The sequence below is a fragment of the Hypanus sabinus genome, chromosome X2, assembly GCF_030144855.1.
Source record: "Hypanus sabinus isolate sHypSab1 chromosome X2, sHypSab1.hap1, whole genome shotgun sequence".
In the NCBI taxonomy this organism is placed as follows: domain Eukaryota; kingdom Metazoa; phylum Chordata; class Chondrichthyes; order Myliobatiformes; family Dasyatidae; genus Hypanus; species Hypanus sabinus.
The window spans coordinates 2,950,023-3,022,111 of NC_082739.1; the positions used below are offsets into that span (position 1 = coordinate 2,950,023).

The 72,089-nt window shown below is 41.9% G+C and overlaps 1 long non-coding RNA gene across 1 annotated transcript; it reads right to left on the reverse strand.

Annotated features, from left to right (window-relative positions):
• Window positions 1–23,626: 23,626 nt before the first annotated feature.
• LOC132385141 (uncharacterized) lies at window positions 23,627–40,069 on the reverse strand. Its single transcript, XR_009509094.1, has 3 exons — window positions 39,989–40,069; window positions 24,016–24,094; window positions 23,627–23,727 (listed from the first exon to the last, which is right to left on the reverse strand). It is a non-coding gene; the product is annotated as an uncharacterized LOC132385141 (long non-coding RNA).
• Between the last annotated feature and the right edge of the window lie 32,020 nt (window positions 40,070–72,089).

The window sequence follows — 72,089 nt, forward strand, 5'->3', positions numbered from 1 at the left end:
CTCTGCAGACCCCTCACTTACTGGTATTGGTCTATAGCATAAAAAAAGTTAGGAAGCCCTTATCTAGAGTTTCATGGTCACCATCACTAATATGTTTTCCATAAGGCCAGAAGATTTAGGAGCAGAAGTAGGCCATTTGGCCCATCAAGTCTGCTCCACCATTCAATCCTGGGCTGATCCACTTCATCCAGTCATCCCCACTCCCCTGCCTTCTCCCCATACCCTTTGATGCCCTGCCTAATTAAGAACCTATCTACCTCTGCCTTAAATACACCCAATGACTTGGCCTCCACAGCCACTTATGGCAACAAATTCCATAGATTTACCTCCCTCTGACTAAAGTAATTTCTCCACATCTCAGTTCTAAACGGACATCCTTCAATCCTGAAGTCGTGCCCTCTTGTCCTAGAATCCCCTACCATGGGAAGTAACTTTGCCATATCTAATCTGTTTGGGCCTTTTAACATTTGGAATGTTTATATGAGATCCCCCCTCATTCTCCTGAACTCCAGGGAATACAGCCCAAGAGCTGCCAGACATTCCTCATACGGTATTCCTTTCATTCCTGAAATCATTCTTGTGAATCTTCTCTGAACCCTCTCCAATGTCAGTATATTCTTTCTAAAATAAGGAGCCCAAAACTGTACACAATACTCAGTGTGGCATCACGAGTGCCTTATAGAGCCTCAACATCACGTCCCTGCTCTTATATTCTATACCTCTGGAAATGAATGCCAACATTGCATTTGCCTTCTTCACCACTGACTCAACCTGCAGGTTAACCTTCAGGGTATCTTGCACAAGGACTCCCAAGTCTCTTTGCATCTCTGCATTTTGAATTCTCTCCCCATTTAAATAATAGTCTTCCCATTTATTTATTGCACCAAAGTGCATGACCATACACTTTCCAACATTGTATTTCATTTGCCACTTTTTTGCCCATTCCCATAAACGATCTAAGTCTCTCTTCAGGCTCTCTGTTTCCTCAACACTACCCACTCCTCCACCTATCTTTGTATCAAATTCCGTAGTCTAAATCATTGGCATACATCGTAAAAAGTAACAATCCCAACACTGACCCCTGTGGAACTGCATTGGTAGAACTGATGTTAGTTAGCCATGAGGTAATGCTGTAGCTTGATAAATCTCTGGTTAGACCACACTTGAAGTATTGTGGTCAGTTCTGGCTATCTAATGATAGGAAGGATGTGGAAGCTTTTGAGAGGGTGCAGAGGAGACTTACCAGGATGCTGCCAGGATTGTCTTATGAGGATAGGTTGAGTGAGCTAGAGCTTTTCTCTTTAGAGAGAAGGAGGATGAGAAGTGACTTGATGGAGGTGTATAAAATGATAAGAGGCACAGACAGAGTGGACAGATAGAGACTTTTTCCAGGGTGGAAATGACATACGAGGGTTCATAATTTTAAGGTGCTTAGGAGGAATGTCTAGTAGGGGATAGCAGAAGTATGTTTTTTTACACAGACAATAGTGGGTACGTGGAACACCCTGCCAGGGCAGTGGTAGAGGCAGATATATTATGGACCTTTAAGAGACTCTTAGACAGGTACATGGATGATAGAAATATGAAAGGGTATATAGGACGGAGGGGTTAGTTTGATCTTTGAGTAGGTTAAAAGGTCAGCACAACATTTTGGCCAAAGGTCCTGTACTATGCTGTAATGTTCTGTGTTTTATAATGGGATTTGAGCTCATGAATCCAGCATGCAGGCCAGCCAGTTCTATATCATTACACCCCTCGCCATGGTTAGTGCAATGCTATTACAGCTCAGGGCGTCGGAGTTCCCATTCAATTTTGATGTTCTCTGCAAGGAGTTTGTACGTCCTCCCCGTGGAATGTGCGGGTTTCTTCCAGGTGCTCCGGTTTCCTCCCACAGTCCAAAGATGTACCAATTAGTAAGTTAATTAGTCATTGGAAATTGTACTGTGATTAGGCTGGGGTTAAATCAGGGCCTATTCTGCACTGCATTTCTAAATAAATAAATCTGCCCTGAAGATGTTGACCCGTCACACTATCTCAGTATTAATGTCCTAAACAAAAGACTTCTAAAGTTTCTTTTCACTACATTTGATGAAGGACCTGATGGAACAGTGAACCCTATGCTTCATTGTGGTTCTGTACACTTGTCTTCTGAAGGAACCTAGAGCAACAAACAATCTGTTTGACAAACTCAGTGTGTCAAGCACATCTGTGCAGCAAAACGGGAAGGCGATGTTTCAGGTTGAGACCCTTCATCTGGACTGAAAGGCAGAGGGGAGAGAAAGGACAGAGTAAGTGATATAGTAATAGTGACAAGAGTGTATGTGAGGTGAGTGACAGAGTGGAAATAATGACAGAAGCTGGGAGGTGAAAGATTGGTGTGACAAAGGGCTGAAGGAGGAGCATGGAATGAAGAGTAGGACACAGAGTGGGAAGATGGGAACTTGTGGGGAGAGGAACCAGTGGGAGGACTCTGTGGCTGATGGGCAGATGGAGAGGGTGGAGGAGTGGAAAGAAGCAGGATGTGGTGAATGTAGGAATGTAGGAAGGATGTAGGGTTGATAAAGGCCCAACATAGAACAGGTACCTTACTGAACATGATGTCTGGACACAATAGCTGATAATCTCTTTAACAAAACCATAATCATGTGTTGGATTAGGGTGTAGAATTGTGATTTTTCTTGTATTTTTCTTGCAGTTTTATTTTCCTATCCTTGTTTATATTTTTATATGATCACCTGTATACATGTAATTGTTCAGTGAATTTTCCAGTAATTGTGGGACAGTTAATTAAATATTTTTGAGAGTTTCTTAATTTTCAACAGCAGGTGACACAGCACTTGAATCTGGCTATTTTATAGGCTCATTGTTATCACTGGATTGTTATCTCTAGTCAGAGTTTGAAATGTATACGACCAAAACATCAGGATCCTGCACATTGAATAATATATTGAGATATGGGAATATGCCCACCTTTGATAAGGAGATCTGAAATGAAATATCAATTGATCAATTGAACTGAACATGTTAGATTCAGCAATGGAAAGGCAGTGGAGAAGTGAATAGCACTTACTCCAGCTACAACAATAACTGAATTGTCTTCCCTAATATGGCATTCATTCGGAGTTTGCAGAGATATGATATGTCACCAAGGATTCTAGCAAATTTCTACATAATTTTATTTGTTTAACATTCTAACCATCTGGTATGGAGGGGTCACTGTACATGATCAGGAAAAGCTGCAGAAAGTTGCAAACTCACTCAGCTCCATCATGGACACTAGCCTCCCCAGCATCGAGAACATCTTCAAAAGGTGCTGCCTCAAAAAGATGGCATTTATCAATGAGGACCACCATCACACAGGATATGCCCTCTTCTCATTTTGACCATCAGGCACACCCTCAACAACTTAGAAACAGCTTCTTCCCCTCCACCTTCAGATTTCTGAATGGCCAATGAACAGACACCCTTGAACACCATCTCAATTATATATATTATCTTGAATATTATATCAACTGTAGATATATATATATATTTCTTATTTTAATTTATATTTTTATGTATTACACTGTACTGTTGTCACAAAACAACTAATTTTACAACATGTGTTATTTATAATAAATCTGATTCTGATTATGAATCTGCAAAAATTGACAATAACCTTGTGAGGTTGTTTTTCAGACAAAACCTCAGGGCAAGCCACACATAATGACGTTAAACTAGATGGTGAAAACCTTGCTCAAGGAACGAATCTTGGCTTCAAGAGTGTCCTCAACAAAGGACTTTCTGTACAGCCTGTCTATTTCCTAGAAGAGGCCGTCTTCATATTACAAACACTCGACTCAAGGACATCTGTGCATACAAATGTGCTCCCATAATATTTCTGAATTCAAGGTATCTTACCCGTGGCCAAACTAGCATCTATTTCCTCCATTTTTCATAATTGTTTTTGCTTATCAGAGACAACTCAATCCATCTATGCCTCTTATTATCTCATGCAAATTAAATACATAGTTTTTTACTATATGCTTAAGGTGTACAAACATTTGTAGAAGATGATAAGAGAGATAAATGGAGGGAACCTACAGAGATTTTTTTTCCCAGGGGATAAATGGCAACTACAAGAGGGCATAATTTTAAGGTGATTAGAGGAAAGTGTCAAGGCGGACAATACACACACCTACGTCAGGATGCTGTTCATCGACTATAGCTCAGCATTTAATACCATCATTCCCACAATCCTGATTGAGAAGTTGCAGAACCTGGGCCTCTGTACCTCCCTCTGCAATTGGATCCTCGACTTCCTAACCAGAAGACCACAGTCTGTGCAGATCGGTGATAACATATCCTCCTCGCTGACGATCAACACTGGCACACCTCAGGGGTGTGTGCTTAGCCCACTGCTCTACTCTTTCTATAGCCACGACTGTGTGGCTAGGCATAGCTCAAACAGCATCTACAAATTTGCTGATGATACAACCATTGTTGGTAGAATCTCAGGTGGTGACAAGAAGGCGTACAGGAGTGAGATATGCCAACTAGTGGAGTGGTGTCACAGCAACAACCTGGCACTCAACATCAGTGAGACGAAAGAGCTGATTGTGGACTTCAGGAAGGGTAAGATGAAGGAACACATACCAATCCTCATAGAGGGATCAGAAGTGGAGAGAGTGAGCAGCTTCAAGTTCCTGGATGTCAAGATCTCTGAGGATCTAACCTGGTCCCAACATATCGATGTAGTTATAAATAAGGCAAAACAGTGGCTATACTTTATTAGGAGTTTGAAGAGATTTGGCTTGTCAACAAATCAGCACCATGCTCCTGAAAAATGTTGTCTTGTTTTTACAGTGTACTGTACCAGCAGTTATGACTTGACTTGAAATACACTCAAAAATTTCAGTAGTTGCACTGTGGAGAGTATTCTGACAGGCTGCATCACTGTCTGGTATGGAGGGACTACTGCACAGGACTGAAAGAAGCTGCAGAAGGTTGTAAATCTAGTCAGCTCCATCTTGGGCACTAGCCTACAAAGTACCCAGGACATCTTTAGGGAGCAGTGTCTGAGAAAGGCAACATCCATTATTAAGGACCTCTAGCACCCAGGGCATGCCCTTTTCTCACTGTTACCATCAGGTAGGAGGTACAGAAGCCTGAAGGCACTCACTCAGTGATTCAGGAACAGCTTCTTCCCCTCTGCCATCCGATTCCAAAACGGACATTGAAGCTTTGGACACTACCTCATTTTTTTCAATTTGTAGTATTGTAGCGGTGTGCTACACGTAGCGCTAAAATAATGACATGGAGTCGGTAAACTGCAGTCAAAGATAATTTTATTCGAACTTCACAGCCTTGAAGTTCCCTCATCCCGCCCTCCCCGGGCGCAGATACTTCAAGAGACACGTACTGACAAACCCCCGCAGGCTTTTCTCCCTTTGTTGCGGACCTGGCCTTTGTGCCTGCATGCTGGCTATTTGTGAGCTGGTTCAAGTGTGCTAGGAAGTGGGTTGCCACAGTATTTCTGTTTTTTGCACATTTTAAAAATCTATTCAATATACATAATTAATTTACTTGTTTATTTATTATTATGTTTTTTCTTTCTCTGCTAGATTATGTATTGCATTGAACTGCTACTGCTAAGTTAACAAATTTCATGTCACATGCCGGTGATAATAAACCTGATTCTGAATTCTGATTCTGATTCTGAACACCAGAGGTAGTTCTTTTACACAGAGTGTGGAGGGTGTGTGGAACGCATTGCCAGGTTGGTGGTAGAGGCAGATACATTAGGGCCATTCTGTTAGATGGAAAAATGGAGGGCCATGTGAGAAGGAAGGGTTAGATTGATCTCAGAGTAGGTAAGAAGTCGACAGCACATCACGAGCCAAAGGTTCTGTACCATGCTCTAGTGTTCTGTGTTCTATATGTTGATGTCATTTGTTACAATACTGTGGAGGCATGATTATGATTTTGAGCAATTTTTGTGTGCTTTTCAACTCATGGATGAAATCTACTTACAGTTCTCAGCAAGCGCAGAACCTGTTCATTACTCAGGGATGGTCTGTCTGCTATATTCTTGTGTTCCCCTCTCAGACAACACGACAGGCAGACATAGAAGATAAACAGGCTAAGCACATGCCTGTGAAACCTCAATGAATTAACTCAGTATTAATCTGACATACAGTTTACTGTTCACTTATTGTGCAGCAGAGGAAGTGTCAGTTTGAAGCAGTAACGGTGAGAACCCTGTGAGTGTCTGCCAGCCTCCTTGGGCTCTGAAAAGTTGAGGCAGCTTTTCCTGCCCGGCCGTTTGTGCTACATGTCAGTTGGCCGACTGTCCCTGAAGATTTTATTTGTTAGATCCCACAGCTAAATTAAACTCTCCCTGGTGATGTGTGAAACTGGCTGTGGATAATTTTAACATCAATAATTCATGTCTATCTTCTTCTATAGATCAGAATACTTAGATTGAGCGGGTACTTGATTTAGAACATAGAACGGTTCAGCACAATATAGGCCCTTCAACCCACGATAATGTTCCAAGCATTTAAGCTGCAAAGTTGTAAAATTATCTGGGCTATAGCTGAAAGTCAGATACCAGATGATCCCTCACCACTGGTATCACCAGAACAGCCTGAGTTCAGCTCGGAATCCATGAACAAAGCAGTGCCAGTGCCAGTGCCAGGGCCAGTGGCAGTGCCAGTGCCAGGCCTGACCTCCAGTGCATTCGATATTTCAGTGTCACAAGGCCCAGGTGAAAATAATTGGAATGTGCTGACAACAAATTTCAAAGTAAGTTTCTTATTAAAGTATGTATATATCACCATATACTACCCTGATTCATTTCTTGCAGGCATTCACAGTAGGACAGAGGAATACAATAGAATCAATGAAAAACTACACACAAAGACTGACAAACAACCAAAGTGCAGAAGACAAACTGTGCAAATACAGAAATAAAAGCATATATACATACATACATAAATAATACTGAGAACGTGAGTTGTAGAGTTCTTGAAATTGAGTCCATAGGTTCTGAAAACAGGTGAGTGAAGTTATCCATGCTGGTTCAGAAGCCTGATGGTTGAGGGATAGTAAGGGTTCCTGAACCTGGTGGTGTGAGTCCTGAGGCTCCTATATCTTCTTCCTGATGGTTGAGGGATAGTAACTGTTCCTGAACCTGGTGGTGTGAGTCCTGAGGCTCCTGTATCTCGTTCCTGATGGCAGCAGCAAAAAGAGAGCGTGGCTCAGGTGGTGGGAATCCCTGATGATGGACTTTAGAAGAAATGTGGTGTGTGTGTGTGGGGGGTGGGGGAGGTTGGAAATCTCATTGCAACCTACATAATATTGAAAGACCTAGGTAGAGTGGACATGGAGAGGATGTTTCCATTGGACCATAAGACTATAAGACATTGGAGCAGAAATAGACCATTTGGCCGATGAATTATGGTTGGAGTCTAGTACAGGTCACAGCTTCAGAACAGAAGAACATTCCTTTAGAACAGAGATGAAGAGGAATAACTTTAGCCTGTGAAGGCCAAGTCATTGGGCATAGTTAAAGGAGAAATTGATAGTTTCATGATTCATCAGGGCATCAAAGGTGACAGGGAGATGGCAGGAGAATGGGTTTGAGAGGGATAATAAATCGGGCATGATGGAATGGAGGAACAGACTTGGTGGACTGAATGGCCTAATTCTGCTCCCATGTCTTATGGTCTTGTGTAGTTTCTTCAGGGTGATCTGCTTTCCTCCCACATCCCAAAGATGTGGAGGTGAATAGCTACAGTACACAGCCTCTAATAATCAGGTCAGATTTAACATCTGAGAGAACTGATTGAAATATGGGGATAATAAAATGGAATTAGTGTAATAGATGTATAATGATTGGAGCAGAGATGTTACTCTATGACTATATAACATTAGAATTCACTGTACTGAACACTGAGTGAAAAATAGAATGATCTTTCCTCAGATTCCCAACTCTCTACTATATTAAATAAAAGTCAAGTTCAAGTTTATTTTCATCTTCCTGTACAGTACACATATACAACAAACAAAACAACATTCCTCCAGACCAAGGTGCACCCACAAAACATATATCACACACAGCACATAAAATGCTACCATAAATAAGTTAATAAAATATAATTCAAAATGCATGTAGTGCACAGCACAGGTAAACAATAAACAGCTCATTGTCCCAGTGACGAGACCTTGGTGGGGACAGTGTATTCATTAGTCTCACAGCCTGAGGGAAGAAGCTGTTACCCAATCTGTCAGTCCTAGTCCTAATACTCCTGTAGCTCCTTCCTGACGGTAGTGGGTCAAAGAGATTGAGGGGTGGGTGGTAGGGATCCTCAACAACGTTTTGGATCCTTTATCTGCAATGCTCCCAGTAAATGTCACAAATAGGGGTGGGGTGGGGGGCAGCCCTGGTGATCCTCTTGGTGGTCTTTACAGTCCTCTGTAGGATCTTGTGGTCCAATGTCTTGTAGCTTCCATGCCACATGATGATCACCTGGAGAGAAACAGGACACTCTCAATGGTGCTCTTCTAAAGAGTTGTTAGAATGAGGGGAAGATAGCTTTGTATGCCTCAATCTCCTCAAAAAGTGTAAACAAATATGTTTGTACTGAATGCCCATGGTTTTTAGATATCACAGCACATAGGTCTCACATTCACTTTTACATTGTCCTGGACTTCATCATTTCCCACAGATTTTCTATTCTAAATTAATGGGGCTTTTCTCATTCACAATTTCTCTTTCGGCCTCCCAAGCAACATGAACAATGATACCACAGGCTTGTAGTTTCTCAGATACTCCCACATAATGAAATCAAAACTTAATATTTACATAATAGAAAAAATGAAGGCTTAAATTAAAGCAATTGATTGCTTTTGGAGACCAGGTGGTAATAGAGCATCAAAGGATTTGTTAAAAGTATCTGATGTTTACTAAAAAAATTCTGATTAAATTAAAGCCTACTGTAACAATCAGCTTTTGTAAAAATTCTTTTGATAATCCATTAAAATGTGGGTTCCAAAGATCGTGAATTGCAAGATAATTTCTCTTATAATAAATTGGATGTGTGCTTACCTCCTTAAGCCCATCACCCCTACGGGGCATAGGCTATTGACAGCAGCTCACCAGCCACCTCTCCCCTGGGCCAGTCTTTCATATTATCCCAGGTGTAGCCCATCGTCAAAAATCCTTCCTCTCCCAGGGATGTAATGACTTTACTATCAAGCTAGAAATCTGAAATAAAAGTAAAAAGTACTGGAAATACTCAATAGTTTAGGCAGCATCTATGGATAAAGAAACAGCAAGAAGTTATGGAAGCTCTGGGAAGACTCACAGAGAATGTGGTGAGGACTGCCTCCAGATTTCATGATGCACCCTTGGGTTGCAGCTGGGTTCAGTGTGAATAAAGAGGGATGGCCGACTGACTGCCAATGTCCGTGGTTCACACCTGTTGCTCTGCACTGATAACAGAACTACCTCCTCACCCCAAACACCCAAACAGTTTCAGAGGCAGCCAGCTATCACTTTCTATTCACCTTTTTGTACAGATACTCCTGTATCTAGTGTCACTTTATGTACACACAGTCAGTCCATCTATATAAGCTAATGCTATGTACTAACAATCAGTGCCAACTTTACTTGGCACCTCCTGTACCTAATAAAATGGCCACTGAGTGTATGTTCGTGATCTTCCCCTGCTGTAGCCCATCCACTTCACGGTTTGACTTGTTCTGCATTCAGAGATGCTCTTCTGTACAGCACCGTTGTAATGTGTGGTTATTTGAGTTACTGTCACCTTCCTGCCAGCTTGAACCAGTCTGGCCATTCTCCTCTGACCTCTCTCATTAACAAGGTGTTTTCACCCACAGAACTGCCGCTCACTGGAATTTTTTTTTTCGCACTGCTCTCCGTTGTTTCGTATGGCAAGTGTGTTTCTAATTGGATTTTGTCATGATGAAGTGTAGCCCAGGAGGGGCAGATGCAAGTCTGCCCATTCAGGAGCCAGGGTTGGATTAATCTTTGTTTGGCATCTCATACACAGCTGTTCCAACAAGGGTGGCCCTAAACTGGCATTGCCTGATGGAGTCATTGAAGCACACAAGCCTCCACATGACACCAATGTGTTGCTCCAGGTTGTGGAGGTCCATTTTTGACAAACTCTGGAGATTAGTGTATGTGAAAATCCCAGGAGATCAGCCATTTCTGAGATACTCAAATCACCTCGTCTGGCACCAACAATCATTCCACAGTTAAAGTCACTTAGATCACATTTCTTCACCATTCTGATGTTTGATAAATTTGTAGCTGAGAAACTGGTACAGGGGGCAGGGCTTCAAGTTCTTGGATAATTGGATGGATGGTAAAAAAAAGTAAAGATAGCATGCAGTCAGATTGTCAGGAAGGGCAGACAGGTGGTGGGACTTAGTTGCAGCCAAAAGACTGAGTATCAAATCATTAGGGATGCAGAGTCAGAAAGGCAGCAAGTACACTACTCAAGGTATTCCATCTAAATGTGCGTAGTATAAGAAATAAGGTGGATGATCTTGTTGCAATATTACAGATTGCCAGGTATGATGTTGTGGCCATCCCTGAATCGTGGCTGAAGGGTGGTTGTAGTTGGGAGATGAATGTCCAAGTTTACACATAGTATTGGAGGGAGAGGAAGGTAGGCAGAGGGGTTGGTGTGGCTCTCCTGGTAAAGAATGGCATCAAATCAGTAGAAAGATGTGACATAGGATCGGAAGATGTTGAATCCTTGTGGGTTGAGTTGAGAAGCTGCAAGGGTAAAAGGATGTTGATGGCAGTTATATACAGGCCTCCCAACAGTGGCTGGCTGGCGGACCACAGGTTACAGCAGGAAATAGAAAAGGCAAGTCAAAAGGGCAATGTTACGGTAGTCATGGGAGATTTTAAACATGCAGGTCGATTCGGAAAATCAGGTTGGTAATGGCTCTCAAGAGAGTGAGTTTGTTGAATGCCTAAGAGGTGGGTTTTTAGAGCAGTTTGTCATTGATACTAGCTATACTGGATTGGGTGTTATTTAATAAACCAGAGGCGATTAGTGAGTTTCAGGTAAAAAAGCCCTTAGGAACAGTGATTACAATATGATTGTGTACAACTTGAAATCTGACAGGGAGAAAGTAAAGTCTGACGTAGCAATATTTCAGTGGAGTAAAGGAAATTTCAGTGATATGAGAGAGGAGTTGGCCAAAGTAAATTGGAAGGAGGTGCTGGCAGGGATGTCAGCAGAGCAGCAATGGTGTGAGTTTCTGGGAAAAATGAGGAAGGTGCAGGAAATCTGCATTCCAAAAACGAAGAAATACTCAAATGGTAAAATAGTACAACAAATCAAAAATTAGTAGGAAGGTAGAGGATTGGGAAGTTTTTAACAACCTACAGATACAAAGAACAACTAAAAGAATCATTAGAAGGGAAAAGATGAAATATGAAAGCAAGGTAGCAAATAATTTCAAAGTGGTTAGTAAAAGCTTTTTCAAGTATGTTAAAAAAAATGAGATCTACCAACAACCAGGCACTCTTTCTTTCTTTCTTTCTCTTTTTTTTCTCTATAGGGTAGTCAGGGGGGAGGGGTTAAGGGGAGGGGGGAAGGGTTACATACATAACTTTTTTTTCATATTTCATTCTGTAATTACTTAAAAATGCAATAAAAAAAGTTTTCAAAAAAAAAAGTATGTTAAAAAAATAAAAGAGAAATGAGAATGGATATAGGACCACTAGAAAATGAGGCAGGAGAAATAATAATGGGAGACAAGGAGATGGCTGATGAACTAAATGAGTATTTTGTGTCAGTCTTCACTGTGGAAGACATTAGCAGTGTGTCTGATGTTGTAGTGTGTGAGGGAAGAGAAGTGAGTGCAGTTACTATTACAAGGGAGAAGGTGCTCAAAAAGCTGAAAGACATAAAGGTACATAAGTCACCCAGACCAGATGAACTGCACCCTAGGGTTCTGAAAGAGGTAGCTTTAGAGATTGTGCTGGCATTAGAAATGATCTTCAAAAATCATTGGACTCTGGCATGGTGCCAGAGGACTGGAAAATTTACAATGCCACTTCACTCTTTGAGAAAGGAGGAAGGCAGCTGAAAGGACATTTTAGGCCAGTTAGCCAGACCTCAGTGGCTGGGAAGATGTTGGAGTCAATTGTTAAGGATGGGGTTATAGAGTACTTGGTGACACAGGACAAGATAGTACAAAGTCAGCATGGTTTCCTTCAGGGAAAATCCTGCCTGACGAACCTGTTGGAATTCTTTAGTAGATTACAAGTAGGATAGATAAAGGGGATGAAGTGGATGTTGTATATTTGGACTTTCAGAAGCCCTTTGACAAGGTGCCATACATGAGGCTGCTTACCAAGTTAAGAGCCTATGGTATTACAGGAAAGTTATTAACATGGTTAGAGCATTGGCTGATTGGTAGGAGACAGCAAGTGGGAATAAAAGGTTGGCTGCCAGTGACTAGTGGTGTTCCACAGAGGTCGGTGTTGGGACCACTTCTTTTTATGCTGTATATAAATGACTTAGATGATGGAATAGATGGCTTTGTTGCCAAGTTTGCAGATGATATGAAGATCGGTGGAGGGGCAGGTAGTGTGGAGGAAACAGGTAGGCTGCAGAAGGACTTAGACAGATTAGGAGAATGGGCAAGGAAATGGCAAATGAAATACAATGCTGGAAAATGCATGGTCATGCACTTTGGCCAAAGAAATAAATGTGCGGAGTATTTTCTAAATGGGGAGAAAATCCAGGAATCTGAGATGCAAAAAAGACTTGGGAGTCCTTCTGCAGAACACCCAGAAGGTTAACTTGCAGGTTGAGTCAGTGATGAGGAAGGCAAATGTCATGTTCACATTCATTTCAAGAGGTCGAGAGTACAAGAGCAAGGATGTGATGCTGAGGCTTTATATACTGAGGCCTCACCTTGAGTATTGTGAACAGTTTTGGGGACTTCATGTTAGAAAAGGTGTGCTGGCATTGGAGAGGGTCCAGAGGAGGTTCACAAGGGTGATTCCAGGAATGAAAAGGTTATCATATGAAGAACGTTTGATAGCTCTGTGTCTGTACTCACTGGAATTTAGAAGGATGAGGGGAATCTCATTACAGCCTTTCGAATGTTGAAAGGTCTAGACAGAGTAGATGTGGAAAGGATGTCTCCCATGGTGGGGAGGGGTTTACACAAGAAGGCACAGCCTCAGGATAGAGGGGCACCCTTTCAAAACGGAGATGCAGAAACATTTCTTTAGCCAAAAGGTGGTGAATTTGTGGAATTTGTTGCCACATGCAGCTGTGGAGGCCAGGTCGTTGGGTGTATTTAAGGCAGAAATTGATAGGTTCTTGATTGGACATGGCATCAAAAGCTACGGGGAGAAGGCCGGGAACTGGGGTTGAGGAGGAGATAGAAAAAAAGGATCAGCCGTGATTGAATGGCGGAGCAGACTCGATGGGCCAGATGGCCTAATTCTGCTCCTAGGTCTTATGGTCTTATGGTTTAGTCTGAACAACAACTGAACCTCTTGATCATGTCTGCATGCTTTTTTACATTGAGTTGCTGCCACATGATTGGCATTAACAAGCAGGAGATCGTATATCGAATTAAGTTGCCAATCCCCTTCACCAAATGGACATCATTTATTTGCATAATCCCTAACATTTGGTTTCTCTAAAAGCCTGTTTATTTTCATGTACTTTGTCTAATATTTTAATAATATTTTAGGTCATTTTTATGTTGTAGTTGTATAATTTGTTGGTGAGGATGCACTTGGGGTACAGTGTACAGTTTGGGTTGCCCTTTTTTTCTAAAGAGTGCAGAGCAGATTGTCAAGGATGTTGCCGGGACTAGAGGGCCAGAGTTACAGGTCTTTATTCCTCAGGACACAGGAGAATGATGGGTGACCTTATAGAAGTGTTTACAATTTTGTGAACAGAAGATAAGTGGGACGTTAACAGTCTTTCTCAGGGAAGAGGAGGCCAGAACTAGGAGGCATAGGTTTTAGGAGAGAGAAGAAAGTCTTAAAAGTGACCTGAGAGGTAGTTTTTTCACACAGAGGTGGTTGTATTTGGAATAGAGGAACTGGCTGATACAGGTACAGCAATATTCTTTAAGAAACACTTGGATAGGTACTTGGAGGGAAATAGGATAAATCCAGGAAATGGGTGGGCACCATGGACTAGTTGGGCTGAAGTGCCTGTATCCATGCTGTATTGCACTATGACTCAGTGCTCCCTCATCAGAAAGCTTTCTTAAGGAGTTAATAGCCTGAAATGTTAACTCCATTTCTTTTTCCATCAATGCTACCTGAACTACTGAAAATTTCTAGTACTTTCTACTTTAATATCAGATTTCTAGCTGTTAAGTTTTTCAACTCCAAAACAAGAAAACTAATTGAAAGAAAATCACAGGGCTGGGGATAACTTGTGCATGCTTCGTTTTCACTTCAAGTGAAGTCCGCATTTAAGTTATAGTGGTGTAATGACGTATGCTATTCACGTACTTTTAAATTTAACCTGTAATGAATTACGTAAACAACAAATAATGCTGAATCAAACAATATATTTACAATATTATTAAAATTTTAAATACACGATGCTCCTCCCTGCTTAGCTATAAACCCCAGCTCGATATAGAATGTGTCTCCGCTCAAATATGTAACTTATTGCTCTCTGGTCACTGTGTACGCACAGCATACTATATAATACAACTACTACATTATATAGACTTCCACAGCACAGGAAATTTTCATTTGTCCCATTCAGGCCTAAAGATTTAATCCCTGTGGAGAATTTCTTACTCTTGTGGGGTTAACGTCCTTCCTGACAAGGGGAATCACTCTGCTTGGCAGATGAGCCTTGTGGCTGCAAAATAATCTCAGATTCTGGGGCCTCCTCCATGTTGGTTGTAGGAGTTGTCTCTGGTACTGCAGGATGTGGTTCTAAAGCTGTGACCACCATTTTTCTCCAACAATTGACTCTTCTCCCCTCAACCAATCAGCATGTCATCTCCAGATGACATCAGTTGCAATCTTCACTGTGGTGGAAAGTGGTCTAGTTCTATCTTTAATCTTACCAAGTACCCACTTTTGATCACCTCTGTTGTCCCTTGTCAGGACTGTGTGCCCAGGAGTGAAATACCAAACCTCCTTATTTGAGGAGCCTTCAATTTGTTTCAGCTGTTTGTTCTGCATACTCCTTCTAAGATTGGGTCTGAGAAGATCTAAGTGTGAACATAGGGGACAACCCAGAAATAGTTTAGCTGGTGAGTTGTTGGCTGTTGAGTGCGCTGCATTGTGATACTCAAGGAGGAGATTGGTGAGCTTTTCATTCAGTGTCAGTGTAGTGTGTTCTGCTGACATTGCTCGCAGTGTTCTTTGGGCTCTGGACAAACATTTCTGCCAAGCCATTTGTAGCAGGGCAGTATGGTGCAGATGTAATATATCATATTCCATTCATTTTCAGGAATGGCTGAAACTGTTCCATACCAAACTGTGGTCCATTGTCACTGACTGAGTGTTCTTGAACACCAGTCCTTGAGAAGAGGCTTCTCAACACATCGACAGTGTGCAAGACTGTAGTGGAGACACTGGCCACTTGCTAGCTGCATCCACTGCTACCAAGAAATTTGTGCCCATGAATGGCTCGGCAAAATCCGTATGAATCCTCTGCTAGGGTAATGCAGGCCATTCCCAGGGATGGAGAGACACGGTTCTTGGCATTGCCTGGATATGTTGGCATCCCAACCAGCTGATCCATTCCAGGTCACCTGGCAAAGCTCAAGCCAGCACTTTCATCTTGACCACACTTAGATAACTGGCATGTAGCTCCTCCTACACTTTAGCTCTCAAGTTAGATGACACAATACTCTCAATCTCCACATAGGGCAACCCCTGTCAAGGGGGAGTTCATCACAGGACTGGTAAAAATGTGGTGGGGAGGGGGGAACTGGAGTTTCCACTGCACATTCCATCCATTTTGAGTCACCATGTAGACCTGAGACAGTGTGGGGTCTTTTCTGATTTCCCTTTGGACCATCTCTGTCCTAATAGAGAGAAATTTGATTTGCATTGGGAAGAATATGTCTAGAGGTTTGACATCTTTTGTAAATATTTCACGTATTTCATTTGCCAAGGGTAAATGGGATGATCCATCAGCATTTCCATGATTAGTTGTCCTCTTGAATTCGGTCTTGTAATTGTGTCCTCCAAGAAACAGAGCCCATCTCTACATTTGTGCTGCTGCTGTTATTGGAACACCATTCTCTGGATTGAAAATGGATACTAGTGGTTGATAATCAACAATGAGAGTAAACTCTCTCTCATACAAGTACTGGTTGAAGTGTTTCACACCCAAAACCAGACTCAAGGCCTCTCTGTCAATCTGTGCCTAATTTTTCTCTGCAGCGGTAAGGGAATGTGATTCAAAGGCTATGGGGTTTTCTCTTCCATCACTCATAACGTGTGACATCACTGCACCAATACATACCGTAACGCGAGACATCACAGGCAAGCTTCACTAGACAACGTGGATCATAACGTGTGTGAGTACAGTGTCTGACATCACCATTTCCTTTGTCTTTTGGAAAGCCACCTCACTCTGCTTTGTCCATTGCCAATTCTTCCCTGTCTGCAGTAATGCGTTCAAGGGGTGGAGCACAGTAGCTAGATTTGGTAGGAACCTATTATAGTAATTGATAAATCCTAAAAAGGACTGCAACAGTCACATGTCCTGAGGGCTTGGGGCATCCACCACTGCTTGAATTTTCTCAGCAATGTTTGTGTGTCAATGGTGTGGCCACAGTAAGTGATGCTTGGTTTACAGAATTCACACTTGTGTGAATTGGCTTTCATACTCATTGTATTGAACACAGAAGATGGAATGTTATGTTGAAGTTGTACAAAACGTTGGTAAGGCCTCATTTGTGACACACCCTTTGGCCTTTCGGGCAATCACTTCTTGAATTTTTTCAGCAATGCTTGTGTGTCAATGGTGTGGCCACAGTAAGTGATGCTTGGTTTACAGAATACACACTTGTTGTACCGTGCTCTGAGCACATAATCTTCTCATCATTTTAACACTGTCTTGAGATTTTGGCAATGTTCCTTGTCATCCTGACCAGTAACAATGATGTCATCCAAGGCCTGGGCAGCCTTGCAGGATCTGGTCCATAGCTTTCTGCCAGAGAGTGGGTTCAGATGCTACTCCAAAAATAAACCTCTTATAGTGATAAAGCCCTTTGTGAGTATTTATGGTGAGAAACACTTTGGACTCTTCTTCCATCTCCATCTGTAGGTAGGCCTCAGCCAAGTCTACTCCCTCCAGAAAGGTTTGCAAAGATTTTTTCTCTCATGAGCAGAGGGTATTGATCTATTTTCCTACTGGGTTGATGGTGATCACCACAAATCCTGATAATCCCATCCTTCTTGGCGACTGAGACAACTAGCATTGTCCATGGGCTCCACTCAACCTTGGAAAGAATTCCTTCAGCCTCTATGCGATCTAGCTCACTGGCTACTTTATCACAGAGGGCATAAGGAACAGGACGGGCTTTGCAAAACTTGGGTGTGGCATATTCATTTAACACTATTTTACCCTTGATATGTTTTGAGTTTTCCAATGCCATCCTTGGACACTGATGTCACATCATTCAGTACCTTTCTTAATTCACTTTTAGTTGACTCTATTGCAGGGGATGTGATAATCAAATGGAGGATGAATCTCCAATTAGGTTCTAGTTGTCTCAGCCAGTCATGTCTCTACAATGCTGACCCTCCTGTTTTTACCACATATAAGCCCAATGTGGCTTGTAGATTGTTGTATTTCACTCATTTCTCATTGGCTATTTCACTTGCTTCAAAATACTGCCCAGTTTGTTCAGTATACATATTCCAGTTATCTTTTCTGCAATTAAATGTGTCTATTTACCACTTCTGCTTTATGAGCCTGTGAATTTTGTCTGTTTTCTGACTTTTTTCTAACTCAACCGTCTCAACCCCTCTTGTGAAGAAAGCATGCTGCATTTTTTTAAAATGTGGTGGCATAATGACATATATCAATTACCTCTGCTTACATATAACCCATAATGAATTAAGTAACAACAAAGTATGCTTAATCAAACAATACTACTGAGATATTAAATACACAGCATGAGCATCTGCATTTTTTGGCTTTCAAATTATAATTTTAAAGTTTAATTTTAAAGGTGCACAGTAGCTTGACACAAAATCATTGCAAGATAGCTGAGGTAAGTGTTTGTGGGAGCAGGTATGGGTGAACAGAACTAAACGTGAGTAAGGACATAGGCTATAAACATTAGAATCAGAATCAGGTTTATTATGTGACGTGAAATTTGTTAACTTAGCAGCAACAATTCAATGTAATGCATAATCTAGCAGAAAAAAAATAAAACAAAACAATAGTAATAAATAAACAAGTAAATCAATTATGTATATTGAATAGATTTTGAAAAACATGCAGAAATAGAAATACTGTATATTAAAAAAAAAGTGAGGTAGTGTCCAAGGCTTCAATGTCCATTTAGAAACCAGGGGGCAGAGAGGAAGAAGCTGTTCCTGAATCACTGAGTATGTGTCTTCAGGCTTCTGTACCTCCTACCTGATGGTAATAGTGAGAAAAGGGCATGTCCTGGGTGCTGGAAATCCTTAATAATGGACGCTGCCTGCCTGAGACACCGCTCCCGAAAGATGTCCTGGGTACTTTGTAGGCTAGTACCCAAGATGGAGCTGACCAGATTTACAACCTTCTGCAGCTTCTTTCGGTCCTGTGCGGTAGCCCCTCCATACCAGACAGTGATGCAGCCTGTCAGAATGCTCTCCACGGTACAACTGTAGAAGTTTTTGAGTGTATTTGTTGAGATGCCAAATCTCTTCAAACTCCTAATAAAGTATAGCCGCTGTCTTGCCCTCTTTATAACTACATCGATATTTTGGGACCAGGTTAGATCCTCAGATGTTATTGAGATTATAAGAGTCATGAAGTTTAAAAGAATAAATAGATTAAGATAAGGTAATCTTTTGATATGAAGTTTAAAGTAAATTTATTATCAAAGTACCTACAGCACTGTGCAAAGGTCAAAGGCACATACAGATAGCGATAGCTAGGGTATCAAAGATTTTTGCACAGTACTGTAGAAATTTTATGAATTGCACTGTACTGTTGCTGCAAAAAAAACCCCCACAAATTTCATGACATGTGTGAGTGATGATAAACCTGATTCTGATATGGGTCTCTATTGTGGACTAAGAGTGTAAAAGGGCCAAGACGACATTCTGTATTGACCAATAAACCAATTGCTGCATCTCGATGACCTTCGGCTTGTTAGGGAGAGTGAGGAGGTGACAGACAGGAGCTACAGGGAGGTAGTCACCCCAAGGCTACAGGAGACTGGTAAATGGGTGACTGTCAGGAAAGGGAAGGGAGAACGTCAGATAGTGGAGAGCACCCCTGTGGCTGTCCCCCTCAACAATAAATACTCCATTTTGAGTACTGTTGGGGGTGGGGGATCTACCTGGGGGAAGCAACAGTGACCATACCTCTGGCTCTAAGCCTGGCCCTGTGGTTCAGAAGGATAGGGAACTGAAGAGGATGGCAGCAGTAATAGGGGATTCTAGTCAGGGTGATTCTGTGGACACGAAAAAGAAACTCTGATGGTAGTTTTCATCCCAGGTGCCAGGCTTCATGATGTTTCTGAACACATCCACGATATCCTGAAAAAGGGAGGGTGAGCAGCTGGAGGTTGTGGTACATATTGGTACCAACAACATAAGTAGAGAAAAGTGAGGTGGTTCTGAAAACAGAATACAGGGAGTTAGGAAGGAGGTTGAGAAGCAGGACCTCAAGGGTAGTAATCTCAGGATTACTGCCTGTGCCACACAACAGTGAGGATAGGAATAGAATGAGGTGGAGGATAAATGTGTGGCTGAAGAATTGGAGCAGGGAGCAGGGATTCAGATTTCTGGATCATTGGGACCTCTTCTGGGGCAGGTGTGACCTGTACAAAAGGGACGGGTTGCACTTGAATCCCAAGGGGAAGTTAAGAAAGCCAAGAAGAGGGCATATAAGGTAGCAAAAGTGAGTGGGAAGTTGGATGATTGGGAAATTTTTAAAATCCAACAAAAGGCAACTAAAAAATCTATAAAGGGGGAAAAGATAACTGTGTGGGCAAACCAGCCAATAATATAAAGCTGGATATTAAATGTTGTCTCAGTTATATTAAGAATAAAAGGGAGGTGAGAGTTGATATTGGACCACTGTAAAATGATGCTGGTAAGGTAGTAATGGGAGAGCAAAGAAATAGCAGATGAACTTAGTAAGTACTTTGTATCAGTCTTCACTGTGGAAGATACTAGCAGTGTGCCAGAGGTCCGTGAGTGTCAGGGAGCAGGAGTAAGTGCCATTGCTATTACAATGGAAAAAGTGCTAGGAAAACTGAAAGGCCTTAATGTGGATAAGTCTCCATGACCAGATAGACTACATTCCAGAATCCTGAGAGAGGTTACTGAAGAGATAATGGATGCATTGGTTATGATCTTTCAAGAATCACTTGATTCTGCTAAGGTTCTGGAGGACTGGAAAATTGGAAATGTCACTCCACTCCTTAAGAAGGGAGGAAGGCAACAGAAAGGAAATTATAGACCAATTAGTTTTATCTCAGTGGTTGGGAAAGTGTTATTAAGGATGAGGTTTTGGGGTACTTTGAGACTAATGATAAAATAAGTCAAAGTCAGCATTGTTTCTGTAAACAGAAATCTTCCCTGACAAATCTGTTAGAGTTCTTCGAAGAAGTAACAAGCAGGGTGGACAAAGGAGAGGCAATGGATGTCATTTACTTGTGTTTTCAGAAGGCATTTGATAAGGTGCCACACATGAGACTGCTTAACAAGATAAATCCTATGGCATTACAAGAAAGATGCTGACATGGACGGCAGGAGGCAGCGAGTGGGAATAAAAGGGGCCATTTCTGATTGGCTGCCAGTGATTAGTACTGTTCCTGAGGGGACAGTATTGGGGCCACTACTTTTCACATTGTTTGTCAATGATTTGGATAATGGAATTGATGGCTTTGTGGCAAAGTTTGCGGATGATACGAAGATAGGTGGAGGGGTAGGTAGTGTTGAGGAAGCAATGTGATTGCAGCAGGACTTAGACAAATTGGAAGAATAGGCAAAAAAGTGGCAGATGGAATACAAAGTTGGAAAATGCATGCTAATGCATTTTGGTAAAAGGAACAAAAATGCAGACTATTATCTAAATGGGGAGAAAATTCAAACGCCAAGTGCTGAAGGACTTATGAATCCCCATGCAAGAATCCCAGGAAGTTAATTTACAGATTGAGACTGTGGTGAAGGCAAATGAAATGTTGCCATTCCTTTCAAGAGAAATAGAATATAAAAGCAAGGAAATAATGCTGAGCCTTTATAAGACACTAGTCAGGCCACACTTGGAATATTGTCATCAGTTTTGGGCCCCTTATCTCAGAAAGGACGTGTTGTCTTTGGAGAGAGTTCAGAGGAGGTTCACAAGGATGGTGCCCGGAATGAAGGGGTTAACATATGAGGAGTGTTTGGCAGCTTTGGACCTGTACTCACTGGAATTCAGAAGAATGCCGGGGTTCTCACTGAAACCTACTGAATGTTGAAAGGGCTAGACAGGGTGGGTGTGGAGAGGATGTTTCCTATTGCGGGGGTTATCCAGAACTAGAGGGCACAGCTTCAAAATTGAGGGGCGACCTTTCAGAACAGAGATAAGGAGGACTTTTTTTAGCCAGAGAGTGGTGAATCTATGGAATGCTCTGCCACAGATTGTGGTGGAGACCAAGTCCATGGGTGTATTTATAGCAAAAATTAATCATACCCTGATTGGTCAGGGCATCAAAAGTTATGGGATTGAGTTGGGTCTGGCATCTGGTATCTGGGATCAGCCATGATGGAATGGCAGAACAAACTGATTCTGCTCCTATGTCTTATGATCAAATATGCCCCCATCTACTGCCCTGATATTAATTTTCTTGCATGTTGGGTAGTATATGGTGAGATGTACCTGTTTCAATAATAACAATGTTGATCTGAACTTTGGATGTATTCTCAACAAAGCAACCTTCTCTTGATCTAATTATTCTTTAAAATTGATTATGTTTATAATCTCTACATCTCTCATACATGTAATGATCCAGGAAGAGGATTGCAAACTTCAGTGCAACACCAGAATCAACCACAACGACAAGTAATCTCTCACTTTGGCAGTCTAAGTTACCACCTGCTTCAAGCAGGCTTCAAATATACTGGTGCCTAGGAGAACATGGTGGTCTGCCTCAATGACTATCATCCAGTGATCCACAGTGATGAACTGTTTTGAGAGGTTGGTGATGAAACAAATAAACCCCTGCCTGAGAGGTGACTTGGATCTGCTCCAATTTGCCTACCGGAACAACAGGTCCACATCAGATGCCATTTCATTGGCTCTTCACTCAACCCTGGAACATCTGAACAACAAAGATGTAGATATCAGAATGCTCTTTATCGATTACAGCTCAAAATTCAATACCATCATCCCCTCAAAACTTCAAGACCTGGGCCTCAATACCTTCTTATACAATTGGATCCTGGATTTCCTCAGTTGCAGACCCCAGTCAGTTCAGATTGGCAACAACACCCCCTTGACAATCTCCATCAGTTCAGGTGCACCACAAGGCTGTGTGTTTAGCCCCCTGATACTCGCCTTATGCTTATGATTGTGAGGCTAAGCTCAGCTCCAATGCCATATTTAAGTTTGCTGACAACACTACTGTTGTAGGCTGAATCAAAGGTGGTGATGAATCAGCATATCAGACGGAGATTGAAAATCTGGCAGGGTGGTGCCATTACAATAACCTCTTACTCAATGTCAGCAAGACTGAGGAGCTGATGATTAACTTCAGGAGAAGGAAGCTAGAGGTCTATGAGCCAGTCCACATCGGGGTATCAGAGGTGGAGAGGGTCAGCAACCTTAAGTTCCTAGATTTTAACATTTCCGAGGATCTATCCTGGGCCCAGCATGTAAATACAATTACAAAGAAAGCATGGCAGCATCTTTACTTCCTTAGAAGTCTGAGAAGATTCAGCATGTCATCTAAAACTTTGACAAACTTCTATTGTTGTGCAGTGGAGAGTACATTGACTGGCTGTGTCACAGCCTGGTATGGAAACACCAATGCCCTTGAGCAGAAAATCCTATAAAAAGTAGTGGATACAGCCCAGTCCATCACGGGTAAAGCCCTTCCCACCTTTGAGCACATCTACATGGAGTACTGTTACAGGAAAGCAATATCCATCAAGGACTCCCACTATGTAAACCATGCTCTCTTTTCTTTGCTGCCATCCGGAAGAAGGAGTAGGAATCTCAAGATTCACACCACCAGGTTCAGAAACAGTTATTACCTCTCATCTTCCTAAAAAAAAACCATCAGGCTCTTCAATCAGAGGGGATAACTTCACTCATCCCATCACTGAACTGTTCCCACAACCTATGGGCTCACTTTCAAGGACTTCTCATCTCATTTTCTTGATATTTATTGCATATTTATCTATTTATTTATCTTATTTTGTGCTTGCACTGTTTGTTGTCTTTTGCACATTGCTGGTGTGTCCATCTCGTTGGGTCTGGTCTTTCATTGATTTTTCTGTGTTTTTCTACTTAATGTGAATGCCTGGAAGAAAATGAATCTCAGGTTAGTATGTGGTGACACGGATATATACTTTGATAATAAATTTACTTTGTACTTTGAACTTTGAAATATGAATCAACATTCTTGATTAATTTTTCCAGACTTCAGTATGAAGGGTAAGTGATACATTTTCTTCCAGTGTTGCTTCCAGTGAATTCCCTTTCTGAACCAGATCTTCCATTTTCTACCCTGTGTAGGAGTGCTTGCATTCACATCCTCTTGCTTACACATGTAGATTACAGAGAGTTAATATGAGATGCTGGGCTTTACCTGTTTATTACTATCCAGTGCCCTGATCACCGACATCATCTTTCTCCAAAGATCTTTATCTGAGATTTCATCTGTCTACCTGAGGAAGGAATAAGTTGATAATAGCAGCTATTCCTATTACCACGCTCATCTCTGAATTAATATTCAAATACCCACCTAATGTAATACTCCACTCAATGACTGAGCTGAAGGAACAAGTAACATTCAGGATAGCCCTGGGTTAAACCTGCTGCATTAGGTTTCTGGAATACCCCAGTCACTTACATAATCAAAAAGACTCACGACTAAGGGGACTTACATTAAACGCACAGCATACTCTCAGATGCCACTTTATTAGGTACATCTGCACACCTGCTCATTAAGAAAATGGGTCCTTTTTAGATATGGTGAAGAGGGAGGGGCCAAACAATAAAGGAATGCCTGTGGTAGGAGCAAATTAACACCAAGCCCAAAGGATAATATTTGGACAGATAACCCAAACCTGGCTTAAAGGGGAATGTTTTAAGCATTTTTAACGAGAGATAAAGGGAAGTGATTCAACAGTTTAGCACCACAACAATTTAAAGATTGTAATTAATGGTAAAACAGACAAAAGTCAACAATGCACACAAGAGGCTACAACTGTGAGTGTAGAGAGCTAATTTATTTGTTTATTTAGCAATAAAGCCCTTCTGGCCCATTGAGCCAGGCAACCGCAGCTACCCCCGACAAAACTGAGCAAGCCACGGGACCAGTTAGCCTTCCCAGTATTCTTTGAACTGCATTGAATGGATGAAGGAGAGTGAAGAATCATGAAAACTCAGGATCAGCACACACAAAATGCTGGAGGAAATCAGCAGGCTGGGCAGCATCTATGGAAAAAGGTAAACAGTTGACATTTCAGCCCAAAACCCTTCAGCAGGACTCTTCAGAAGGATGTTGGCCTGAAACATTGACTATACTTTCGATTCAGAGAGGGAGTGACAGCTGAACAGTTGCTTCACCTTCTAGATCTCAGGGAAACTTTCAAACAATATTAAATATGGAAGTTATATTTAAAAGGGTAATTCTAGGCAGTTTCTAGAGTAGGTTACATGGTCGGCACAACATTGTGGGCTGAAGGGCCTGTAATGTGCTGTAGATTTCTACGTTCTATATTCTAATGCAAATATCTTATCAGCCAATCATGTGGTAGCAACTCAATGAATAAAAGCATGTAGACAAGGTCAAGAGGTTCAGTTGTTGTTCAAACCAAACACTAGAATGGGAGTAAGTGACTTTGACTGTGGAATGATTGTTGGCGCCAGACAGGGTGGTTTGAGTATCACAGAAACTGCTGATCTCCTGGGATTTTCACACACAACAGTCTCTAGAGATTACAGAAAAATGATGCGAAAAACAAAAAAAAATCCAGTGAGCAGCCGTTCTGAGGGTAAAAATGCCTTGCTAATGAGAGAGATCAGAGGAGAACGGCCAGATTGGTCAAGCTGACAGGAAGGTGACAGTAACTCAAATAACTACACGTTACAACAGTGGTGTGCCGAAGAGCATCTCTGAAAGCACAACATCTCAAACCATGAAGTGGATGGGCTACAGCAGCAGAAGACCATGAACATACACTCAGTGGGCACTTTATTAGGTACAGGAGGTGCCTATTAAAGTGCCACTGAACACTACAGCAAAGTATTGGTCATTTGGTCCACAATGTTGTGTTGATCTTTTAACCTACTCTGAGATCAATAAGCTCTCCTCAGGCTTCCAGCTGGGTACAGGTATTGATAATAACAGACGTTTCAATGACAAACTCTGCCATCTTCATCAGGGATGATGAATATCCTTGAAGGAGATGGCAGAGTTTGTCATCGAAATGTCAGTTATAATCAATACCTGTACCCAGCTGAAAGCCCGATTAGAGCTTTTTCATCATACATGCCACGAAAGCACTAAATCCTTTCTTACTCTAAGATCAATCTAACCCTTCCATCCCAAATAGCCCTCCAGTTTTCTATCATCCACATGCCAATCTAAAAACCTCTTAAATGTTCCAAATACAACTGCCTCTCCCATCACTCCTAGTAGTGTGTACCATGCACCCACCACCCTCTGTGTAGAAATCTTATCTCCGGCATCCCCTCTGTGCTTTCCTCAATCATTTTAAAATTATGCCCCCTCATATTAGCTATTTCCACCCTGGGAAAGAGTCTTTGGCTGTCAACATGAACACAAGCCTTTTCCTTATAAACATAAGAAATTCTGCAGATGCTGGAAATCCAGGGTAACACACACAAAATGTTACAGGAATTCAGGAGGTCAGGCAGTATAAATGGAGAGGAATAAACAATATTTCCTTACTTTATGGTATTCATGCTAACTTTTCTCACATACATATCAACTCCTTTTTGATATTTAATACCACTGAGGGATAATTTATAATAATCTATTTGTCTTTGCGATGTGGCAGGAAAAAGGAGGACCCAGAGCTATGTGGAGAACATGCAAACAGGTAGTACCGAGGTCCCAGGGTCAGGATTGAACCGGAGTCATTGACGTTTTGTGGCAGCAGCTTTACCTGTAGTGTCACCTTGGGTCACCATTTAACAGAAGAGATGCAACAGCATTTGAAGGGCTTATGAGATGTACGAGAATGTTGCCAGAGCTTGAGGTGTTTTTATTACAAGGAAGAATTTGCTGAGTGGGCTTAATTGGCTTGAATAAAGTGATATCTTTGCAGGTGAGAGGGTCTAGATACATCACAGTAGATTGATGCCTATGTGAAATTCTCTCCTCTTCCCACCTTCTTGGTTGAAGTTGAAATGCCAGGAATGAAGCTACAACACCCCCAGAACTCAGCACAACTCACATTGTATTGATGTTCCACAGAACAACACAATGTTGAGCTGAACCAATTACATTAATAATCAAATGCCCAACTAAATTAATCCCTACACACAAAACAAAATTAATTCTTAAGATTAGCTTTATTTGTCACATGTACAATGCCAATAAAAAGTATTCACACACACATATACATAATTCACCCCCTTGGAAGTTTTCATATTTATTGTTTTACAACATTGAATCACAGTGGATTTAATTTGGCTTTTTTGACCCTGATCAATAGAAAAAGACTCTTTTGTGTCAAAGTGAAAACAAATCTCTACAAAGTGATCTAAATTAATTACAAATATGGAACATAAAATAATTGATTGCATAAGTATTCAGCTCTTTCAAGTCAATATGTAGTAGATGCACCTTTGGTAGTAATTACAGCCTTGAGTCTGGATAGGTCTCCATCAGCTTTATACATCTGGACACTGCAATTTTTCCCCATTCTTCTTTACAAAACTGCTCAAGCTCTGTCAGATTGTATGGGGATTGTGAGTGAGCCGCCCTTTTCAAGTCCAGCCACAAATTCTTAATTGGATTGAGGTCTGAACTCTGACTTGGCTATTCCAAAACATTAACTTTGTTGTTTTTAAGCCATTCCTATGTAGCTTTGGCTGTATGCTTGGTGTCATTATCTTGCTGGAAAACAAATCTTCTCCCAAGTTGCAGTTCTCTTGCAGACTGCATCAGGTTTTCCTCCAGAATTGCCCTGTTTTTTACTGGATTCACTTCACCCTCCATCTTTACAAACCTTCCTGAGCCTGCTGCAGTGAAGTATCCCCAATGCATGATGCATGGACCACCACGCTTCACAGTAGGGATGGTGTGTTTTTGATGATGTGCAGTGTTTGGCTTACGCCAAACGTAGTGTTTAGTCTGATGGCCAAAAAGCTCAATTTAGATTTCATCAGATCATAGAACCTTCTTCCAGCTGACCTCAAGGTTTCCCACATGCCTTATGGCAAACTAACTGAGATTCCATGTGAGTTTTTTTTCAACAGTATTTTTCTCTTTGCCACTCTCCCATAAAGCATCCGGGCAACAGTTGTTGTATGCGAAGTCTCTCCCATCTCAGCCACTGAAGCTTGTAACTCCTCCAGAGTTGTCACAGGTCTCTTGGTGGCCTCCCTCACTAGTCCCCTTCTTGCACGGTCACTCAGTTTATGAGGACGGCCTGCTCTTGGCAGATTTACAGCTGTGCCATAATCTTTCCATTTCTAGATTACTGACTTAAATATATTCCAACAGATATTCAGTGACTTGGAAATTTTCTTTTATCCATCTCCTGACCTATACTTTTCAATGACCTTTTCACGGAAGTGTTGGAGTGTTCTTTTGTCTTTGTGGTGTAGTTTTTGCCAGGATACTGACTCACCAGCAGCTGGACTTTCCAGACACAGGTGTATTTTTACTACAATCAATTGAAACACCCTGACTGCACATGGTGATCTCAATTTAACTAATTACATGTCTTCTAAAACCATTGGCTGCACCAATGATGATTTGGTGTGTCATATTGAAGGGGAGGGGTGAAAAACTTATGCAATCAATGATTTTGTGATTTATATGTGTAATTAATTTAGATCACTTTGTAGAGATTGGTTTTCTTTTGACACAGAAGACTCTTTTTCTGTTGATCAGTGTCAAAAAAACCAAATTAAATCCACATTGATTCAAAGTTGTAAAATAATAAAGCATGAAACGTTCCGGGGGGTGTGGATGAATACTTTTTAAAGACAGAGTACAGACAGTGAAATGCGATGACCAACACAGTCTGTGGAGGTACTGGGGGTAGCCAATATAAATTGCTAACCACTATGTCTTTGGAATGTGGGAGGGAACCAGAGCTCCTGGAGGAAACCCATGGTGAGAAAGTACAAGCTCCTTACAGACAGTGGTGCGAATTGAACCCTGATCACAGGCCACTCTTTCCATTTCTTGAACATTCACGTGCCTATCCAATAGCCAGTTGAACACTCCTATCATGTTTGCCTCCACCACCTTATTCTAGCTTCTTCCCCCTTCCCAACCAGCCCTGATGAAAGGTCTAAGCCGAAAATGTTAACTGTTTATCACCCTTCATGGGTGCTTCTTGACATGATGAGTTCCTCCAGCATTTTGTGTGAGTTGTGGAAGATTAGACAGAGCACAAGTACTTGATTTTCACATTCACTCTAACAATGGAACTTCAGTGCAGACCACTGCTCCTCAGCAGCTGACTGCCCAGTTGCTGGTACAGGGCGCCCCCTTGTGATGCTAACACTAAGCTGCATACAGTTGAATACCCTGACACTGGGCATCATTCTGCAGAAAACCAATGGCTTCCTGCTGCTGCTTCAGTTTTGTTCTGAGCATTAAGGACATGCTGCGTTATATTGGTGCTGGAATGTCTGGTGACATTTGTGGACTGCCCCCTGCTCTCCTCTGGCTGCACCAATATTTAGGAGATGGAGGGAGAGCAGCCAGATGTCTTGGTACATATTAGTACCAATTACATAGAAAAGGAAAGCAAAGAGGTCCCGAAGAGTGAATTTAGAGAGCTAGGTAGAAAGTTGAGCAACAGGACCTCCAGGATAGTAATTTCTGGATTGCTGCCTGTGCCACGCACCAGTGAGGGTAAGAACAGGATGGTTTGGCAGATAAATGTGTGGCTGAGAAGCTGGTGCAGGGGGCAGGGCTTTAGGTTCTTGGGTCATTGGGATCTCCGCTGAGGGAGATATGACCTGTTCAAAAGGGACGGTTTGTACCCGAACCCAAGGGGGACATTATTCTCACAGGCAGGTTTGTTAGAGCTGTTGGGGAGGGTTTAAACTAACTTGGCAGGGAGGTGGGAACCAGAGTGATGGGACTCAGGATAGGACAGATGGTTAAAAAAAAAGCAAAGTTAGAGTGCAGTCAGACTGTCAGGAAGGACAGGCAGGCATTAGGGCAAAAATACAGCCAGCAGGGTGAGTATCAATGCATTAGGGATGATCTTTTGCACTTTTACAGATTGTTGGGTATGATTGTCGGCCATTCTGAGTCGTGGCTGAGGGATAGTTGTAATTGGGAGCTGAATGTCCAAGGTTACACATTATATCAGAGGGATAGGAAGGTAGGCAGAGGGAGTGGTGTGGCTCTGCTGATAAAGAACGGCATCAGATCAGTAGAAAGATGAGACATGGGATTGGAAGATGTTGAATTCTTGTGGATTCAGCTAAGAAATTGCAAGGGTAAAAGAACCCAGATGGCAGTTACATACAGGCCTCCCAACGGTGGCTGGGATGTGGATCACAGCTTGCCATGGGAAATAGAAAAGACATGTTAAATGGGCAACGTTATGGTAGTCATGGGTGATTTCATCGTTCAGGTAGATTGGGAAAATCAGGTTGGTAATGGGTCTCAAGAGAGTGAGTTTCTTGAATGCCTAGGAGATGGCTTTTTATAGCAGTTTGTTGTTGGGCCTACTAGGGGATCAGCTATACTGGATTGGGTGTTATGTAATGAACTGAAGGCGATTAGAGAGCTGAAGGTAAAAGAACCCTTAGGAGGCAGTTATCACAATATGATTGAGTTCAACTTAAAATTTGATAGGGAGGAAGTAAAGTCTGATGTAGCAGTATTTCAGTGGAGTGAAGGAAATTACAGTGGTATGAGAGAGGAGTTGGCCAAAGTAAATTGGAAGGAGATGCTGGCAGGGATGTCAGCAAAGCAGCAATAACTCATCAGGGGTGATTAATAAGTTCGCAGCCTAAGGTAGACAGAAATGAGTTATTAACTTCAAACTTTCTGCATAATCACTCAGAGTTGAACTTCGTGTGCATGAAACGAGAGCTGTATAACTCATCTCCTTCTACCTTAGGCCATGAACTTATCAATCACCCATCTGTGGACACTTTCTGAAGGTCCAAGATCTGTATGCTCCACGACCGCTGGACTAAGTGTGTAAATGTAGGAAGGGACTATGTTGAAAAATAAATGTGCTAGGTTTTCTAAAATTGACTTCGTCTGCCTTGGGCCACAAACTTATCAATCACCCCTCGTAGGACCACTAGAAAATAAGGCTAAAGATATAATAATGGTGGCCATGGAGATGGCTGATGAACTAAATGAGTATTTTGCGTCAGTCATCACTGTGGAAGACACCAGCAGTGTGCCTGATGTTGTAGTGTGTGAAAGAAGAGCAATAGCACACTTCCCATTATAAGAGAGAAGGTGCTCCAAAAGCTGAAAAGGTACATAAATCACCGAGGCCAGATGAATTGCACCCTAGCATTCTGAGGTTAATGTTAATGATGTATTTATGGAGTACTTGGCGACACAGGACAAGATAGTACAAAGTCAGCATGGTTTCCTTCAGGGAAAATCCTGCCTGACAAGTCTGTTGTAATTCTTTGAGGAGGTTACACGTAGGATAGATAAAGGGGATGTAGTTGATGTTGTATATTTGGACTTTCAGAAGGCCTTTGAGAAGGTGTCACACATGAGGCTGCTTAAAAAATTAAGAGCATATGGTATTACAGGGAAGTTACTAACATGGTTAGAACATTGGCAGATAGGTAGGAGGCAGCGAGTGGGGATAAAAGGTTGGCTGCCAGTGACGAGTGATGTTCCGCAGGGGTCGGTGTTGGGACCACTTCTTTTTATGCTGTATATCAATGATTTAGATGATGGAATAGATGGCTTTGTTGCCAAGTTTGCAGTTGATATGAAGATTGGTGGAGGAGCAGGCAGTGTTGTGGAAACAGGTAGGATGCAGAAGGACTTAGACAGATTAGGAGAATGGGCAAGGAAATGGCAAATGAAATACAATGCTGGAAAATGCATGGTCATGCACTTTGGTATGAGAAATAAATGTGTGGACTATTTTCTAAATGAAGAGAAAATTCAAAAATCTGAGATGCAAAGTCCTTATGCAAAACACCCTAAAAGTTAACTTGCAGGTTAAGTTGGTGGTGAGGAAGGCAAATGCAACTTAGCTCCTTTTCTAAGAAAAGATATGCTCCATTGGAGAGGGTCCAGAGGAGATTCACAAGGCTAATTCCAGGAATGAAAGGGTTACCATAGGAACATTTGACGCTCTAGGTCTGTACTCGCTGGAATTTAGAAGGAGGGTGGAATTTGATTGAAACCTCTCAAATGTTGAAAGGCCTACACAGAGGAGATGTGGAAAGGATGTTTCTCCTTGGTGTGGGAGTCTAGGACAAGAGGGCACAGCCTCAGGATAGAGGGGCATCTATTCAAAACAGAGATGCAGAGAAATTTCTTAAACCAGAGGGTGTTGAATTTCTGGAATTTGTTAACACAGGCAGCTGTGGAGGCCAGATCATTGGGTATATTTAAGTTGGAGATTGCTAAGTTCTTGATTGGCCATGGCATCAAAGGATACAGGGAGAAGGCTGGAGAGTGAGGCTGAGGAGGGGAGAAAAAGAATCAGTCATAATTGAATCATGGAACAGACACAATTGGCCAAATGCTCCTATGTCTTATGGTCTTATGGACACATTTCACTGTATGTTTTGATCTACATGTATTAAATAAACTTAATTCTTGAAATTTGAGGTTGTGTTCTCATTGCTTCAGAGTATCAGTCATTTGCTCTAGGGGCTCCACTGCAGGCAAACCATCATCCTTCATCAGGGATCCCCACCACCCAGGCCATGCTCTTTTCTCACTGCTGCCATCAGGAAGGAGGTACAGAAGCTTCAGGAGCCACACCACCAGGTTCAGGAACAGTTCTTACCCCTCAACCATCAGGCTTCTGAACCAGAGGGAATAACTTCACTCACCTCAACACTGAACTAATTCCACAACCTATGGGCTCACTTTATAACTCAAGTTCTCTGTATTATTTAGTTACGTGTTGTTATTTTTAGTTGATCATTTTGTGTACTGGCACAGTTTATTTTCTTTTGCTCATTAGTGTTGTCAGTCTTTGTGTAGAGTTTTTCATTAATTCTATTGTATTTCTCTGTTCTACTATGAATGCCTGCAAGAAAATGAACCTCAGGGTAGTATATGGTGGCATATATATACTTCACTATTAACTTTTGAACTTAAGCATTTAATTTAAAGACTTGTTGGAAATAGGTATCACTGCCAATGCCTACATTTATTACTTCAGTACTTCTTTCCCTCCGGGGGATGCCGTTGAGGAACCATTCTCTTTGAACTTCTACTCTTCTGGAGGATGAGAGTTCCATGATTTTGACTCAGCAATGATAAATGAAGCATTACACAGTACCAAGAGGTGTGTGATATTAAGGGGAATTTACAGGTCCAACAAGTTTTAAGTGTGGCCTAGGGTGGTGATGTTTCGGCGATGAAGCAGAACATTACGAGGCAATGAAGCGGAACACTGCAATGTAACTGTGCTAGGAAGAAAAGAGAAAATGGGAATGCAGGGAATTATAGACTAGTTAGCCTGACATCCATAACAGGAGAAACACTGGAATTTATTATTAAGGAAGAGAAACTAGGCATATAGAATATTCTGAGGAGAGATTGGTCAGATTAATCTACATGGAGAGCTGTTGCAGGAAAGCAGCATCCATCATCATGAACTTCCACCATCCAGGCCATCTTACCATTGGTATCAGTGAGAATGTGGATATTGTTTATTTGGATTTTCAGAAGGCCTTTGACAAAGTGCCACACATGAGGGTGTTTAACAAGCTACAAGCCCATGGTATTACAGGAAAGACTGGCATGGATAAAGCAGTGGCTGAATGGCAGGAGGCAAAGAGTGGGAACAAAGGGAGCCTTTTCGGGTTGGTGGTCGGTGACTAGTGGTGTTCCTCAGGGATCTGTGTTGGGACTGCTACTTTCATGTTATATGTCAATGATTTGGATGACGGGATTGATAGCTTTATGGCCAAGTTTGCAGATAATATGAAGATAGGTGGAAGAGCCGGTAGTGTTGAGGAAGCAAGGTGCTTGCAGGACTTAAAACAGATTGGGAGAATGAGCAAAGAAGTGGCAGGTGGAATATAATGTGTGGAAGTATATGGCCGTGCACTTTGGCAGAAAGGATAAAGGTGTAGACTATTTCCTAAATGGTGAGAAAGTTTAAAAATCTGAGGTGCAAAGAGACTTGGGGGTCCTCGTGCAGGATTCCCTGAAGGTTAACTTGCAGGTTGTGTCAGTGGTAAGGAAATAAATGGAATGTTAACATTCATTTTGAGGGGACTGGAACATAAGAACAAGGTTTTAATGCTGAGGCTTAATAAGATATTGGTCAGACTACACTTGGATTATTGTGAGCAATTTTAGGCCCCTTATCTAAGAAAAGATATACAAACATTGGAGAGAGTCCAGAGGAGGTTCACAAGAATACAGGACTGAAAGGAATTAACAGGAGTGAAAGAGTTAACATTTGAGGAGTGTTTGATAGCTCTGGGCTTGTACTCACAGGACTTTAGAAGAAAGAGAGGAGATCTCCTTGAAACTGATCAAATATTGAAAGGCCTATGTCGACAGAGTGGACGTGGACAGGGTGTTTCCTATAGTGGGAGAGTTTATGAGCAGAGGGCACAGCCTCAGCATTGAGGGATGTCCATTTAGAACAGAGATGAGGAAAAATTTCTTTCTCCAGAGGGTGGTGAATCTGTAGAATCCATTGCCATGGATGGCTGTGCAGGCCAAGTCATTAGGTATATTTAAGGTAGAGGTTGATAGGTTCTTGAATACTCAGGGTTACAGGGAGAAGCCAGGAAAATGGGTTTGAGAGGGATAATCAATCTGGTGAAGATGGCGCCAGTGTACAATGATCTCTCAGGTCGACATCTTCCAGATCATTCATGAAAATATTCTTTTCACTTCTTTTACAATGTGTTTCAAGGTCTGTTAGAGCCTGTGATTTATAGTTTGGAGATCAATTGAGTGATCCAGCTATCTCTGAGAAGATTCTGGGAAGTGAGCATGTACTTAGACGGCCTCAATATGAGGAAACTTCGAGACAAGGCGCGAGCCAATGTTCGACTCCATTTTTCAATTAAAGCATCAAGGAAGATTGAGACGTCAAGGTGAATGTGGAAGGCGAGTGAGAGTTCATCACCGACTGCCTTCCTTCTGAACACTGCCGAGAAGGAGTCTGTGAGCAGCCAATCGCTGTGCGCCTTGCTGTGACAGGTGGGTAGGTTTCTCTGCCTCATGTGGTGTCCCTCTCTTTCGATGAATGTCGGTGATATTGGAGGATGGTATTATGGTTCTGCACTGATGGATTGGACTATTGCATTTCTGCACTGTGGACTTTTTCAGACTTATGGTTGTTATATTCTGTGTTTTGATCACCCATTCCTTTTCTGTTTTATTGTGCAAGGGGAGGGTGTTTGAGTGTTGATGTTCTCTTGCGTTCTGTCAGTTTTTTTGTGCAGGGGAAGGGTTGTTTTTAGGGGTTGATGTTCGTTTTCCATTTTGTGTGGGGGGGTTTGAGGGTTGCTGTTCTTTTTTGTGCAGGGGTGGGGTGGACTTAATGTTTCTCTCTGAATGACTTGCATGTCTTTCTTTGTTTCGTAGCTATCTGGAGAAGACAAATTTCAGAGTTGTAAATGGACACATGCATTGATAATAAATGAACCCTTGAAAACAGCCATGATGGAGTAGCAGAGCAGACTCAATGGACTCAATAGCTTAATTGTGGGCTGCTCCAGCACATCCTTTGGTTTTGTTGGTTGTTAATGCAAATGACACATTTCACTGTGTGTTTCAATGTACATGTGACAAATGAATGAATGTGAAAACTCCACATGTACATGTTATAGAACCTGGACAAGACTGGGCAGTCAGGTATTCAGCCATTGCCACAGAATGTCCTGCTCATAGCCCTGTTGAAGCTGATTTAGTTCTTCATTGGATCATAGAATAAACTGATGTGTCATGGCTTACACTCATACAGAGCTTTATTCAGCAACAAGGCAGTAAGTTTGTGTCATCAGGGCAGCTGCAGTTCCACACTTAAATGTTCAATGTTAGTCAAGAATTCACCCTTATATGTTTTCTTACCTGTGAGCTTAAACTGTAACATAAATTGTATCTGTCAATGGATTTTTTAATGCATGTTGAATCTTGTGATTGGGAGAATGTGACAGTAGCATCAATTTGCATAATATTTGCCCTGAAGTTGTATCAGAGCCTTCGGCTGAGGGACTGAAGACAGGGGCACTGGATGGCAGGAGTCTGTCAGAAAGGGGGTGGTGCATATGAACTAAGAATATAACTCCAATCAGATTATTTCATTTCGAACCTCTGTGGATTCCAGAATGGTTCGCTCAGACTAGAAAGAGGTACTGGAGCTTCAGGTCCCATACCACCAGGTTCGGGAACAGGTCAGCCTTCAGGCTCCTGAATCACCATGGATAACCTCAATACTGAGCTGATTCTACACCTCGACTCACACCTTTCAAAGAGTCACGTCCTCAGTATTATTTATGCACTAATTTCTTCTTTCATTCTTTTTGTCTTTGCAGTTTGTATTCTTTGGTTGTTTATCAGTGTTGTTTGTAGGTTTCCATTGATTCTGTTGTGTTTCTTGGACTTACTGTGAATGCCTGCAAGAAAATGAATGTCAGGGCTGTACACAGTGGCATATGTGTACTTTAATGATACATTTATTTTGATCTTTTGAGCCTTTGAAAGTAGTGAACATAATTACACTTGGAAGAGCAAAGGGAGTGGAAATGCATGGAATTATAGACCATTAGCCCGACATCTACAGCAGGAGAAACACTGAAATCCATTATTAAGGAAGAGAAACCAGGCATATAGAACATAATAACAGGAAGGAACAGGCTCACATGGATTTATGAAGAAGAATAAGTGCTTGATAAGGGATCATTTTGTTCAACATAAATTTATTATCAAAGTACATATATCTCATCATATACAACCCTGAGATTTGTTTTCTTCCAGGCATTCACAGTAAATCCAAGAACCAGAATTGAACCAGAAAGCTACACACAAACAAAGATTGATAAAGAACCAGTGTCCAAAAGAAGATAAGCTGTACAAATACAAAAGAGAAAAAAAATAAGAAGAAGAAGAAGAAATAAGAAATAACTATTGGGAACATGGAATGTAGAGTCCTTGAAAGTGAGTCCATAGGTAGTGGGAAGAGTTAGTGATGGGGTGAGTGAAGTTGAGTGAAGTTATCACCTCTGGTTCAGGAGCCTGATGGTTGAGAGGTAACAACCCTGTGGTCAGTGTGTTCTGCTGGCATTGTCAGAGCGCAGTCTTATTGCTTGTCTATTATTAGTTTTCACATTAGAAATCTCAAGGCTACTCAGTCCTGTGTCACTGTCATCATTTTTGGATTTTTTTTTATTAACAGCATGCAGGTTAGTGCTCTTTTTGAAACTACAACTTGAATTTTCATCCTTTATCCTTTTCTCTTCCCTGTGCAGTCTATTTATTTGTGATTGTCCAACATACTCTTTGTATGAATTCTATTTTATTACATGCTGTAAGTGAACCACTATCACAGCAGTAATACAATTTGTTCAGCCAGGCCGGTTCCCATTTACAAATTGCTATTTTGCTTATGCTCATTTTAATTCCTGAGTGCAACTCAATTGCATCTCTGTCTGTTGTTTCCATCGATTCGGCAATTTCAACTGCTCTTTTAACTGTGAGCTGTGCTTCAGTTAGGAGCCATTTTTGAATGGTTTCTTGTGAGATTCCACAAACTAAACAATCTCTCAGTGCATCGTTAAGTCTATCACTGAACTGACAGTACTCAGACAATCTCTTCAAATCAGCCACATACGTACACTAAAGTGGACTTCCCTTCTTTTTGATTTTGCTTATGAAACCTAAAGTGTTCTGCAATCAACAACGGTTTTGGTTCTGAATGGTCCTTCATTACTTTCATGATATCAGCAAAGCTGATTTTGGTTAGTTTGGTTGAAACTTCTCAGCAAACTGTATGCCTTTAAATACAATTTCCTCAGAAAAATTGGTATTTGTTTCTCATTGCCTATTTCTTTTACTTCAAAATACTGCTCAATTTGCTCAGTATACATCAGCCAGTTACTTTTTGTGTAATCAAATGTGTCAATCTTTCCAATGTACCTAGCCATTTCTGTTCTTTTTTAATGTTTATTATTACCTGGAATTCACTGGTTGTGAACCCATGAACTCTTCAGTTTTCTGCCTTTTTTGTTACTCAATTGCCTTTCCTTTTGTGAAGTAAGTATGCTGCACTGTGTTTTTTAAACTTGACGTTTCTCACTGCGCTGTTTTTTTAATGTGAGTGTCTCGCTGCATTTCAACAGGTAGGTAATCATCTCAGGTTCGTTTAAAACTTCCTCATCACCACTGTTATGTTTCGTAACTAAAACAACATAATAAATGGGTTCATGGTCTGTTCAGAAATCTGAAAATGGAGGGGAAGAAGTTGTTCCTAAAACATTGAGTGTGGGCCCTCAGACACCTGTACCTCCTCCCTCAATAGTGACAATGAGAATAGTAACAATGAGAAGAGGGCATGTTGTGGATGGTGAGGGTCCTTAATGATGGATGCTGTCTTCTTAAGACATCACCTTTGAAGATGCCTTCAATGGTGGGCCAGCAGGATATACAAATGCCTAATACATCAGTCATACATCTAACCACTGTGAGCATCATTATGTACCTCCTTACTCTATCTGTCAATACAGGGCAACACAATCTGCAACCTTTGTACAGTCTGGAGACATTTTGTACCCTGTACCTATTCAGTTGACTCGCAGATGGCGATGTCACTGTCTGCAGATCTGTGTTTTCCATATTTCAGCTCCTCCACTGGCACTGGGAGTGTTCCCCTTTGCACCACTTATCCCAAAGCCATTTTTTCCCGTCCTATCTTACATGGCCCACCAAGGCCTGCGTAGATGAGAAGGGTCCCTGCTGAGGGCTGCCAAAGTAATTGAGAACAACTTTTGCGTTCAGGATCCATTCTGGAAACTTGAGCACAGATCTGCGATTGACATTCTGATACTGCAGTGTTGGAAACCCTTTATTTCAAATAGATATTAAACCAAGCCCATACCTACTCTCTGTTTGATTTGCAAGATCTTACAAAGTGACTTTAAACAAAAACAGAAGATGTTATCGCTCAAAGTTGAAATTCATTACGGAAGTACGTATACCAAATACAACCTTGAGATTCATCTTCTTGCAGGCAGCCACAGGAAAATAAAGAACCACAACAGAACCCACGAAAAGCCACACACAACAAAGGCTGACAAACATCCAATGTACAAAAGAGGACAAATCGTGCAAATTGTTAAAACGGTAAACAAATAATAGACAGAGCGTGAGCTGCAGAGTCCACAGGCTGAACGGTCTGTTCATCACTGAGGCGAGTGAAGCCTGTCCAGGAGCCCGATGGCTGCTCCTGAACCCTGCCCTGGACAACATTTAGCTCCTGTTTCACATTACTGAACAGAATATTTAACAATTATAGCATTGCCCCTTGTGGGAGCTTGTTTTGTGTATCTCGGTTACCACGTTGCCTACAATTAGCTAATGTAAAGTGCATTAAAATCTCCTGAAAGAGATGGGAAAGGCACTTTCGGAGGTATGACTTCAAAGCACAGTAGAGGCTCTCAGAGGGCCCAATCTTGTGTATAAGCACAAGGGATACTGATGAAGGGTCTCAGCCCGATATGTCAACAATGGCGCCTAACCTGCAGAGTTCCTTCGGCACTTTGTGTGCATCCCCACTCTTGTGTATCTGGCGATCGTCACCTTGCCAAGTGTGGAGGGTGGACAAACAGCTGTGGCTGGAACTACCCCCTTGTTACAGGTGCCACAGCGCCAGACAGAGGTTCAGAGGCAAACCACTCACACCCCTTCTAGTGCTGTGCTGAAGCTTTGTAAGACATTCATCAGACTGCATTCTGAGTATAGTGAGGAGTTCTGGGCCCCAGATCTAGGAAAGGATTTGCTGGCTTTGGAGAGGGTCTGGGGAGTTTTACATGAATGATCAGTAAAAATCGGAATTGGGTTTAATATCACTGGCATATATCATGAAATATGCTGTTTTGCAGCAGCAGTACAATGCAATACGTACTAATAAATGCTATACATTACAATAAGAAATATTTTTAACATAACTTAATTAAGTAATGCATAAAGAGAGAAAATATACTGTGGTAGTGTTCATGAGTTCAACATCTGTTCAGAAATCTGGTGGTAGAGGGGAGCATCGAGTGTGTGTCTTCAGACTCCTGTACCGGCTCCCTAATGGAAGCAATGAGAAGAGAGCATTGATGCACCATCTATAACTCTAGGAGACTGGAAGTGAACAATAGGCTTTTATTAACAGCAAAAAAAGAGCACGACATGTTGAAGACTAAGGGAGGAGCAGTGCCCCAATTGCCTTTACACAGGGGTCTGTGGGAGGAGCCACAGGAGCAGTCAGCAGAGAGGTGTGTCCAGACAGGTATATGTAGTTCACCACAGGCATGTTCTTGGCGATGGGGGCCATTAATGATGGATGGTGTGCTAAAGAAAGTGTTCCATTAAAGTAAGCCAGTAAGTGATGAAAATTGAAAAATATAACTAGTAAGCAATGCCACTAAATATTTGAACTCAGTTGAAGCCTTAATTTTGAAAGATGTCTGATGAATCTAGTGTTGCAGCCAGGTTCTTGGACCCTGAATTCTATCTCTTCTATTATTGTCATTTTAGAATTTCTCTTCCCACTATCTCAGTTTGTTTTATTATATTTTGCACCATTTTGTTAGTTTTGTGCATTTTCTGCTGTATTTATTATTACTATAGACAGTATATTATTAATTCTGAGCTTCTTTCAGAAAAAAATTTCATAGTTCTCTACTGTATGTAATAATAATCTAATCTTATCTTGAATCTGAAATCTGCTGGTGTGATGGAATAGATGCTGCCATGACACTATTTCAGAAATTCAACTCCCTATTATTCAGGGCAACCTGCTGAAGGGTCTTGGCCCAAAACATTGACTGTACTAAAGCAGTAAAAGGAAACCAAATCAAATTGCAGAATATAAGCGCAAAAGCTACAGAGGAAGGTAAAGTACACTTGGCCCTGTCTATGTTCATGGATCGGAGGCTTGTTTCTGCTGTTGTTCATTTATTTTCTTGTTATGAATATTGTGGGCATGCTATGATGGTGCCCAGTGTGTGGCAACAATTTTGACCTGCCCCCAGCACATCCTTAAGTTGTTTTGGGTAGAATATAGAACATAGAACGTAGAATAGTACAGCACAGTTCAGGACCTTCAGCCCATGATGTTGTGCCCACCCTTTAACCGACTCCAAGAACAGTCTAACCCTTCATTGCCACATAGCCCTCCATTCTTCTATCATCCATGTGCTGATCTAATATGTCTGCCTTTACCATCACCTCAAGCAGTGTGTTCCCACACCTACCACTTTCTGTGTAAAAAACCTGCCTGTGACATCCCCACCAGACTTTCCCAAACACCTTGAAGTTATATCCCCTCATATTAGCCATTTCCACCCTGGGAAGAAGCTTCTGACTGTCCACTCGATTCATGCCTCTTATCATCTTGTACACCTCTATCAAGTTATCACTCATCGTCCTTAATTCCAAAGAGAAAAACCATAGCTCACTCAACCTATTGGTTGTTAACACAAATTATGCAGTTTCCTGTTTGTTTTGATGTACGTGTGATAAATAATTGAATCTGAATCACCAACAGAGGGGTAGAAGTTGTCTTTGCTTCTCCATTGGTTTATACATGCTGCAATATAAGGAATCACATGTAAATGAAGAGCTATTCTAACCAGAACTATAGTTTAAGCTCTGACTAGAGAAAGGGCTGTGTCTGTTCTGCTCTACGTTTTATATTCTACATTCTATGTTATTTGTCAACAGGGTCTAAGATGATATATATCCCTCAGACAGGATCACCAAACAAATGGATTATTTGGTAAACACTGCACTCCTGTTCTGAGTGCTTTCTCTGCATAAATTGCCGAACATATTTCATTCTCTACAGACATGCACAATTGCCTGTAAAGTGTTTTGGGCATTCGTGCGTAGCATAATTGCAGCTATATCACTCAATCAGAACCGTCACTACTGATTGCAGCTGGGAACAATGAGGTACATGCCTTGTCTAGTCAAATTGCCTTGTATTGGATAAACTTGAAACATAAAGTCAATTGCTACCCACTACTGATACTGCAATATTGTGTTGTGATAGGGAAGAAGCATGAAGGTGCTTTCTGAAGTCAATGTGCACTACTTCATAGCTTGTAGTCACGGGATGTGTTCATTGAAGGAGAGCAAATCATTTGTGATCATCTTTTGGCAAGGGACTTACTGAACTATTTCAAGATTCAAGATTGTTTAATGTCATTTCCAGTACTCAAGTTGTAAAGGAGAACAAAATAATTGTTACTCCTGATCCGATCCAGCAGAAAGAAAACATAATAAATAAAGAGAAGCCTTCATGATGTTACAAGCACTCTTCTGGCACCGCTCTGTGTATATTTTCCTGATGGCAGGTAAGCTGTGCCAGGAAAGTGTTGGGCAGTTTTGACTACCCGTTGTAGAAGCTTGCTGCCCGGTGCAGATCAGCTTCCGTACCAGTCAGTGTGCTGTCTACTGTGCAGATGTAGAATGACATGAGTGTAAATGTACATAGTCCTACTCTCTCAGAAAGAAGCTTTCCTGATCATGTTCTGGGACCATGAGATGTGTACTCCAGTCACAGCAACTGTCAGGAGACAGTTATGAATCAGCTGTACTCGTCTAGGGCTGGAGTCACATTTATGCAGACTGGGGAAGAACAGGAGTTCTTAAATTCCAGATTTATCTTACTTAGTTCAGTTTGACACCCTCTAGAAAAAGCAATCTATTTAAGTATCCTCTTCCATCCAGCACCTTGAAGACTTACTGCCATCACAGCTGCCGTTTAGTACCTGTAGTGTGTTTCATCTGCATAATGAAGTAACTACCATACAGACAGCTTCTCCCAAACACTTCATCTCTACTGCCAAAAAGAATAATCGGCATCCTGAACAAAATTAGGGGTCTCAGAATTGACTAAAAAGCTCCAGTGAGAAGATTACCATGATCAGAGCAGTCATCCATGCATTTTTCGAGATAAGCTGCTTGTGATACTTGATGTTCCTTAACTAGTCACACTGGATAAAGTTAAAATTTAAAGTCTGTTGCTGCCCTGCCCACAACTGACATATGCTTTTTACCTGATCAATGTTATCCTGCAGCTGAAACTACTCTCCTCACTTCATTACCAGTCATTGTGTCACCTGTGAACCATTCCCCCGACATTCATTTCCAAAACACAAATGTGTCTAACAAACAGGAAGGCTCAAAATCCTCACCATCTGGGACATGACCTCCCCTCATTATAACCATTGGGCAGGAGGTAGGATCTCAGATGCCGTCAGATCTCTGAACAGTCCATGAAGTTATGAATACCTACCTCATTATTTATCTTTTGCACTATTTATCTATTTTATTTGTAACCTAAAGTAATTTTTATGTCTTACACTGTTCTGCTGGCACAAAAATTAAATGTTCACAACATATGTCAATGATGATAAACCTGAGTCTGATTCTGATTCTGGTCACAGACTTCCATTCACAAAAATAATCCCCGAGCATCATACTCTCCCAGTATTAGATTCAATTTTCCAAATTGCCCTTGATCTCCCATGTGGATCCTTGTTTGTTTTAATCATTCACCCTTCTGATTTTCTCATTTCGATGTGCTTGTACAACACCAACAATTTGTTTGACAATTTTTTTTCACTGTACATTGTTAATAGTTGTTCCATATTTCCATATTACAGCCCAATGAACCCATGCCAACTGACAGAGTAATCTACTTGACCTTGGAATTACATCCCATTAACTCCACTTCTATCACTTAACACTTTGGGCAATTTGTAGTGGCTAGTCAACAGATCAATCCGCACACCATTGGGATACGGGAGAAACCAGAGCACCCAGAAAAAGGCAGGTGCTTACAAGAAGGTATGCCAGAGTCTGAGCTGAACCCTAACTTGAGGGGATTTGGTATGTCACTAAAGACTCTAGCAAACTTCAACAGATGCACCATGGAGCACCTTCTGACGGGTTGTATCACCATCTGGTATGGAGGTGCGACCGCACAGGATCGGAAAAAAATGCAGAGGGTTTTAAACTCAGCCAGCTCCACCATGGGCAGTGGACTTCCCACCATCAGGAACATCTTCAAAAGGAGATGACCCAAGAAGGTGGCATTCATCATTAAAGGCACTCAGCATCCAGAACATGCACTTTTCTCATTACTACTATCTAGGAGGAGGTAGATAAGCTTGAAGACACAGACTCAACAAGTTAGGAATAGCCTCTTCTCCTTTGCTATCAGATTTCTGAGCAGTCAAACACATGAACTTTTACATCACTACTTTGCTCTCTTTTTGCACTGTATCAACATCTCTCACTCTCTTTCTCTTCTTCTCTCTCACCCTCTCTCTCTCTCGCGTCTTCACTACTATTGGCTGTTGGAGAGAGAGAGAGAGAGAGAGAGAGATTGAGAGATTCTTATCCCAATCTATATCTGACCTGGGCCCAGCATGTAAATGCAATTACGAAGAAAGCATGACAGTGTCTCTACTTTCTTAGGAGTTTGTGAAGATTCAGCATTAAGACTTTGACAAACATCTATTGACTGGTTGCATCACAGCCTGCTATGGAAACACCAATGCTCTTGAACGGAAAATCCTACAAAAAGTAGTGAATGCAGCCAGCCCAGTCCTCCCCACATCTACACGGAGAGTTGTTGCAGTAAAGCAACATTCATTAACAAGGAACCCCACCATCCAGGCTATCCTCTCTTCTCACTGCCGCAATCAGGAAGAAGGTACAGGAGCCTGAAGATCTGCACCACCAGGTTCAGGAACAGTTATTACCCCTCAGCCATCAGGCTCTTGAACCAGAGGGGTAACTTCACTTAACTTCACTCACCCCATCACTGAACTATTCCCACAACCTATGGACTCACTTTCAAGGACTCTACATTCCATGTTCTCGATAGTTATTGCTTTTTTTGCTCTTTTGGATTTGCACTGTTTTTGTCTTTTGCACATTCATTGATTGTCCATCTTGTTGGGTGTGCTCTTCCATTGATCCTATTGTCCCAGGATTGTATGTGATGACATATAATGTATATACATTGATAATAAATTTACTTTGAACTTTAGATAAGGGAAGGGTGATGATCAGATGCAGCCAGGTGGGGAAAGAGAATGGAGTAGAGTTCAGAGAGCAGCTAGTAGGTGACAGGTGGAAACAGATAAGAGAAACAAAACTTGACAATGGAGAAGAGTAAGAGAGGAAAGGGGAAAAGGTAGAGACAGAAGATGATAGGTGAAAACAGATGATGGGTGCCTTGCTCTCATCATTATGATTTGTAGCAGGACTTTCACAACATAACTCATCAAACTAATTGTGCAGTGTAAATCATATTCAATTGCTCATTTCCTCTGTTATTTCCCCACTATCATAGATCTCATTTGGTAAATTTGTCAGCCTTTCAATCCCAAAATCTTCCAGAACTTGAATAATTTCTACAGCAATGCCATCTGCTCCTACTGCCTTACTCTTGTTCATTTTCCCCACTATTGCTTTAACCTCTGATTTTATAATCGGTGGGCCATCCATGTTCTTAGTACATAATTGTTGACTTCTCTTCTCTCATATCTTCAAACAAATTGACAATGCATTCAAGCTATGTTGCCAGTATATTCAATGTGTGTCAATAGATCTCACACCTTTAAGTGTCCACTAGACGTACAAGAATTAGCACCTGTCAGTGTCCTCACCTTGTGCATATCATCAGAATTTCTCAGTTTCACAAATCTCTTTGCATTCTCTATTTATCCATTGTTCTTTCAATTCCCTATGGTTTCACTTGATTTTTTTTGTCAAAGGTTTATATGTGTTGCTGTACTTTGGTGTGATTTTCTGTCTTTCTTACATTAGATCCAGAATTTCATCTGTCATCTGTTTTTCTCCTTCTCTTTTCTCTTTTTTGGTATCACTTCATTAAACACATTCACCACTGCCTTTTTAAACTTCAGCCAGCTTGGTGTGTTCTCCACTGTCAGAGCTTCAGATCTGTTCTTCAGTATAGAGTATTTTATCTTCACGTCTGGATCTTTCAAGCAATCCAGGTCTAATTTGGTATTACCTTTAGACTTTTTTAACCAGATAAGCTTAACCTTCAGATTGCTTATCACTGAAACATGGTCACTCTCACACCCTACTCCTGGATATGGCATTCATGAAACACTTGCTGATTGTGATGCAGTCCATTTGATCTTCCGGTGTGTTCCAAGTCCACAACCTTCTTGTGAGCTGCTAGTATCATGTGCTTGTTGTTGTCACATTATTCGCATGACACTTTCACCTCTGTTGTTCCTGGTTGCCAGTTCAAATGTGCCAACAATATCACCCTCTCATTATTGCTCATGTCCCCTACACCATAATGATATCTTGTGATTTGCAGTGGTCCTTTGCTTCTTGCAAGGTATCTTAAACATTTTCTATATCGTCTTCACTATTATGGGCTGTTGGAGCATATACTATAACATTTTCATAGATTTCCCTCAGAGTTTCAGCAACAGTACTCTGTCTGATAACGCCTGGTATCTCATCAGGTTTTTGCTTCTCTAAGCATTAAGTGTTCTTCTCAACATTTACCACCAGCTGAATAGATCAGCTTGCATTCAGAGATCATTGAAGACAGTGGAATTTGATTCGGAACAAGAAGGCAGCAGGAGAGCACCTAAGGATTTCCAGTGGGAAGACATTTTGAGTTCTTGGGGGAAGAGAGAGGTCAGACTGCACAGGCGTGTGACGTCAGCCAGTTGAGAGCCAGTTTAAAAAGAAGGCAGCCATATCCAGCTGGCAGCTGAGCGAAAGGGCTTTGGCTCCACGGGCTTCCGCGGTAACAGGACGAGGTAAGGCAGTTGTTGATTGCAAAAGGAGGTAGTATGTGTGTGAGGCCAGTTTCCTGTGGTCGGTGTCAGATGTGGGAGGTCCTGGAGTCTCCCAGCATCCCGGATAGCCACATCTGCACCTGGTGCATCGAGATGCAACTCCTAAGGGACTGTGTTAGGGAACTGGAGCTGCAGCTCGATGACCTTCGTCTGGTCAGGGAGAGTCAGGAGGTGACAGAGAGGAGTTACAGGCAGGTGGTCACACCGGGGCCATGGGAGACAGACAAATGGGTCACAGTCAGGAGGGGGAAGGGGAAGAGTCAGGTATTAGAGAGTATCCCTGTGGCTGTACCCCTTGACAATAAGTACTCCTGTTTGAGTACTGTTGGGGGGGACAGCCTACCTGGGGGAAGCAACAGTGGCCGTGTCTCTAGCACAGAGTCTGGCCCTGTAGCTCAGAAGGGTAGGGAAAGGAAGAGGATGGCAGTAGTGATAGGGGACTCTATAGTTAGGGGGTCAGACAGGTGATTCTGTGGATGCAGGAAAGAAACTCAGATGGTAGTTTGCCTCCCAGGTGCCAGGGTCCAGGATGTTTTGGTCCAAGATACCCTGCAGTGGGAGGGAGAACAGCCAGAGGTTGTGGTACATATTGGTACCAAAAACATAGGTAGGAAAAGGGAAGAGGTCCTGAAAGCAGACTACAGGGAGTTAGGAAGGAAGTTGAGAAGTAGGACCTCAAAGGTAGTAATCCTGGGATTACTGCCTGTGCCACGCAACAGTGAGAATAGGAATAGAATGAGGTGGAGGATAAATGCGTGGCTGAGGGATTGGAGCAGGGGGCAGGGATTCAGATTTCTGGATCATTGGGACCTCTTTTGGGGTGGGTGTGACCTGTGCAAAAAGGACGGGTTGTACTTGAATCCCAGGGGGACCAATATCCTGGCGGACAGGTTTGATAGAGCTGTTGGGGAGGGTTAAACTAGTTTGGCGGGGGGGGGGTGGGAATCAGAATGTGAGTGCAGGGATTAAGGTAGAAGGGCAAGGGCATGATGCTCAGAGTTCTGAGTTGATGAGGAAGGACAGACAGGGGACAGAACATAATTGTAGCCAGTTAAAGGGGTTGAAATGTGTCTATTTCAATGCTAGGAGTATTAGGAACAAGGAGGATGAACTTAGAGCATGGATTAGTACGTGGAACTACGATGTTGTGGCCGTTATTGAAACTTGGTTGGAGGAAGGGCAGGATTGGATGATGCAGGTCCCGGGGTTCAGGTGTTTTAAAAGGAATATGATGGGAGGTAGAAAAGGGGGGGTGGGGGGAGTGGCATTGCTGGTCAGGTACAGTATCACGGCGACAGAAAGGGAGGACACTGCAGAGGGAGTGTCCATGGAGTCAGTCTGGGTGGAAGTCAGAAATAGGAAGGGATCAATCACTGTGCTGGGAGTAGTTTATAGGCCCCCAAATAGCCCTCGGGACACCGAGGAGCAGATAAGCAGGCAGATTTTAGAACGGTGCAGGAAATATAGGGTTGTAGTTATGGGTGATTTCAACTTCCCTCATATTGACTGGCACCTCCTGAGTGCAAGGGGGATAGATGGGGCTGAATTTGTCAGGTGTGTTCAAGAAGGATTCCTGACACAGTATGTGGACCGGCCGATGAGAGGAGAGGCTATACTGGATCTAGTTCTGGGTAATGAACCTGGTCGGGTGACAGACCTCTTGGTGAGGGGGCATTTTAGTGAGAGTGAGCACAACTCCCTTAGCTTCAGCATAGCTATGGAAAGGGATAAAATCAGATGAAATGGTAAAGTGCTTAACTGGGGAAGGACTAACTTTGAAGGGATGAGGCAGGAACTAGTGAGAGTAAATTGGAAACAGATGTTCAAAGGGGAAAGCACAGAAGTAATGTGGGAGAAGTTTAGGGACCACTTGAGCAGGGTTCAGGATAGGTTTGTCCCACTAGGGCAAGGAAAAAATGGGAGGAAAAGGGAACCGTGGCTGACGAAACGTGAGGCAACTCATCAAGAGGGAAAAGGAAGCATATGTTAGATATAAGAAGCAGGAATTAGGAGGGGCTTATGAGAAATATAGGGTAGCCAGGAAGGAGCTAAAGAAAGGACTTAGGAGAGCTCGAAGAGGGCATGAGAAGGCCTTGGCATGTAGGATTAAGGAGAACCCCAAGGCGTTCTATGCGTATGTGAAGAATAGAAGGATGACGAGAACGAAGGTGGGACCGCTAAAGGATAAAGAGGGCAACATGTGCCTGGAAGCGGAGGAGGTTGGGGAGGTCCTAAGTGAATACTTTGCTTCAGTATTCACAAGTGAGAAGGATCTTGATTAGGATGAGGTTGAAGTAGAGTGGGCCTGTGTGCTGGACAGTGTGGAGATTAAGGAAGAAGCAGTGCTGGATCTTCTTAAAAACATTAAGATTGATATATCCCTAGGGTCGGATATGATACACCCCAGGTTGTTGTGGGAATTGAGAGAAGAGATTGCAGGAGCATTAGCCATGATCTTTGAATTCTCTTTGGCTGCAGGGGAAGTGCCGGAGGATTGGAGAATGGCAAATGTAGATCCCTTGTTTAAGAAAGGTAATAGGGAGAAACCTGGGAACTATAGACCGGTGAGTCTTACGTCAGTGGTATGCAAACTACTGGAAAGGATTCTTAAGGATAGGATCTACGAGCATTTGGAGAAGTACAGTCTACTCAGGGATAGTCAACATGGCTTTGTGAAAAGAAGATCGTGCCTCACGAGCCTGATTGAGTTTTTTGAAGAGGTAACAAAAGAAATTGATGAGGGTAGGGCAGTGGATGTGGTCTACATGAACTTTAGCAAAGCACTTGACAAGGTCCCTCATGAGAGACTCATCCAGAAAGTCATGAGGCATGGGATAAGTGGAACCTTGGCTGTTTGGATAAAGAATTGGCTTAAAGGAAGAAAGCAGAGGGTAGTTGTGGAAGGAAAGTATTCTGCCTGGAGGTCGGTGACTAGTGGAGTGCTGCAGAGATCTGTCCTAGGACCCCTGCTATTTGTGATTTTTATAAATGACCTGGATGTGTAGGCGGAAGGATGGGTGAGTAAGTTTGCGGGTGACACGAAGATTGGAGGAGTCGTGGATGGAGCTGTCGGTGGTCAAAGGTTACAAGAGGATATAGACAGGCTGCAGAGTTGGGCAGAAAAATGGCAGATGGAGTTCAATCCAGACATTTGTGAGGTGATGCATTTTGGAAGGACAAACCAGAAGACTGAGTACAGGATTAATGGTCAGTTACTTAAGAGTGTGGATGAACAAAGGGACCTTGGGGTTAAAATCCATACATCCCTCAAGGTTGCTGCACAGGTTGATAGGGTATTTAAGAATGCCTATGGGTTGCTAGGGTTCATTAACGGGGGGATTGAGTTCAAGAGTAGAGAGGTCATGTTGCAACTCTACAAATCTCTGGTGAGACCACACTTAGAGTATTGTGTTCAATTCTGGTCACCTTATTATAGGAAGGATGTGGAAGCTATGGAGAGGATGCAAAGGAGATTTTCCAGGATGTTGCCTGGTTTGGAGAACAAGTCATATGAAGCAAGGTTTGCAGAGCTGGGACTTTTCTCTTTGGAGTGTAGAAGAATGAGAGGGGACTTGATAGAGGTCTACAAGATTATGAGAGGCATAGATAGGGTGGATAGTCAGTACCTGCTTCCCGGGGCACCAATAGCAAACACCAGAGGGCATTTGTACAAAATTAAGGGAGGGAAGTTTAGGGGAGACATCAGGGGTAAGTTTTTTACACAGAGGGTTATAAGTGCCTGGAATGACTTGCCAGGGATGGTGGTGGAGGCTAAAACATTAGGGGTATTTAAGAGCCTCTTGGACAGGCACATGGATGAAAGAAAAATGGAGGGTTATGGGGTAGTGTGGGTTTAGTACAATTTTTTAAGGATTATATGGGTTGGCACAACATGGAGGGCTGAAGGGCCTGTACTGTGCTGTAGTGTTCTATGGTTCTATGGAAATGCAGTCTTCATCCTTGGAATGTTCATGAGCATGCCATAGAGGTCCAGAAAGACCTATACCTATGTTTCATCGATTATACTGAAGCTTTTGATAAGGTGAGATAGGAAGAGCTTATAAAAATCTCAGCACTTGGATATTGAAGGGAAAGATATCAGAATCATCAGATAATTGTTTTGGGAACAAAGAGCAGGAATGAGAATTGAAAATGAGATGTAATTTTGTCCAGATTAAGAGGGCAGTCAGACAGGGTTGTGTTCTCTCACCCATCCTATTCAACCTTTATGGTGAGAAGTCTCTAAGAGAAGTTAGCAGTATCTCAGCCATGATAATTTGTGGATACAATTTGAACAGCCTACGACACACAGACATCACAGTACTGATAGCTACTTCTAAAGAGAAGTTCCAAGAGATACTGAAGTCATCAAAGAAAGTGCAAAGAAAGGATTGATCATCAATTGCAAGAAGGCTGAATGCATGTTTGTCACAAAGTAGAAAGAAATACAGAAATGTGAACTGGAAGTGGGCAACAAGACAATTGAACTAACATGGAAGTTCAATTACTTAGGAAGCACGATAACATCTGATGGTAGAGCTGATGCTGAAATTAGAAGAAGGATTGGGTTTGCTAAATGCACATTCGGGCATTTGAGCAAGATACTAAAGAATAATTCAATTCCTATGGGTATGAAACTCAGAGTGTTGTGGTGCTGTGTTCATTCCACTCTAACATATGGAAGTGATTGTTGGACTATACTGAAACAGAATGAGGGAACTCGAGGCTGCAGAAATGTGGTTTTTGAGAAGAATTATGAAAATATTGTGGAAGGACAGAGTAACAGATGAGGACGTGTTGTGAAAAGCCAGAATAAGATGAGAGCTGAAATCATCAATCAAGAAATGGCAGCTGGAATTTCTGGGACAGGCAAACTCTTGAAGAACTTATTAGAACTTCTCAAATTAAAGACAGATGGAAGACCATGATTACCCATGTCATACATCACAGTACATAATAATCATGGGTGCATTCTCTCCATTTTTCCACCTATCACTGAACAGCCTCTGCCTCATACCTCCCTCCGACCTCTTTTTACCAGCTGTCTTCCCTCTACACTCTTAGTCTTGATGCAGGTCCCTGATCCAAAACATTTGACCATCCCTTTGTCTCTGTAGATGCTGCCTGATCTGCTGAGTTCCTCCAGCAGTTTATGTTTTGCTATGTGTTGCTGTGATGGTATTCCATTTTGAGCAAGCACTTTTGCTCAATGTTTCACTAGACACTTTAACCTCTGTGGCCCAATTCTAATGTCAAGGTTCTTCTCCATATCCTGAGCCTCCTCCTTGTTCTGAGCAATCTGCATCCTTCCCTCAAGATCAACCTGTCTTCAGCCAGACAAAATACCCCATGTAAGTGTTTAATGAAAAGCCAAGGGCTTCCACCGGTGCTCATTTGTCTTTCCATCATTACCACTTCTGTTAAAAAAACAGACAAATTAGTCAATCACTTAATTTTCTGTTTGTGGGATTGTGCTGTATGCAAATTGCCTGTCACATTTGGCTCCATCACAGTGACTGCGATGGGAGCAATTAATGAGCAGAGAGTGGTTTGGAATGCCTGAGGACATTTTGAGGCACTCCACATGTTGAAATACTTTTCTCTCTATTCATCATGTTTTCAAGATACTTGGTCTGTTGACATACTTATATACTATATTCACATCAGCAGGAGAGGGATTCATGAGGGCTAAAAGTGGCATTAGTAAATAGGATTAAAACACTGTTCCCTCTAAGTTGCTCTGGTGCTCGGCAACACAGTAACTGAAAAGCTCCAGAATACATAACCTTTGGAATTGGACACAGCTAGAAAAAGTTGACAAAACATTAAAGATTTTCTTTGTTGTACTGTATTTTATTATACCCTTCCATTAACAAATTTTTAAAACTGTGTGTTTTTATCAAGTTTCATTCTAGATATTCATAGTATGCGTATTACAAAAAAAAATATTTAAAGTGTCACACAGTTTTCAGGCCGTGTAGAAATTTCCTGCTCAGAGTGATGGCTGGTCCACACAGCTGTAAAATAATATTAGAGGCAACGATGACCCCCAAGGCATTTTGAAAAACAAATTTCACAAGATATGCCAATGATATTAAACCTGATTCTGATTCATAGATTAATAACAACAAAGTAATTAAGCAGTGAGAAAGACCACTCACAGAGAAGAGAAGGAATTTATGGAGCCAGAGGAAGTGAATAAATATTTTTTTTTTGGTATTCACCAAGTAGAAGGACACAGAGGAGAGCAACATCAGGACAAGTAATCTACGACATGTTGCAAGCAAGAACGAGGAGGTGCTAGTGCTAGGGCTCTTGAAGAGCATTAAGGTGGATAAACCTCCAGGACCAGATAGGATCTTTCACAGTTTATTGAGAATACTGAGATATTGAGATTGACAGAAACTTTTGTATCCTCTTTAGCTACAGGCAGTCCCCAGTGGACTGGAAAATACCTAGTGTTATAGAGGCAGACCAGGAAATTACAGGTCAGCGAGCATTACATCAGTGGTAGGGATTTTATTGGTGAAGATAAATAGGGGTAGGATCTATTCGCTTCTGGAAAAACTTAGACTTAATGGAGATAGTCAACTTGGCTCATTACAGAAGATGTCATACGTTGCACCTTGATTGAATATTTGAGAAAGTGATTGAAAATGATTGATGAGGGTAGGGCGGTGGATGGTGTATATGTAGACTTTGGCAAAACTTTCAATGAGACCCCTCACATTAGGCTAATTCAGAAAATTAAGGCATATGGGATACCTAGAGACTTAGTAAATTAGATTCAAAATTGGCTTGGCCACAGAAAACAGAGGGTACTGTTGGAATGGCGTTTACTTTGACTGGAGGTCTGTGACCAGTAGTTTTCCACTTGTATCAGTGCTGAAACCTCTGCTGTTTCTGATACATGGAAATTATCTGGATGAAAATGTAGGCAGGCTGATTACTAATTCTGCAGATGACACCAAAATTGGTGGAATTGTGGATAGTGAGGAAGGTTATCAAAGGATTCAGCAGCATATACATTCATTGGCCAAATTATTAGGTACATCTGTACACCTGCTTTTTAATGCAAATATCTAATCGGCCAATCATGTAGCAGCAACTCCATGCATAAAAGCATGCAGACATAGTTAAGAAGTTCAGTTATTGTTCTGACCAAATATTACTTACTGCCCATTACTCTGCTGGCATTTCAGGCAGCAATGGAGGTCTTCCATCTCTGGCTGTGTTCAAGGCATCCTTCATCATGTCAGTAGCTTCCTCTCAGTTTTCACTATTGTAGGTCATGCAACTCCTGGAGGAGACTCAGGAATACCATCACACTCGGATGTAGAAGGATTCTTCCTTGTGGTTTCCGTAACAGTTCTGTTTTACCAGTCAGGGGTGTTAGCCCTGAACTGGACCCCCAAACCTGGAGGACCGGTGGACCACTCTTAGTCTGGCCTCTACCCTTTGACCTGTTTGGCATGGGTGACCCTAGCAAGAGCCAAAGCATAAAGCCCTGACTCCAGCCAACACGACTCTCTGGGTCACTGAGGTATCCAAGCCTCCAAACCCAACAACAAGGTTGTGATGCTCTTGGAGGACCAAACATCAGAATGGGTAAGAAATTTAATAGAAACATAGAACATAGAAACATAGAAAACCTACAGCAATTGGACAGCATGAGCTCATTGGGCCTGAGCTGTATTTCTAAACAATAAAATCAATTTTTGCATGAATTCACCATATTATAGTGTATCATGAAGTCTAACATAAAATGGTGGGCATTTTAAATTCATTGATAGAGTTTTCCAAGCTTTGCTTGTACATTCTGTGAAATCACACATTCTTGCTGCATTGAAACTACACAGTCAAGCATTTTATCCTGAGGTTCCCATAGTAACCATTTGATTTGAAGAGAATTCAGAATTACAATTCTCAGCAAGGAAAATTGCATTTGAGTGTAATTCAAGACAATATTAAGGCTTAATGACCTATCTGGATATCCAACATTTATAAAGTGTCAATTTATTACAGGAAGTAAATAGGCATTAAATTTCAAATCAATCAGCTGTCATAGAATCAACAGAAATTAGTAGCACCTGCAAAATGTCAAGTAGATTTTAAATGGTGTATTGACAACATCAACAAAAATTTGCATTTAAATAACACTCTTAATGTACTAAAACCATCCCAAGTTCTTCATAGAAATGTTACTAAATAAAGTTCAATGGCACACCATGTAGGCCATATTAAAACAGGAAGAGGGGTTGTGGTGACAAGATGCTTTGTCAATGAGGCAGCTTTAATGGTGCATCTTCAGGTAGGTGTACAGGTTGGCAGAGTAGTTAAGAGAAGGAATTCCCAAGCCTTAGACATTGGCATTGGAAGGCAACAGCTTAAATACAGAAGTGATTAAATTTTGGGGATGATCAAGTGGTAATGCATGCTAGTGTAGGGATAGCATAGTGGTTATCATAATACTTTACAACTCAAGCTGTAATATTGGGGTTCAACTTCCACTACTGTCTGTAAGGAATTTATACAATTTCTCCATGACTGTGTGGGTTTCCTCCAGGTGCTCCTGTTTCCTCTCACGTTCCCAAAGACACATGGGTAGGGTTAGTGAGTTGTGAGCATGCTACGTTGGCGTCAGAAGCGTGACAGCACTTGTGCTCTGCCTCTAGCACATCCTTAAGGCAAGCAGCATATTTCACCAGGTGTTTCGATGTACATGTGACAAATAAATCTAATCTAATCTAAATGCCCAGAATTGAGGACACAAGACACTACAGATGTGGTATCTGGAGCAACAAACAATTTGCCGGAGAAATTCAGCAGGTCAAATATTATCTGTGGTGGGGAGGGAATTGTGATGTTTCAGGTCAAAATCTAAATTGAAGGTGCAGACAGATTTTATATGGTTATTATTTTACCTTGGAATGTTAAAAGCGATCATTCAGTCCAATCAGTCTATGCCAGCTCTCAGAGCAATCTGCTTAATCTTATTCCCCCAGAATTCCTGGCAGTAGTGCCCTTGTTTCCCTTTTTTCCAGAATTCCACCAATGGAAACATCCCCACAGCATCTATGCTGTTGTGCTGCTCCAGAGCCTTACACTTCAGTTAGGTCAACTTAATTCCAGTAGGCACTATAAGTGTACGTAAACAAAATAAGTTGTTGTGGCTCTATTATTAGTCAGTGCCTTGAGAGACCCATGTAGTCTGTGTTATATGCAAATCTGAGTCTGTGTGATATTGGATATAATCTACCCACCTATCTTTCACTCCTGGACAAATTAGCAACAACTTCCCCAGGATGGATTGTGTTACTTCAGCTGTTGTCTGTTCTGAGAGTTGAGAGGCAATGAATTTTACCAGAGATATTCAATCCTAGTATTGCATAGACTGTAATTTACTTAGAAATACCATGACGCGGTGCTTTTTTTGCATTTCTGTGAGCTCTGCTTTTGTACCAATAACGTGTTTGCCATATCCCATTATTTTGCTGGACAACGCTGTCAGGACCTTTGCATTAATGCACACTTTTCCTTCCTTCTATTTGCTCTGCTATATTTACCAAGACATTATGTTTTAAAGATTCTGGCTCCCTCTTGTACCCCTCCTCTTCTTCTCACCTGCCTATCACCTTCTCCGGGTGACCGCCCCCCTTCCCTTTCTCCCATGGTCGTCTCCCATCAGATTCCTTCTTCTCCAGCCCTTTACTTTTCCCACCCATCATCTCCCAGCTTCTCATTTCATCTGCCCGAAACTTCAACTGTTTATTCTTTTCCATAGATGCTGCCTGACCTGCTGAGTTCCTCCAGCATTTTGTGTGTGTTGCCTGGATTTCCTGCATCTGCAGAATCTCTTGTGTTCTAAAGATACTTTATGTCAGTGGGTTGACTGGATCTTCAACTGCAAAGATGATTTACTGAGTTAAGTGAGATAACTGGTTAAGTGCCTCCTTTGTGGCATGGTAATGTAATGGTTAGCATAATACTTCACAGCGCAAGCTGTAAGATCGGGGTTCTATCTGTAAGGAGTTTGTATGTTTTCACTGCGATTGCATGGATTTCCTCTGGGTGCTCCGGTTTTCTTCCACAGTGCAAAGATGTACTGATTGGTAAGGGTTCATAAGTTAATGGCATGCCATGTTGGTGTTGGAAGCAGGGCAACGTTTATGGGCTGCTTGAAGATTTATCATTGACCAATTGTAGAGTAGCGTGATCACTCGAGTCGGGTATGCTGTTCTCCTCAGAGGTTGCCTATTGGTGGGTCCTCATGTGTCTCTAGAGGCCGATCCGGGATCCATGTGTTCTGGTGCTGTGTGGGCAAGAGTAAGTGGCGGCTGTGGTTCGTGGTTGGGTCTTTTCGTTTTTCAGTCTCTCCTCTCACAGGTGCTGCTTGTTCTCTGTGACACAGCGGAGGTTGTTCTCATGAGGTACAGCTCCTTCTTGAACAGGTTTCCTCCAGGTGTATCAGTAAGTTTATCCAGGTGTATCGATTGAGTGCAAAGTCTTTCCAGTGTTTAGATGTAAAGTGGAATTCCTTCATTTTGATGTCATCTTTGAAGCGTTTCCTTAGCCCACCAGGGGCTCCCTGACCTTCCTTCAACTGGGAGTGACGGATCTGTTTGGGGAGATGTGAGTTAGGCATCCGGATGACATGGCCTATCCATCGGAGTTGGTGTCATTGTATCGTGGTGAAGGTGCTGTTCAAGTTGGCCTCCTCCTGTACCCTGGTGTTAGTGTGTCCATCTTTCCAACTGATCTTCATCTTCTGTAAGGATCTCCGGTGGTATTGTTCCAGGTGTTTCAGGTGCCGACTGTAGGTAGTCATCTTGAATGCTGAGTGACTGAACCTTCTTGACCAACCTCCCATGCGGGACCTTGTCAAATGCCTCGCTAAAGTCCATGCAGACAATATCCACAGCCTTGCCTTCATCCACTTTCCTGGTAACTTCCTTGAAAGATTGGTTAGACATGACCTACCATGTACAAAGCCATGCTGACTATCCTTAGTCAGTCCATCTTTTTCCAAATAACAAAATATCTTGTCCCTTAGAATAACTTTCCCAAACAGACGTCAGGTTCACTGGTCTATAATTTCCTGGTTTCTGTTTAAAGCCTGTTTTAAACAATGAAACAACGTTGGCTATCTTCCAATCCTCTGGCACCTGTACTGTCACCAAGAATGGTTTAAGTATCTCTGCTGGGGCCCCAGCAATTTCTGCACTTGCCTCCTATACGGTCTGAGGGAATACCTCATCAGGCCCTGGGGATATATCCACCCTGAATTTGCCTCAATGTAGCAAACAGTCCCTCCTCTGTAATCTGTACAGGGTCCATGAAGTTGATGCCGCTTTTCCTCACTTCTGTAGACCCTGTATCCATCTCCCAAGTGCATACATATGCAAAGAATGCATTTAAGATCCCCCCCATCTATTTTGGCTCCACACATGGATTACAATTCTGGTCTTCCAGAGGACTAAGTCTGTCCCTAGCAATCCTTTTGCTCTTAACATATCTGCAGAATCTCTTGGGATTCTCCTTCACCTTGTCTGCTGGAGCAACCTCATACCTTCTTTCAGCCTGCCTGATTTCTTTCTTAAGTGTTTTCTTGCATTTCTTGTACTCCTCAAGTTCCGCGTTTGTTCCTTTACCTGCTATGCACTTCCCTTTTTTCTCTTAACCAGGACCTCAATATCTCTTGAAAACCAAGGTTCCCTACACTTGTTATCTTTACCTTTTATTCCAACAGGGACATACAAGCTTTGTACTCTCAAAAATTCATTTTTGTAGGCCTCCCACTTACCAAGTGCACTTTTGCTAGAAAACAGCCTGTCCCAATTTGCACTTGCCAGATCATTTCTGATACCATCAGAATTGGCCTTTCTCCCATTTAGAATCTTACCCCGCTGATCAGACCTACCTTTTTTTGCATATTGACTTTGAAACCAATGGCATTGTGGTCACAATATGCAAAGTGTTCCCGTACACATCACCTGCCCTGTCTCATTCCCTAACAGCAAATCCAGTATCACACACTTGCTCATTGGGCTTTCTATGTACTGAAGGACACATTCTTTTTTTTTTTTTTAAATAATTTTTTATTGCATTTTTAAATGATTACAAAGTATGAAAAAACAATGTATATAACCCATACCCCCTCCCCTTAACCCCTCCCCCCTAACTGCCCCATAGAAAAAAAAAGAAAGAAAGAAAGAAAGAAAGAAAGAATGCCTGGTGGTTGGAAGATCTCCACATGCTCCATGGAATTCGTAATAATTTTAATATGTATATTTATTTCTTTCCCCTAATAACCAATTGTTTCATCTTCAAAGCATCTATATATTTAATCCTGTCTTTTCTTGAACACATTTGACAAACTCTATCCCATCTCGTCCTTTAAAAGTATGAGATTCCCAGTCAATATGTGGAAAGTTAAAATCACCTACTATAACAACCTTATGTTCCTTGTAACAGTCTGTGATCTCTTTATAATTTTTTTCCTCTAAATCCCTCAGACTGTTGGGTGGTTTATAATATAGTCCCATTAACGTGGTCATACCTTTCTACCCATAATGCCTCACTGGTAGAGTTCTCCAGTCTGTCCTGACTGAGCACTGCCGTGACATTTTCCCTGATCAGTAAAGACCCCTCCTCATTTAATCCCTCCAGAATATTGAGCTGCCTGTCCTTCCCCTCCTGTGACCAAGTCTTACTAATGGCGACAATATCATAATTGCAGGTATTGATCCATGCCCTGAGCTCATTCGCTTTTCCTACAATACTTACTGCATTGAAATATACGCAGCTCAGGACATTAGTCACACCATGCTCAACTTTTTGATTCCTGACTTTGAGATCTTAACAACATCTGTCTCCACAACCTCTCACTAACTGTTCCAGTACTGTGGTTCCCATCCCCTGCAACTCTAGTTTAAACCCCACTGTGTAGCTTAAACATATGTTCCCGCTGGGATATTAGTCCCCCTTCAGTTCAGGTCAAACTGTCCCTTCTGTACAGGTCCCACCTTCCCTGGAAGAGAGCCCAATGATCCAAAAATCTTTGCCCTCCCTCCAACCTTCCTTTCCTTCCTAGACAGCTCATTCCATTTACTCACCATTTACCCACTATGAAAAAATTGTTGCTCAGATTCCTTTAAAATCCTTTTCCTTTTTCTTTAAACCTATGCCCTCTAGTTTTAGACTCTCTTCCCCTCATGTAAAGATTGTGACCTATATGTCTCTATTAATTTTATAAACCTGTATAAGGCCATCTCTTAACTTGCTGCATTGCAGGGAAAACAACCTTAGCCTATCCAGTCTGTCTTTATAACTCAGGCTTAGTCCTGGTAAGATCCTTGTGAATGTTTTCTGCACCTTTATCTAGTTTAATGACATCTTTTCTACAGCTGGACAACCAGAACTGCACCCTGTACTCCAGTCTCCGGTCTCATATGACGTCTCAACTCATGTACTGAGTGCCTTAAGCACTGTAGGCAAATATGCCACATGCCATCTTCACAACCATGTCTACCTCTGTTGCCACATATTTCTCTGTTCTGAAAGTTCTGGTCAAGATGCCACCTGTGTGCAATGCTCCTTCCATTGACATCTACGGATAAATCACGAAACCACATATTTGACTTCTTTTACCTTTGTTTTTCATCCTGAATGTGACTCTGGAGCTGTTGGAGACTGTTTGGATGTTTCAACACTCTGCAGTCTCCAAAAGGGTTTCAGAAGGCAGAGGCAGCATGCGAGAACCTTGTGGCGAGAAGGATATGGGACAGCTGCAGGGTATGAGCAGATTTTAAACTCCATTTTGCTGATTAAAGCTTCCATTGTTTGTTGATAAAAGTGACAAGGGAGACTGAAATGACAAGGCGAATACAGAACATGATCACCGGCAGCCTGCCTTTTGAACGCTGGTGGGATCATTCTGCTATGGAGAGGGCAGATTGCCTTTTGATCATAGGGGATCACTCTGCTATGGAGTAGGAAAGGACTTTTGCTGTGCCCAGAGAATGTTACCCAGGTTCTCTGCATTTTTGATATGGACTTGGACTATAAACCTTTTTTTCAGTCTTATAGTTTTTTATATTTTGTGTTTTCTGCCTGATCTTTCTTGTTTTGCGTATACGGGGGAGGAGGGTTTGTGGGGGGGGGGGAGTCGATGTGCCTGTTCTGGTTTTGTTTATTTTTTGTGCAGGAAGGAGGAATTTGGGAGTTGATGGTAGTGCTGCCGTTCTTTTCTTTCTTGGTTTTGTGGCTATCTGGAGAAGGATTTTAGAGCTGCATACTTTGATAATAAATGAACCTTTGAACCTTTGTTCTATTCTGCTCTCTAAGGCGCTGTCATTCACTATGGATTTCCTGCCCTAGTTTAGCTTCCCAAAATGCATTACTTCACACTTGTTTACGTTTGACTTGCTATTGCTTTGTCCACTTTCAAAAATGACCTAGATCCTGGTGTAATCTTAGGTAATCCTTTTCACTGTACACTGCACCATAAAATTTGTTACAATCTGCAAACCTACCAAGAATGCCACTTGCACCCTGATCCAAATTGTTAATATAGATTTCAAATTCCATGGTGGACCTAGCAGTAGTTCCTGGAGCACACTACTGGTCACAGGCCTTTAATTTTGTATCCACCTGTCAAGCTCATCCTGAAACCCATGGGAACTAACTTTCCAGAACAGCCTCCAGTCAAGATGTTGTCAAAAAAACTTTCTAAGACCATAAGACATAGGAGCAGAAATAGACCATTCAGCCCCTCAAGTCTGCTCTGCCATTACATCATAGCTTATCTATTATCTCTCTCAACCCCATTCTCCTGCCTTCTCCCCATAACCATTGACACCCTTACGGATTAAGAACCTATCAACCTCTGCTTTAAATTTACCTAATTTAAGTCTTCCATGGTAGTCACAGATTCACCATTTGCTAGCAAAAGAAATTCCTCCTTGTCTCTGTTCTAAAGAGATGTCCTTGTACCCTGACGCTGTACCTTCTGGTCCTAGGCTTGCCCACATCAACTCTATTTAGGCCTTTTAATAATCAACAGGTTTCAGTGAGATTCCCATTCAATCTTCTAAACTGCAGTGAGTACAGGCCCAGCACCATCAAATACCCATCATACCTTAACCCTTTCACTCTTGGGATCATTCTTGTGAATCTCCTCTGGACCCTCTCCAAAACCTTTTCTTAGATAAGGGGCCCAAAACAGCTCACGAGACTCCAAGTGCAGGCTGACTAATTCCTTAAAAAGCTTCAGAATTACATCCTCACATTTGTATTCTATTCCTCTCAAGATGAATACTAATATTGCATTTGCCTTCCTTACCACCAACTCAACCTGCAAGTTAGCTTTTAGGAAATCTTGTATGATTCCCTAAGATTACTACATAGAAACACAGAAACATAGAAAACCTACAGCACAATACAGGCTCTTCAGCCCACAATGTTGTGCCGAATATGTCCCTACCTTAGAAATTATTAGGCTTCCCTATTGCCCTCTTTTTCTAAGCTCCATGTACCCATCCAAAAGTCTCTTAAAAGACCCTATTGTATCCGCCTCCACTCCACCACCGTCGCCAGCAGCCCATTCCAGCACTCATCACTCCCTGCGTAAAAAACTTACCCCTGACATCTACTCTGTACCTACTTCCAAGCACCTTAAAACTGTGCCCTCTCATGCTAGCCATTTCAGCCCTGGGAAAAATGCCTCTGACTTTTATCAGGTCACCTCTCATCCTACATCCTTACGAACAACAAGGGTATGGAATATGCTGAGCAGGTTCATCCATATTGATGGGAAGAGAAAAAAATGAGCCAGCAATCATCGCTGGGTGATTTGAAGAAATGGGCAGTTTTGATACAGACAGAAAGTGTGAGTAATCATACAAAGACTTCAATACTGAGCCTGGATAGAAACTGAATTGTGAACCTTGAAAGTTGTAGATTGGATAGAGTACAAGGGATTCATCCGTAAAGACTGTTTGCATCCTTGGATGATGGGAAAGGATGATGGGAGAGCACAGGTTTTGACATCTTCGGCATTGTATGGCTACACTGCCACTGTTTCACTTCTTCCTAGTAGATATGATTTGACCTACGCTGGTTGGCTGCCAGTGACTAGCGGTGTTCCTCAGGGATCAGTATTGGGACCGATAATGGAAATGATGGCATTGTGGAAAAATTTGCGAATGATTCAAAGATAGGTGGAGATTTAGGTAGTGCTGAGGAAGCAATGCGATTGCAACAGAACTTAGACAAATTGGAAGAATGGGCAAAAAAAGTGGCAGATGGAGTACAGAGTTGGGAAATGTATGGTAATGCATTTTGGTAAATGGAACAACAGTGCAGACTATTATCTAAATGGGGAGAAGGTTCAAGCATCAGAGGTGCAAAGGGATTTAGGAATCTTCATGCAAGACTCCCAGAAGGTTAATTTACAGGTTGAGTCTGTGGAAAAGATGGAAAATGCAATGTTGGCATTTATTTCAAGGGGAATAGAATATAAAAGCAAGGAGATAATGCTGAGCCTTTATAAGACACTAGTCAGGCCAGACTTGGAGTATTGTCAACAGTTTTGGGCCCCATATCTCAGAAAGGATGTGTTGTCATTGGAGAGAGTCCAGAGGAGGTTCATGAGGATGATTCTGGGAATGAGGGGACTAACAGCTGAGGAACGTTTGGCAGCTTTGGACCTGTACTCACTGGAATTTAGAAGAATGGGAGGGGATCTCATTGAAACCTACTGAATATTGAAAGGACTAGATAAGGTAGATGTTTCCTATGGTGGGGTGTCCAGAACTAGTGGGCACAGCCTCAAATCTGAGGGGCGACCTTTTAGAACAGAGGTAAGGAGGAATTTTTATAGACAGAGAGAATCTGTGGAATGTTCTGCCACAGACTGCAGCAGAGGCCAAGCCCATGGCAATATTTCAGGTGGAAGTTGATCTTTTCATGATCGATCAGGGCATCAAAAGATGGTGAGAAGGCAGGTGTATGGGGTTGAGTGGGATCCGGGATCAGCCACGATGGAATGGCAGAGCAGACTCGATGGGCTGAATGGCCTAATTGTGCTCCTATGTCTTATAGTCTTATAGATTGTGCAAATAAACTGATGATCACCAAGGAAACTATGTTCTATTCACTAAACTATCAAGATTGATACAGGCCTTAGACACCATGTTATGAAAACTAACAAGATTAGCATTGTACATATTATTTAAGAAGGTTTATATTGGTTTATGAGCAAATAGGTCTGTGGCTGACATATCACCAAAGGAATTGATGAATTTAAAACGAAGATGGGGGAGTTATAAACACAAGATTCTACAGAGGCTGGAAATCCAGAGTAGCACACACAAAGTGATGGAGGAACTCAGCAGGTCAGGTAGCATCTATGGAAATGAATAAACAGTTGATGAAAAAGAGAGTTGGATTTTCAACTCCATGCTCAGGAACAATCAGCAGGGTCCTGAACCAACAGAGATAACTTCACTTACCTCAACACTGCACTAACTCCACATCACATAGACTTTGCAGCTCATGTTCCAGTATTATTTATTTACTTTTTTATATTGATTATTTGCACAATTTGTCCTTTTTTGCACATAAGATGTTTGTTATGTATAGATTTTCATAAATTCTACTGTATTTCTTTAATTTCCTGTCAATATTGCAAGAATATGAATCTCAGGGTTGTATATGGTGACATAAGAGTACTTAGATAATAAATTTAATTTAGACTTTGAACTTTGATTACAGTATTGCATGTGGGAGCAATTGAATTGACTTGGTTGGCTGGCTTAGGTAAGAAAGATCATGTCTGTGAACATCACCTTAATATTTCATTTGGTAGTAATCTGTATTTCTTATGCATTTGGAAATAAATGGGACCTGAGTCCAAGGGGAAAATACTAATGAAGCCAAGTACTGAATCCAATGCAAAATATTGCCTTAGATAGCACACAGACAGCAGGTGATAACATCTCTGGAAATGTTGAGTCCTAACATGCATCATAGTATTTTATTCTCCTGTGTTAAGTATAAACAACTAATATTTGATAATGAAAATTTTCATCTGTAATGCTCCTTTCTTTAAAGGAATACATTTTTTTAGCAGTTAACAACTTGATGAAAAGTTTTCAGATTTGACTGAATTTTTTCTTTTAAAGATGTGATTAATAGCTGAAGTGGTTATAGATATCAGAATGTTTTTGGTTGCAATTTCTCAAAAATGCTGCCATACATAATATTGGACTCTCATAGTTTGAGCTTTCAATAACTGTTTGAAAAGTAGTAGCAGCATAATTATTGAGCCTTTAGGTCTTGTTTCTGTATAGTAGGAGGAAGAGAAAGAAATCAGTATTACAGTGCAGTAAAGGAAATTAACAGAGGCATGAGAGAGGAGCTAGCCCAAATTGATTGGAAGGGAACACTAGCAGGATGAAGGCAGAGCAGAAATGACTGGAGTTTCTGGGAGCAATTTGGAAGGTGAAAGACAGGTACATCCCAAAGATGAAGAAGTATCCTGAAGGCAGGATGATGAAACCATGGCTGACAAGGGAAGTCAAAGCCAATATAAATGCCAAAGAGAGGACATATAATAGAGCAAAATTAAGTGGGAAGTTAGTGGATTAGGAAGCTTTTGAAAACCAACAGAAGGTAACTGAAAAAGTCATAAAGAAGGAAATGAGGGAATACGAAGGTAAGCTAGCCAATAATATTAAAGAGGAAACCAAAAGTTTCTTCAGATACATAAAGTGTAAAAGAGAGGTGAACAGAAGATATTGGACCACTGGAAAATGATACTGGAAAGGTAGTAATGGGGGATAAGGAAATGATGGACCAACTGAATAAGTATTTTGCATCAGCCTTCACTGTAGAAGAAACTAGCAGCATGTTGAAAGTTTGAGAGTGCCAGGGGGCAGAAGTGAGTGAAGTTACCATTACTAGGGAGAAGGTTCTTGGGAAACTAAAAGGTCTGAGGGTAAATAAGTCACTGGACCAGATGGTCTACACCTCAGGGTTCTGAAAGAGGTGGCTGAAGAAATTGTGGAGACATTAATAATGATTTTTGAAGAATCAATGGATTCCCACATGGTTCTGGAGGAATGGAAAATTGCAAATGTCACTCCACTCATCAAGAAGGGAAAGAGGCAATACCAAGGAAATTATAGGCCAATTGGTCTGACCTCAATGGTTGGGAAGATGTTGGAGTTGATTGTTAAGGATGAGGTCTCAGGAGAAACATGAGAATCTTGCCTGACAAACCTGTTGGAATTCTTTGATGAAATAACAAGCAGGATAGACAAAGGGGAATGCTGTGTCCTTGGATTTTCAGAAGACCTTTGACAAGGTGTTAAACAAGTTAACAGCTCATGGTATTACCAGAAAGATACTGGCATGGATAAAGCATTGGATGATTGGCTGGAGGCAAAGAGTAGGAATAAAGTGAACCTTTTCTGGTTGGCTGTTGGTGACTAGTGGTTCCACAGAAGCCAGTATTGGGACTGCTTCTTTTTATGTTGTACGTCAATGATTTAGATGATAGAATTGATGGCTTTGTGGCTATGTTTGTGGATGATATCAAGATTGGTGGAGGAGCAGGTAGTGTTGAAAATGCAGAGAGGCTGCATAAGTACAGAAGGATTTTGGCAGATTCGGAGAATGGGCAAAGAAGTGGCAGATGGAATGTGTAGGGAAGTGTATGGTCATGGACTTTAGTAGAAAGAAATAAATGATAGACGATTTTCTAAATGGAGAGAATATTCAAAAATCTAAGATGCAAAGGGGTTTGGGAACCCTTGTGCAGGATTCCCTAAAAGGTTAATTTGCAGGCTGGGTCTGTGATGAGGAAGGCCAATGTGATGTCAGCATTCATTTCAAGAAGACTAGAATATAAAAGCAAAGATGTAATGTTGAGGCTTTATAAAGCACTGGTGAGGCCTTACTTGGAGTATTGTGAGCAGGTTTCAATGGTTCCATTTAATATCAGAGAATGTATACAACATACAACCTGAAACTCCTACTCTCCAGACATCCTCAAAACAGAGAAAAAACCCCAAAGCATGAATGACAGAAAAAAAACATAAGAACCCCAAACCCCCTGCCCCCCCACACACAAGCAGCAGCAAAGTAGTGTCAACCCTCCCCCCACTTATTGTGGCAGAAAGCATCAGCACTCCCACCACCCACCATGCAATGCCCCAAAGAGAGACCATGGTCTATAGTCCATCAAAAACTTACTGTTCATCCCAACAGTTTGACATCCCACAGGCTCCCTCTCTCTCTCACTAATAAGGGACAGAGATATAGCACTCATTCCACAGTGAGAGGGGGCAAACAGCTCGCTGTTTCAATGTTACAGTCTGTAGAGCCACTTTTACTTTGAGTTCCCCTGGCTGGAGAATTGGCAGCAAATTCTTATTCACCATCAAGAGAAAGACCCAATTACCTGAGCGCAGAGGCCTCTGCTAGCCCACTCACTGCTTCAATGTTCTGGCTTCCTGCGATGCTTCAGTTCACAATACTGGAGAAATTGGGTCCACAGGGCCACACTAGGCTACACCCTGAAGGCACTGTCTTCCAGGCACTGAGTTAGGAGATGTCAAAAACTCCGTGGGCCCCTTATCTAAGCAAGGATGTGCTGACATTGGAGAAGGTTCAAAGGAGATTCACGAAAATTATTCCAGTTTTGAAAGGCTTATCATATGAGGAGTGTTTGATGGCTCTGGGCCTCTACTCACTGGAATTCAGAAGAATGAGGGGGCATCTCATTGAAACCTATCAAATGTTGAAAAGCCTTGATAGAGAAGATGTGGAGAAGATGTTTCCTATGGTGGGGAAGACCAGAGGACACAGCCTCAGAATAGGGGAACATCCATTTAAAATGGAGGTGAGGAGCAATTTCGTTAGCCAGAGTGGTGAATCAGTGGAGGCCAGGTCAGTGGGTATATTTAAGGCAGAGGTTGATAGATTCTTGATTAGTTAGGGAATGAAGGGATATAGAGCTGAAAGGGAAATGGACCAACCATGATGGAATGGCCTAATTCTGCTTCTATATCTTATAAGATAAAGTCAGGTAGGTTATAGGAGTATCTGTACAATGATAACTGGAGAGGAGACAGACAATTTTGCACACACGCACACACACACGTGCATACATATATACATGTACACACACACACTCACATATTTACCTCACCATGTTAAAGACCTGCCTCTCCTAATTTAAGTTCTTGCATGTCCTTGCTCAGGTTGCTCTACGTACATCTTGGCTGTCTGACCCAAGCCCAGAACAAGCCTAAATATTGTGATGTGTGCCTTAAACAAACTCATTGGCATTGGGCATGAGTCGTACGAAAGCTTGACCTTTGTACAGAAGCCCAGCATTAGCTCAATAAGGAGCAAACATGAGCCAGGCGGAAACCAACAGGTGCCTGACAGGACCCAACACAAGCTTGACATAAGCCTAACACAAGTCCACTATAAGCTCAACATGACCCAATCGGATCTGACAGAAGCCTAACACAAGCCTAATGCAAGTGCAAGATGAGTCCAACACAAGCCCAATGGGACTCAATATGAACCAAAAATGAGTTTGGCTTCAGCCTGATGCACAGATCCATTACCAATCCAACCCAAGTTCTGGAAATACTGAGAGGGAGTGAGAGAGAGAACAAACCAACCGCCAGTCTTTAATCAATGTCCCTAAAATAAATTATCTTTTTATTATCAGAGTGCTGTTGTGGCCACTCTTGTGCAAATGTTGTTTATCTCAATATCAAACATTAGCATGCAGACAGTTCTTCAAAGGCACTTTAAATGCCATTTAGAAACTTGGTATGTCCTGAGTTTGTGAGAGATGCTGGAGAAATGTAATCTTTACTTTGAGTGAAGCAGTCAGCAACGTCATATTGGATTGGCCAGGACTTACTGTTAAGTCCCAGCTGATGGAGGCACTAATGGATGTATATATTTAACATCCCTCTGAAACAATCCATACTCGCCTCAAATTTCAAGGAGGTAACAATCACTCCAGTGCCAAAGAAGGTGTAATACCATAATACCCTGCCTAAATATCATCTGGTGGCATTAACATCAACCATTAGGATAGAGGAGCATCCATTTAAAACAGAAATACAGAGAAATTTCTTTAGCCAAGTGGTGGTGAATTTGTGGGATTTGTTGCCACATGCAGCTGTGGAGGCCAGGTTGCTGGGTGTATTTAAGGCAGAGATTGATAGGTTCTTGATGGGACACAGCATCAAAGGTTACGAGGAGAAGGGCAGGAAATGGGGTTGAATGGCAGAGCAGACTCTGACATGTTTGCAGTTAATTGACAATAAACTTGACTTGTCTTGACTTGACTTTATACTTAAAGCTTTGAGTTTCAACTTATTAAATTTGCATCAAGTCTTTATATGTCAAAGGAACTCAGACAGCTTTTAATAAGGAGGTACCCATCTCAAAGTAATTTTTTTTTTATCATAGCATATATATGTCACCATATACTATCCTGAGATTCACAATAAAGAAATACAACACAAATCCAATGGAAACACTAGACAAACTTGACAATCAATTTGCAACAAAGATAAACTGTGCAAATACTAAAAAACATAACCACATAAATAAATACATAAGTAAATACTGAGAACCACAAACTGTAGAGTCCTTGAAAGTGAGGCCATAGGTTGTGCAATCAGTTCAGAGTTCAGGAGAGTGAAGTTATCCATCTGTTGCTGCATGGTGTATTGGTGTGCCAAGATCGTTTATTGCCATGTTGTATGATATAGGAGATCCTGGTTCTTCCAAGACCACAATTGTTCTTGGCAAATGTTTTGATAGAATGGTTTGCCATTGTTATCTTCTGGGCAGTGTTTTTACAAGACAGGTGACCCCAGCCATTATCTATACTCTTCAGAGATTGTCTGCCTGGCGTCAGTGGTCACATAACAAGGACTTGTGATATGCACCAGCTGCTCATATGACCGTCCACTGCCTGCTCTTATAACCAGAGCACCAATCATGATTTGGGGAGTTCCGAGAGTGGAGGTGGTGCACAGGTCCGGGAGCGAGGTTTAAAAGGGGAAAGCTTCGTGGAAACTTGGCTATAGCCAGCACACCAATCATGAGCTGTAGAGCAGGAAAGGTTCAGGCATAAATAGGAGACACTGCGAGCGGAGCGATCTGAGATCTGAGGCAGAGTGGTAGGCCTTTGGCTCATTCGGGCTTCAGTGAGGTAAGTGGGAAGGTGGTCTTCATTTTTTTCCTTTGCATTTTTTTTGGAGGAATAGAGAGCATGTCTGCAGGGTTAGTGCTTTGCTCTGGGTGTCAGAAGTGAGAATCCTGGGAATTTTCCAGTGTCCCAAATGGCCAGTCTGTGCCAGGTGCACTGAGATGTAACTCCTGAGAGACTGTGTTAAATATCTGGAGCTGTGGCTTGATGACCTACAGCTTATTAGGGAAAGTGAGCACGAGTTAGATAGGAGCTACAAGGAGTTACTCACCCCAAGGCTGCAGGACTTAGATAAGTCAGTGATAGTCAGGGAAGGGAAGAGAAAAGCTCAGATAGTAAAGAGCACACCTGTGGCCATCCCATCCCCCTCAGTAATCGTTATCTTGTTTTGGATGCTGTTGGGAGGGGACCTGTCAGAGGACGACCAAAGCGATTTGGTCTCTGGCACTGAGGCTGGTGCAGAAGAGAGAGAAGATGATGAGGAATGTGGTTGTCATAGGGGATTCCATAGTGAGAGGAACAGGTAGGAGGTTCTGTCAGTCTGATAGAGATACCCACATGGTGTGTTGCCTCCCAGGTGCCAGGGTACAGGACGTCTCAGATCAGGTGCAGAGTATTCTGAAGGAAGAGGGTGAACAGCCAGAAGTCTTGGTACCAGCGACATAGGTAGTAAAAGGGAGGAGATCCTGAAGAGGGAATTCAGGATAGGAAGCTGAAAAGCAGGATCTCCAGGGTAGCAATCTCGGGATTGCTGCCTGTGCCATGTGCTAATGAGCACAAGAATAGCATGATCAGGCATATTAATGCGTGGCTGAGAGACTGGTGTAGGGAGGCAGGGGTATGGTTTCCTGGATCATTGGGGCTCTTCTGGGGGAGGTATGACCTGTACAAAAAGGACGGGTTACACCTGAACACAAAGGGGTCCAATATCCTAGCAGGCAGGTTTAATAGAGCTGTTAGGGAGGGTTTAAACTAATTTGGCAGGGAGATGGGAACCAGAGTGATTGGGCTGAGGAAGGGGAAAACAGGAATAAATCAAAGATAGCATGCAACAGAGATGATAGAAAGGACAGGCAGGAGATGAGGCATAATCACAGCCAGTGGGATGAGTTACAGGGCAATAGAGGTGGGGTGCAGTTAAAACAAAAACCAACAAATACTGGACTGAAAGTGTTAAATTTGAATGCATGCAACATAAAAAATGAAATGGACGATTTTGAAATTCAGCTACAGATTGGCAAGTATGACATTGTGGCTATCTCTGAAACTTGGCTAAAGGATGGCTGTCATTGGGAGCTGAACGTCCAAGGATATATGGTGTATCAGAAAGATAGGTTAGTAGGCTGAGGGAGTGGTGTGGCCCTGTGTATAAGAAATAATATTAAATCATTAGAAAGGGAAGACATACAATTGGAAGGTGTAAAGTCTCTATGGGTTGAGTTAAGAAATGACAAGGATAAAAGGACCCTAAAGGCAGTTGTATACAGGTATCCAAACAGCAGTCAGGATGTGAATTACAAATTACAGCAGAAGATAGAAAAAGTGTGTCAGAAAGGCAATGTCATGATAATCGTTAGGGATTTTAACATGAATGTGGATTGGGAGAACCAGGTCAGTACTGGATCCCAAGAGAGAGAATTTGTAGAATGTCTAAGGGATGGTTTTTTAGAACAGCTTGTTGTTGAGCCCACTAGGGGATTGGCTGTGCTGGATTGGGTGTTGTGCAATGATCTGGAGGTGATAAGAGAGCTTAAGGTTAAGGAAGCCTGAGGGAACAGTGATCACAATATGATCAAATTCACTTTGAACTTTGAGAAGGAGAAATTAAATTCCAATGTGTCGGTATTTCAGTGAAATAAAGGAAAATGGCATGAGAGAGGAACTGGCCAAGGTTGACTGGAAAGAGACACGAGCAGGAAGGACAGCAGAGCAGTTTCTGCAAAAAATGAAGGAAGTGCAAGACAGACATACTC